This window comes from Cavia porcellus, unplaced genomic scaffold (assembly GCF_034190915.1).
Source record: "Cavia porcellus strain 051 isolate PalLab524CR breed Dunkin Hartley unplaced genomic scaffold, mCavPor4.1 scaffold_2, whole genome shotgun sequence".
In the NCBI taxonomy this organism is placed as follows: domain Eukaryota; kingdom Metazoa; phylum Chordata; class Mammalia; order Rodentia; family Caviidae; genus Cavia; species Cavia porcellus.
In genome coordinates, this window is record NW_026947485.1 from 118179580 (window position 1) to 118240262 (window position 60683).

The 60683-nt window shown below is 44.1% G+C and overlaps 1 protein-coding gene and 1 long non-coding RNA gene across 8 annotated transcripts; both read left to right on the forward strand.

The window, feature by feature from the left end:
• The first annotated feature begins 5121 nt into the window (after positions 1–5121).
• LOC111754481 (uncharacterized) lies at positions 5122–8365 on the forward strand. Its single transcript, XR_002789160.2, has 2 exons — positions 5122–5392; positions 5687–8365. It is a non-coding gene; the product is annotated as an uncharacterized LOC111754481 (long non-coding RNA).
• A 12916-nt stretch (positions 8366–21281) lies between these two features.
• Positions 21282–52979, forward strand: Zfyve16 (zinc finger FYVE-type containing 16). Of its 7 annotated transcripts, none has more exons than XM_063245266.1 (18): positions 21282–21463; positions 26754–26858; positions 27551–29877; positions 31017–31113; positions 33426–33584; positions 35098–35240; positions 36893–37265; positions 38480–38602; positions 39259–39414; positions 39950–40174; positions 42518–42600; positions 43672–43776; positions 44099–44246; positions 45789–45869; positions 47518–47680; positions 48439–48544; positions 49468–49635; positions 51274–52979. In XM_063245266.1, exons 2-18 carry the CDS (start codon positions 26789–26791, stop codon positions 51337–51339), a joined length of 4593 nt encoding a protein of 1530 aa, XP_063101336.1. In that variant the 5' UTR covers positions 21282–21463; positions 26754–26788; the 3' UTR covers positions 51340–52979. The 7 variants fall into 7 exon arrangements, 6 of the variants coding, with proteins under 6 accessions (XP_063101336.1, XP_003479524.2, XP_012998889.1 ...); XM_003479476.5 differs by having other exon boundaries at positions 51288–52979; XM_023561623.2 differs by lacking the exon at positions 21282–21463 and adding an exon at positions 21739–21894 and having other exon boundaries at positions 51288–52979.
• The last annotated feature ends 7704 nt before the right edge of the window (positions 52980–60683 follow it).

The window sequence follows — 60683 nt, forward strand, 5'->3', positions numbered from 1 at the left end:
GGACCAAAGACAAGTTAGTCATTTGCCCAGGAACTAAAAATAAAAAAAGTTCCTGGAAACCAAGCTAAAGAAATTGAATGAGCAATATATTCTCATTCCAAAACCACTATTATAAAACATCAGAGGACTAGGGATATAGCTCAATGGCACTACATCTGTTGGCAAATGTGAGGTCCTGAGTTCAACTTCAGGCACCAAAAAAAAAAAAAAAAAACTAGTTTAAAAAATTTCAAAATGCTGATTTACATGACTTTGCTTATGTATGTTCCCAATTTGTTGGGGCTGTAGTGGTGGTAATGGTTGTGATGGTGATGATGGTGTTGATGGTGGTGGTGATGGTGATGATGACGGCGGTGTTTGTTGTGATGATAGGGGTTGTTGTGATGATGGTGATAATGTTGGTGATGATGGTTGTGGTGGTGTTAATGGTTGTGGTAGTACTGGTGGTGCTGGTGCTAGATATTGAACCTAGGTCCTCACACATACTCTACCATGGTTGCACCTTCCCAGCTCCAAATTCCTAAACTTTTCACCCCAAACACTGCACTAATACAATCCAGAATGCCCTTATCATATCAAACTACAGAAGAATGTTTATTAAAATGTCATATCTTGCCATCAGGAGTTGACTATTTTGACAAAAATGTAGTTCACAGTAAAGTATAAATATATGAATATTAAGAACCCCTGAGGAGACTGGATGTTATGACAACTTGAAAAACTACTTTTTTCTGAGTATCTCTAGTTTTTAGGATTAGTAATCAAAACTTAGGGAGAAACATTCTACAAAAGACACAGTGTACTGACCTGGTGTAGCAAAATATTTTGTTTGAAACTATATTTAAAAGGCTGAAGCTGAGACAGGAGGATTGCAAGTCTGAGCCCAGCCTGGGCAATTTAACAATTTAGTGAACCCCCCATCTCAAAATCAAAATTAAAAAAGGACAGAGTCATAGATCAGTGTGAAGCCCTGAGTTCAATCCCCAGTAGCACAGAAACACACACAGTGTTACACAAAGTATTTATTTGGCCTCATTCTAAAATTCTGGACATGTCAGGTTTTGAAATATAACAAAACTTACTTAACAATACAAATGTTAAACAAAGGAAATCTTGGATTGGCTAAAGGAAAAATGGAATTCATTAGCATGGTTCCTTAGGAAATGCCAATAAGGAGCTAGGAAGATGGCAGATCAGTAAGCAGCAAAACAGAGTCTCTCTGAGAGAACAGCTCTGATGCTGGAATAAAACATCCTAGAGAAGACCAGATGGAAGGGGATGGATCATCTCAACTCAGGAAGAAACTAAAGGGAAAAAAAAGAAAAGAAAAACATGGACAGAAGGCTGTAGCCAGATTTGCTCTCACCAGAGCTGGTCCCATTGTGTATGAAAAGCTGCTGGAATCCAAAGATGCACAGTCACAGTGAAGTTGGGGATTGGCGAGCCTGAGGGCCTCCTCAGCAGGATGTGTTCACTCACAGAGGAGAGTGGCAGAACAGAGAACAGCACTTGGCTCGGAGATCTGTACTAGCTCGAGGTGACTGTGAGGAACTCAGTCCTCCTGTGGGAGTGGGCAACTAGCCAGGCAACATTTTGGAGTTGGGCAGGATAAACCCGGAACCAGAACTGCAGTGGCTTCAGTCAGCCACTCCTAGCATAGAGCAGATTGGTGAGACTTGCTTGGACTGAGCCCTGCCCCTGTGTGTGATCCAGTAGCCAAGGACAAGTCTCCCTAAAGCTATCCCTAACTGGCCCCATCTGCATGGCACACACTAACGAGGTGAAGGCTCCCAGTGCTAGACCAGATCAGAAGGGTGGGTCCAGCCTGCCCCACCTCTGCTTGTAGTTTAGAGGTCACCAGCAGACTGGGGAAGGCAGCAATTCCTAGTCAGCATGCTTTAGAGTAATCGTAGCCAATATAGGAAGTGCTGGGACCCCCATTATCCACTTGTCTGGAAGAAACCAGAAACATGACAAGAGGAAGAAACAAAAGGAAGTCTCCAGCCTCCAACACAAATAATACTGGCCCAGGAGAGGTAAGCACAGAGGAGATAGGGTTTGCACACCTTCGGTGCCTGAAAAAGCAGGATCCGACATAAAGAAATATCTTCATGGCATTATAAAATAACTAAAAACAGAAATTCTAATACAAGTAAAGGAAACTAAAAAAAAAATAATAAAAGAAATGCTAAGCATCTCTCAAGAAGACACAGATGGAAGAATGGAGGGGCATAGAAAAAGGAGAGAAACCTTTGATGAAGAATATTTTTAAAAATCTAGAATATATGAAACAGATTCAAAGAGACTGCCAGGAAATTAAAAACTCTACTGAACACTGGCAAAACTGCTTGAAAGAAACTAAAGATAGACTATCAAACCTTGAAAACAGGTTTGAAATGTGTGATCATGAAAGGAAAGATCTCTTAAAAATAACAAGGAGCCAGGAAGTAGCAATACAAAGGCTAGAAGATGACAAGAGAATCTATAACTTAAGAATAAAAAATGTGAGTGAAAAAGCAGGGGTAAACACAAATGAAATACAAAGGCTATTTACAGAAATAATTGAGGGAAACTTCCCAAGCACAGGAAAAGGAAATAATATTCAGATATATGAGGCATATAGAACTCCAGCCAGCTACAACCAGAATAGATCTACACCCAGACATATAATAGTCAAGATCCCAGAAATTCAACATAAGATCAGAATATTAAAAGCTGTCAGAGAGAAGAAATAGATCACCTATAAAGGAAAACCCATCTGAATCACAGCAGACTTCTTGACACAAACCATCAAATCAAGAAGAGCTTGGAGCGAAGTATTCCAAGTCCTGAAAGAAAATAACCTCCAACCCAGATTTGACGTACCCTGAAAAATTATCTCTCAAAGTTAATGGAGAAACAAGACGCTTCCATGACAAAGAACAACTGTAAGAGTTCCTGACCATCAATCCAACCCTAAAAAAATACTGAAGGACATTCTAGAGAGAGAGAAAAAAAAAGACCATGATTTCAAGACCAGCGACAGAGGGGGCTCACTGAATGGGGCAGACAGTGGAATGAAGGGGCAAAGTAGACAACCAGCAGCAGAAAAAGAGCATGGCAGAGATGAGACAGAAAAGGTTGGCCATAATCGCTAACATGTATGGCCTCAATACACTAATAAAAAGAAACACAGGCAGAGTGGATCAGAAGATAGGGTCCATCAAGATGCTCTATATAACAAATATATTTAGGACTGGGGATTTAGCTCACCTGCATAAGCGCCTGCCTGGCAAGCACAAGGTCATGAGTTCAATCTCCAGTACTAATATATATATATATATCCTGAAAGAGCATTTATGGACTAAAAGTCAAAGATGAGAAAATAATGCTCTATGTGACAAGGAACCAGAAAAAAGCGGGGTAGCTTGCCCATCAGCTGCAGATAGGTTGGAAAGACATAACACCTTCATACAATGGAGAACTATAAGGAAGCTATAAGGATGGAAAACCTTGCTTGTAATTAAATGGATACAACCTGAGACCAACCTCAGGGGTAAAAAGGTTTAGAACCACTTAGGTAAATAGCAGGTTGCCTCCCTAACCTAAAAACTAAAGGAGTTAGTGGGATACATAATGTACAATATACTCTGGAAAAGTGAAGGGGAGGAATTGTCTAAATAGGGAAGACAGAGGACATTGGTAATCTTGTATCATGATTTGAAACCCACATTGTTTCAGTGCTCTGTTTAGTTTGGATATATTCTGTTCCAGCTTGTGTCTTTGTACTAGATTTGAGGGCATAGACAAATATTCCAAAGATAGCAGGATATACTATGGTATACATTTTTAATCTATTAACTTAATCTCAAACCCTGTATTTCTTTCACTGCCTTGTTTTAACCGATATTATTTGAATCTGTCTTGTTCGATCACTGTCTTGTTTTGACTGATTTTATTCAAATTTGTTATGTTTGATAGTGTCAAGTCTGAGAGTATAGGCAACTACCCTGAGGACAAGATTCACTATGATACCCATTCTTGTCTGACTGTTATCCTCTCTTGAGTCCTATAATGTCTCCAATGTTTTGTTTTTACTGATTTTATCCCATACTGCTATGTTCAATTTTATTATACCTAATGATATGGGCAAGTCTATTGAAGATAAGAAGAGACATCATGGTAACCATTGTAGATCACCTTGTATTGTGGTTTTAAATTATGTAATATGTCCATCCTTTGGTTTTGAATGACCCCATTGTATTTTTTTCTTTTCTCATTTTATTCTTTTCAAAATAAAAATTAAAAAATTAAAAAATGACAATAGCCAATTGCTGAGTAGGAGCAATTGACATTAGAATTGTTATTTCTTTAATTTTCTTTTCTTTCTAATTTTCCATGTAAAATTTAGGAACAATAATTATTTTTAATTATAACTTTAAAAATTGTGATAATGAGACTTTTCCAGGTGTTTATACTTTGGCCAAAGTATATAAGAAATATGTTACCTTGTAACTCTTTTTTTTTTTTTTTTTTTTTTTTTTTTTTTTTTTTTTGGTCAAAGTGATTGTTTTCTTTTGAGACAGAGTCGCATGATTTAGCGAAGACTGCCCTTGAACTCACTATGTAGCCCAGATTGGCCTCAAACTTGCAACAATCCTCCTGCCTCAACCTCCCAAGACCTGGGATTAGACACACATCACCACATCTGGCTTGTCGAAGTGAGTGTGTAGGATGTACGCAGAACACGTGCGGGCAGGCACTTGTGAGTCGTCTTCGCGAGTTTGATGTTAAACACTGGGCTCCACACTTTTAATTCTGTGCTAGCTTTACAGAAAAGGAGACAACAGACTTCTGGATTTCGTAAGAACTAGCTGTAGACCCAGCATGATAGTTATTAATTATAGGTTGCTAGCAGTTATACTAGACGTTGTTTAGGGCGGATCACACTGGGAAGCACAGTAATCTGTGTGAGCCCTGTTTTTGCAGTTGGGCTAAACAGATACTCATTTGACATTGAAAACTGAAATCTCGTCAGATGAAAATGCAGCATAAAAATTCTCTGTAGACTCAGTTGACTAAGCGCAGTCAGATGTTACAAATATAAAAATCTATGAATCTTCATCAGTTTCAGGAGCACGGCTGTTTAAAAGATTGAAACAGCCCTCTAACACGCAGCAGTGCGTGTGCACAGCGACACCCAGTGGCGCGGAGGACTATTCCCCTAACTGGTGGTGGAGCAATTGATGAGCTCTGGGAATGAGGAAAAGTTGGTCACTTGCTGGCTCGGGTTGGGCGCCAGAGCTGTTCATCTTTCGAGGGTGATGGGGCCTCTGGGTGGGAGGCAGGCGGCGGCGACGGCGACGGCGGGAGCAGCAGCTGCGGGCTCAGGTGACACAGGCAGCTGGCGCAGGTGCGGGCGAGGTGAAGAGGGAGGAGCAGGCGGTGGGGAGCGAGCCGGGAGCAAGGTGTCTCTGCGAGTCTCGGCCGAACATGAGGAATCATTCAAGGGAAGAAAGAGGGACCCCAGCCCGTGGTGTCACGCGTGTAGTGTGGCTTGCAGAGCCTCCAGTGTGGAGGAACTCGGTGTCTGCATCCCACTGGCCCTGGGGAGCGCTGTGTCCTAGGAAAGGGCTCCTTAGTCCGCACAGACCGCTTCACCTTCCCAAGCCCACATCGCAGGCTTGTTTCTCGGTTTGCATTTTAGGACGCGAGGTCATTTGTTGGAATCCAGTGTCCTGCTCGGTAGTAACAGTGGCAACTTCATTATCTACCGAGTGCTTCCTCCCAGCTGAAGTTCCTCGTAGGAGCCTGGAAGTGGACGGCGACAGGCCCAGCCAAGGAACAGGACGATAGCCAGGAAGGGCAGGCTCCACCGCTGGGGTCAAAACGAGCCGATTTGACGCCAAAGCCTTGTGTTGCCACCACTTCCATGACAAATCCTGGCGATGACACGGTTCCCCGGGTTTTGCCACCTTTACTTTCAAATGGAGAAATGGTTGTCAGGGAAACCAGCTGGAGGCTTCTGTTTATTTATTTATTTATTTATTTGGTATCAGGAATTGAACTCACAACCGCATGCTTGCCTGGCAGATGCTGTGCTACCAAGCTACATCCCAGGCCCTTTGCTTGTTTGTTTGTTTGTTTTGTTTTGTTTTGGGTACTTGGAATCCAACTCAGGACCTCGCTCTTGCCAGGCAAGCACCTGTGCCGCCGAGCTACATCCCAGCCCTATTTTGTTGTACTATCCTGCCAGGCATTCTGTTCAGCCATCTCTACTTTTTCAGATGTCTGATTTGGGTGTGTTAAACCAAGGACCTAAGTGTCCAGCAACACAGCAGTTCAGCAAACCTCGTTTCCTGCTGGCTTCTTGCAATCTGGTTTCAGTTCCCTTCCTCTTCTGCTTAACTCTCTCCCTTGGGAATCATCATGACTGTCTTCTCCATTAAACCATGTGACCGGCTCTTAGCCCCTCCGTGGCCATGGATGGGGCCCACTCTTTCTGAGTCACTGTGTGTCTCGGCCCTTTCCCGATGTTATACCTAGCATCTCAGACTGAGTAACACACAGAGAGCAGGAATTTATTTCTTGCAGTTCTGGAGTCTGGGTGGTTCATGGTGGAGGAGATGGCAGCCTAGTGTCAGGAGAAGGTTTGTGAGATGGTGCCTGGTTGCCATGTCCTCTGGAGAGGATGAACGCTGTCCCCATGTGGCCAAAGGGACGGAAGAGCACAAAGGGACCGAGTCTCTTATGAGCACTGGTCCCATCCATGACAGCATAGCCTCCGAGGCCTCATGACCCCTGGAAGAGCCCACCACTCCATGGCATCACTGAGGGGAGAGGGTTCCAGCATGAACTCGCTCCAGGGCACTGTGTTTGCGTTGTTCTCCTGCTCTTTGCTCCATCAGCTCCCTCCTCACTAGGCACTTTTCTGTTCCAGGCCTTTCCTCCTCATCTGCTTCTGTCTCAGCACTTCTCTCCAAATTTCAACCATGACCGTTATGCAAACAATCTTCTTCAGTCAGACCCTGGTTTGGCCTTAACTGCCCTCTGAACCACTTTTCCTCTGCCTACAGAAGCCGGCACTGCCTGAGGTTCAAGGCACTTAACTGAACTGGCCACCACTATCAAATGACCATGCTATTTCCACACCTCATGTCTCCAGCCCACTTCCTTCCAGACCCTGGCTTGCTCTCCCAGCCTAACCACATCTCTCTAAAGCCTGGCTGCCACCTGAGTCTGAGAGATTACCTTCACCCACCACTCAGTCTGTGAACCCCAGCCCCACCGCCACCTCCACCCAGCCCATCAGCAGCAGCTGACCTCAGTGTCATCACCAGCAGCACGATCACATGTGCCCGGCTGGTTCCTGCTGGCAGCGCTAACCTCTGTAAATCCCTTCCCCCAGGCTTTCCTGCTAACTAGCTCTCTGGTTCTCAATCTTTGAGAACAACTGCTTTGTCCTTTATGTAGGCTTTGCCAAATTTCCCTTCATGTCCTCCCTGTGAGTGCTGGTCTGCCCGTGAGTTCTATCTTTTGTTCTCTTCTTTCTTCTCTCTTTTCATTCTATCCCCTTCATAGTAACCCCTGTTATCATGCCAAATACCTGGATCCCTTTTCTGTCTTGGTAGGAGATAGCATTAGACTTCTCCTTCAGAGGATAAAAAGAGAAGGAATCTGTTTCCTGGCTGTCCTTGTAGTTAGGGCGGGACAGGAGCACATGACCCAAACTCCAGCTATATCTGCCCAACCCTGGCCAGCAGGGGTCATGGAAAGGCTAAATGCCAGTGTGTGAGAGAGAGGGACTCAAGGGGCAGCACAGCCTCAGGCCTGCACCCCGTGTCCGCAGACCAGCTCTAGACAGGACTGTGGCCGTTATTTCTAGCTGCACCTGATCCTGTTTCTCCACCTCTCTGGAAAACAATTTGCCCCACACAGTATCTGGTTAGCAGTCTCTTTTCCTTCCAGGGTGGCTTCTATCACATGTGGCTATGAAGCCCACACAATTAAACCCGTGTACTCATGGATCCCAGATCCATCTCCCAACCTGAACATGAAGTTGTAAGTCTCTATCCAATATCCCAATAGGATCTCAAACTCTCCAGTCTAGAGAGTGACTCTTAAGGATTTTTATCATGAAGCCCACGATTCAGCCAGACAGAGTTTATCTCCATTTGAGGAAGAGAACGGCATCTAGACTCATCTCTAGTTTCCAGCCTCATGCACTCTTTAGAAGGCTCTGGCTGTGCACAGCTCTGTGCCAGGTGCTGTGATCTATCCGAAGGGAAGCTGACCAGGATCAATAAGCCACAGCCTCTGACCTCAAAGACATCCACAGTGTAGCGGGCTAATTCTTTAAGAGAAGAAAAGATCTGCTGTAAATCCAGCTTCTCTAGTCTCCTCTGTCACTTTATTTTACTGATTGTATTCTTTATTCCCTGAACCTTACACCTCTAGCTCCTCCCCCTTTAAACTACACATACATGTATCTCTCTAATTTTAGGGGGAAAAAAAAAACAACCTAAACTAAGCTAACTCATCTGACCTAAGCAGCTAATCTAGTTAGAGTATGCAGACAATAATCTTGGCTCAGTACTTTCACCTCCTCTCTCTTTTTTAAAGAAAAAAACTTTTACTAAAATAATGCACACATATATTAAGTTAAAAGTAATAGTAATGATAATAGCTAATATTCCTTGTGCTTCTACTGTGCTCCAGTTGCCATTTTCAATATTTTATAGAAATTCTCTCATTATCTCCCCACCCTAAAGCTAAGTACTATTATTATACTCATTTTATAACTTCAGCAAGTGAGTACAATAAAATTCATAATAAAAATGAATGATTCTCTGCCCTAGCTTTCCTGCTGGGAGCTCTTCCGCCCAGAACTTTTCCAGTGGCTGTTTTTGTTATAACTGCTACATTTACAGAGTGTGCTTATGTTATGTCCTTTTCAAAAGGTGCCATGTGTTGTTTCGGTGAATTCAGACACTGTCTTTTGACTTGAGGTAAAAATTTTGCTCTGTGGCTCTGGTAATAAAATCCTGCCTGTCCATCCTCAGAGCTCGCCATGATTACCAGAGTTACTCTTACATCTTCCGTTAATAACCGCAGCAACCTCATCACACTGAATGTTTCATCCCTGTGCCCATCAACCCTACAAGTAGGAGTCACTCCATCATTTGTAGGGTGAGGGCTGCGGTCGCCTCAATATTCCCTGCACTCACTTCTTCTCCATTATTTTTTCCCCTGACCCTTAATTCTCTGATCCCTCCTTCAAACTCATATTCTGAATGACAGTGACATCCGTGGTGTCAGTTCACGGAAACACAATCAGCCTTCCCGGGGTGGGGAAGGCCTGTTGTCCAGTGAGATACCTGGCTTAGAATTGTGATCTACTACTAATGACAGTGTGACCCTGGACAGGAGAATCCACTTCTGTGTGCCTCAGATCCCTGAGGTATCAAGTGAGAGCCCTACAAGCACCTCCCTGACGGGGTGGTGACATGTGCACCTGCTGGGGTCTGGCACCTAGAGTGCTCCCAATAACGTTGGTTCTCTGTTCATCACTCGCCCCTGTCCAGGGCTCGTGATGCCTGCTAGTTCCCACTTTCCCCCACAATTTTATTCCTAGTCCTGTGATCCAATCACCACCCAGGAGTGCTGCTGAGTGGATAAAATACCACGCCAGTCTGAGCTGAGGAATACTAGGCGGAGGGAAGAGGAAATACATTCATTCATTCATTCATTCATTCAATTTGCTGAGTGCTTACAATCTGCCAGGCAGTATTCTAGGAGGTGGGCAACCAGGAGTAGGCCAACCTCATGTTTAAAAATGTGTCTTGTTCTCATGGGGCTTATTTTCAATTAGGAAGTTAGCAAACCAGGTAAGGAGGTAAAACACACTAGAGGTGACACAGTCTCCCTCAGTATCTGCAAGGCATTGGCTCCAGGACCCCCATGGACACCAACCCCCACCGACACCCACATCCCTTATGGAAACTGTGGTGCTTGCCTGGAACCAGGTACATCCTCCGTGTACCTAGATCATCGCCTCCGGATCGCTTGTAACTACGCCTGAGACCATGCAAGTGCTAAGCCCGCCACTGGGAGACCTGGCAGTGAGGGACTGGCGGCCAGGAGGAAGGCCTGCCATGGTCTGCAGACACCATCTCCTTTTCCGGGGTGTTTTCCGGCTGGGGCTGGGGATCCACACGTGCAAAACTCACAGGTGTGCAGGGCCATCTGCTGACAGGGAAAAAGAAATTGGCGTGGAGACAAATGAAAAGGGTCAGGAGAACGTACCAGGCACTACATGTTTGGGTGAAGTGGTCAGGACAGTCTTAGAGACTGTGGCTCGGGATAGAAGTGACAAAACGGCACAGGCGCAGGGGTGGCCTTCCACTGGGGGAGACCCCGCAGACAGTGGGCACCCCAGCCTCTTGGAAGCAGCAAGCTGGAGGAGGACAGGCGCTGAGTCAGAGGAGGCAGCGGAGGAGAGCCATCATGTAGCACTGAGTCAGACCCAGCGCTGAGACATGAGCTGGGACCCATAGGTGCCGCTGGCTGGGCTTCAGCTTACCTCCTCCCAGCCTGGTGCAGGGCCCAGAGAAACAACTTCTCTCTCCAAGCCTAACTTCTACGTCCTCCTCCTCATTCAGCGATAAACCTCCCACTCCCTTTCTGCACATGCCCTGAGCCCTCTCCAATCCCAAGTCTCCACGAACACCCAAGCCTCTCCCCCCCCCAGCCCCCTTTCTGTCTCCTGTCTTACACAGGCAGGTGCTCCTTCAAATCAGCAGTTAATACATCATCAACTCCTCCCCAGCCAGAACTGGGAAAAGTAGTCCCACTTCTTTGTTCTCCCTGAGAGCCTCTGTACCCCCTGCCCTGAGAAGCTCTCCTGTGCCTGCATTAAAGGCCTCCTCCTCCTCTGTCTCCTTCTTATGTCTCTCATTTTCTCTGCACTGCTTCAGACTGTGTGCCATAAATACTCAAGGACTGCTTAGTATGCACCTCAGGCATGTATGTGTGTGTGTGTGGCAGGTGGTGGTTCCAGAAAAAAGCAGCATAAGGAATGACCACAAGTTCCTGTCTCGAGCAAACTCGACCCTTCTCTCAGCCAGTGACCACTGGGGAAACTGGCCGTGTGGGAAAGGTCACCTGAGCGCTGGCTGTGGGGACGCTTCCTGTCTCTTGCTGTGCGTGCACAGTGTTGTACGAGTGAAGAGTACATGCTAAAGGGCTGGGTTCACAGTGAAAGTGAGTCTGTCTTTCTACTAGGACCATGTCAGTGTGTCCGTCTATTCACCCATTTGTCCAGTCTGTGTTACATAAGGGACGCTGCACTAGGTCACCTACTAGGAGTTCTTTTGAGAGACAGAAGTAAAAATAGTCTGTAATCAGCCAGATCTGAGGGTCTGGGGCTCAGAAGGGACAGGGGATGAGGTCATCTCTGCAGGGCTGGGAAAGAGGAAGACGCAGGCTGACCTCCATGGACAGCCACCATCAGGTCCCGGGAGGGGAACCACGCACGGTGGAGATCACCCAGGGCTTCGTAAGGATGACAAGAAGTGAGGACCTGGGTTGGTGACTGCAACTGTGGAGGAGGAGAGAGGGAGGAGGAGTGGGGCTTTCTTTTCTGCTTTCTGTTATGTCATCAGTGTGTGTTCTTGCTGTGTCACCCAGGCTGGCCTTGAACTTGGGGTCCAGGAGTGGGGGCTTTCTTATCTGACGGGGGGGGGGACTCCCAAGGCAGCATGGTTTGAAAAGACCATGCTGCTATTTCCTCCCAACATTCATTCTCCCACTAGATTATTCAGCTGGGCACAAGGCTTCCCAAAACAAAGATGATTTGCCACTGTTCCCTGCAGTTATGCACAGCCATGAGAATTAGGGCCGACTGGTTCCTATAAGCAAGCCTGTCCTGAGACAGCTTCACACCTGCCCTGAAGGAGCTGCTTACTCAGAGGAGTCTTTACCCACTTTCCTGCTTCCCTGGCATTGGAAGATGGACATGACTGATGGCACGGCTGCCGTCTTCTTGCACCATGAAGCAACCTTTAGAATAAAGACCACAGAAAATAAAACAAAGAACTAAGAGGTACCAAGTCTATGTCGACCTCAGAGAACAACGTTCTTTGGCACCATTAGGCCACCCACATCTGGATGTTAGAGCAAAAGAAACACAATCTAATCTAGGGCTGCTATTTTAGCATCTACCTAAGGCTTTCTCTAAATCTAAACCCAATTAGCAAACAAAAGGACAATAAGACAAGTCCAGAGATGACTATAATAGAAATGACATCATTGAAATGAAAATAGATTAAAAGTCATTGAAGGAAATTCTATCTAGGAAACATACTAGTGTTCATTTAAGACCAGGGATCCTGCCCAAGAGCCCCTGATGTTAGGAAGGAAATGGGCAGGGAAAAGAGGACAGTAGGGAGTACCTGTCCCTTGATAAAATGTGCAATGTGCTCCCCTCTTATCTGTCACTGGTCCCCCGGGGCAAATACTTGCAAAGCCTAATCCAAGAAGATAAAGGGCAACTGATGATTTTTTTCCTACTTAGCGCATTCCTTCCTTGTTAGAAATAAGCCCCCAGCTGCAATTTGTCATGGTGCAGAAAATAAAGCACTCAGACACCAAGAAATCTTGATCTGACTTTTTACTTTTGCAAAGGGGTGCAAGCACATCACGAGGTAGCCAATGCGCTGGGGCGGGGGTGGGGGTGGAATTTTAAGCCCCAATGGGAAGCAACTATGCGTCAACCCCTGGCAGAGTGTAGACGCCTACAGTCCATCCCGTTGGCTGAGGGCGGGGCCGTGTGCTGCTGGGTCAGTTAGATGCAGGGGATGTGCAGTTGGGAAGGGAAAGTCCGCGATTGTTTCCTTGGAAGCCGGCTGTATTCTGAGAAAAGGTACCCGGCCACCATTTCTTGGAGCTCAGGATATTAATAGGGAGAGGGTAGCAGCAGACGGCCAGGTCATTTAAACCCAAAATGGAGTTGCTTCAGCCTAGTACTTTGACAGAAAGACAAAGTCTACTTCTCACACTTTTAACCCATTAAAACAAGGGATACACAGTGGGTTTGTGCTTTAATTTGGGCTGTAAAATTCTCAGAATCCAAGTGATTCTGGGTTTTTTTAAATATAAGGCAGATTACAAATTATATAAATGATTTTCCTGATGTATTTCTCTTCCTTGGTATGAAGGTATAAGTTAAAGTAATGCCATATTAAAAAGTCTGTTTTGAACAAATGACCAACTCCATTACAAAAAGCTGATTTTAAAAAGTTGATTCGGGGTGGGTATAGCTCAGTAGCATAAGCATCTGCTGGCAAGTGCAAGGTCCTGAGTTCAATCCCAAATAAATAAATAAAAAGTTGATTCAAAGAAAGCACATGGAAAAATCTCTCACAAACTCTCCAGATAAAGGGTAAAATTTTCATTCTTCTTATAGGAATGACACCTGTTGGAGACCACTACGAAGAGTTCTGAGCAGGATTTAAAGTTAACCAATTGGCTTTCTACGTTTACCTGTCTGTCTGTCCCACGCCAAGGCCCTGTGTCTGGAAATGGGCAGCAGACTCCTAGTAAGTGAGCTTCTGTGACTCTCTTGTCACAGCTAATGCCTGTAGTGGCCTGTGATGCTGACAGTACAGGACAAGGCCACAGGTGAGAACACCTGGCTGCAGCCTCAGTTAACTGATAAACTCCGTAGCTGTAGGGGTCGATCTCCTGTAGTGACTGTCCTAGCATAGTTTACTACTTAGAGAAGTCTGAACCCACTCCCACAGTTTTTGTTAGCTCCCATGCTATCCACTTTTACTCCTTTCTTTGTGAAAACTGAATAAATGTGAGCATCCAGAGACGTTCTTGGTCTCAGCCCTCAGAATCTCAAATTCTGCTAGAGGGTTTTGGTCCTCCTAGAGGCCTAAAATCACATCACTTGTCTCGTTTTTTGAGGGCCAGATCAGTCCAGGATAGATACCATTACAGAATCACAGGCTTGAATTTTATCCCATGCTAAGATACCAGAAATATTGCATTTCCTAAATCGATTTCAGCTGCTTGAGCTTGGAGGGGAAATCCAGTGAGTCATTTTGTAGCCACCTTGTCTGTTTGGTGGGACCTCGTGACAATCCTGTCACAAGCAAGAGGATGAGGTGGCCTCTGTTCCCAAGGTTGCACCTTGGCTATTGCTCAGTGGACTCCAGGACACTGCACAGCTGGGCTGCTGTCCTAGGGTGCACTTCACAAAAGCTCTTTCCAGGACTTGGGATTGCAACAGCCACCAACCAGTCTGAAAGATGACTGTGTCTGAGAATACTATATCTGCCCTCAGTGTGTGTGTTGGGGTTGGGGGGAGCCCCTTGCCTTTTTCCCAGATACAGAAACTTGAAACATGCAATCTCTTTTCTCAAGTGGACAGGAGAAGAAAGAATAACCTCCACCCATATTTTTCTCCTAATTCGGCACAATGTTAAACTTACACAACTGAAGATAGTAACCAGATTTTGAGCCTATTATTCCGAAGTATTATTATTGCAATGGCTCACAAGTAGAATATTTCATTTTACTTATCTGATTTGAGTTTCAGTTCTGTCTCTGGCTTCAGTTTATAGGCAATGACAGTGTAATCAGATAATGAGTACTAGGCTCTTCCCTCGAACTGTCTGATAATGTGAGTTCCTAGTAAGACTCTGAGTTCTGCTAAATGTTCTATGTCCACATCCCACACAGAACTGACATCCCCGGCCCCTAACATGCTACATTGCCACCTCTGAAATGTCTGTAGAGAAAATCACTTGGCGGGGGAGGCGCTAAAGATTTAAAAGGCTTCATTAAGACTGTTCTAAGACTAAATTGGAAGGTAAGAGAGTAGAAATCTAACATTAGAATGATAACTAAGTTCTAATCTGATTTAAATTTGTTTTCTTTGATCATTTTCTTTTTTTTTTTTTTTTTGTCTTTTTCCTTTTTATCGGTAACAGGGATTGAACTCACGACTGCCTGCTTGCAAGGCAGGCGCTTATGCCACTGAGCTAAATCCCCAGCCCGATCATTTTCATATTTTGAGTGTTATGATTATTGGCAGTGAAGGTGACATGTTTAACATTTAGATGGAAATGCTTAAATTTGTTTACAAAGAAAAAGAAATCTAGAGACTTGGTTAAATGCCACTGATACATGTTTAGTTTAGCATTGTGTATGTATTTAAATTTATTTGTTTTAACCCAACAACACAAATGTGTCTCCTTTCGAGAACACAAAGAAGCAACTCATTCTTCTGAAAACTAAATATTTGACTTCCCTTTCATATAGAAACTTTATGTCTGAAAAACCAAATAGTCACTGAGGGAAATTTTGTACTACAAAAGAATTCCAGTCCATAAGTAGAGAAACGCAATATGATGCCTCTGTTTGCAAACCCCAAATGAAGGAATGGATCCTAGCAATGACTATCAAGGGCTGTTAGCATCACTGAGTGAGGACAGACACCATGTGTCTTCTGATAACAGTACATAATGCTACCTGTGAAATGGCCTTGCCCCAAACCCGAAACTCTTGCAAACCAAATCTCTAAATCTATGTACAAATTTACAGGAAACACAGGGAAGAGAAACGTTCAAAAATCCTGTGGGCATCAGTTTGGGCCTTCAATATCACCCAAAGGCCCGTGCACTGAGGCAAGCCTGCCAGTCTGGTTGGGGGAAGGGCTGGAGCCCCTGGGGGTGGGGCCTGGCGAGAGGAAGTCAGGTCACTAGGGGCGCCCCATGAAGGAGGTGTTGGAACCCACTCCTCCCTCCTCTTTTCTAGACAGCATGAGGCGAGCAATTTCCTTCTCCATACACCTCTGACACATGCCCAGGCTGACAGGGCCAGGTGACCAAGTCTGAAACCTCTAAACTGAGAGCCAAAATAAAGCCCTCTTCCTTATAAATTGACTGAGATATTTCGCATCAGTGTTGGAAAGCTAACCCACTGAGAAAGGGATTTGTAAAGAAAAAAATCCAGATTTTTTTTTTGTACTACGGATCAAACCACTACCTTGTTCTTACCAAGCAGACGCTTATACCACTGAGCTAAATCCCCAGCCCAACATCAACATTTTTACAGGCCAAAGAAACAAGACCTTTTTTTAAAAAATAACACACGAGCAACAAAAAATGTTATTAACTACCATCTAGTCTCAATATGTTGTCCTTATATGGATTGTAACTCCTACAAGCCATTTTAAAATTATGACCAATAGAGTCATAAAACTTATACCTCAGTATTTGGGAAGAGTTATTGTTAAAATTTTCAGATGTGGTAATGGTATTGCTGATGTTTCTGTTTTTGTTTAGAAATAGACATTAAGGTATTTGTGGACAAAGTATAGATAAAATAATTGGATAGTGGTATTGGATACAAGGGAGCAGTTTATATTATTTCTACCTTAAACAGTCTGTATCTTTTAAACATATGAGGAAAAATTTAGCCAGGAAAAGATATAAATGAGATTTCCCTCAAAATAATGCAGTTGGGGGCAGAGGAGGTAGAGCTGTCAGTTCTCAGATGAAATGAGATCTGTCATCACGCACTGTTAGTTGTTGAAGCGTAGAATCAGATGCATGACTTAACAAACAGTTTATAGACAACAGAAATGTACCTCTCACACTTCTGCAGGGTAAAGGATCCAAGATGGAGGGGCTGGTGGATGCAGTATCTGCAGGAGGCCTGCTTCCTCCATAGATGTTTGCTTTTCCTCTCAGGATGGGACAGGCTTGCTACTTCTCTGCCCTCGAGTGATCTTAACAGCTGCCCCCTAATGTCACTATCCTGGTTAGCAACACACATAGTGTGAGGGGGCCAGAACACTCAGGTCACAGACCCTCCCTGGACTTTTCTAGGTGACTCACATTTCACAGAATGAAATAGTTCAATAAACAGTAGAAGTAAACATGTACATATAGTGAGACATTGATTTGACAAATTGGAATAATTATAAAGTACTTCACTTGCAAAGGAGGCTGGCACTCAAAAAGGACGTTACCGCAGACTTCTCATTCCATCCTGTCTCTGGGGCTCATGGTCACAGTCACCCAACTTTTCAGGCACAACTCAGTGTGGGAGTTAATCTGCCAGAACAGACAAGCAGCCAACAGGGCAGGAATAAATCACTCCCCAAGTCTCACTGGCATAAAGCAACAGTCTTGTTTTAGAGATGTTCATTAGAATCTCTCAGAGACTTGGGGTGATGGAACATCCTGGTATCATACTCTGTGTATTGCTATGCTAATAGAAAGTTAACTTTGGAAATCCTACTTTGCAAAGAATCCGGTCTAGACATGAACGTATAATTTCTGCTCATAATTCATGTGCCTGACTCAGCCATGTGGCCTTACTCAGCCAGAGAAGGCCTGCGAATATGCTACCATTATAGGCCCAGAGGAGAAGAGAGGAGAGAAGAGGAGGGGAGGGAAGAGGGAGGGAGGGGAGTGGAGGAGAAGAGAGGAGAGCCAAAAGCATATATTCTTATAGATGGACCATCCTGGCACCTTCCCATGGTGGAAGAAAGGGAGAAAGTAAATCCAAGGGTTTTTTTTTTCTTTAAATTTAATAAGGACTCTAATTCATCCACAAGGCCTATCCCCTCATGACTGAGGCCCTGGCTTGTAATGCTACCACACTGGCCATTAAGTTACATCGCAGGAATTTGGGGGACAGTCAGACAATAGCAGAGACACTGCTCCATTTAACAGCTGATTTCAGTGGCCTGGGGCCATATAACAAGGATTTTCTTGAGAAGATAAGTGAGTAAAATGTCTTAGTCCTTTTCCTTGTTACATGAACGTCTGTAGCATAATACACAGCTCTTACACACCGATGGTTGACTAACTGCTCCAGGCCTGTTCAGAACAACAAATTCCTGATTCTAAAATTGCTTGTTAGCCTAAGACCAACCAGGAAACAAGGAAGATATGAAAACTAGTTGAGTTTCATTTGCTTTGGTATTTTCTGCACCAAGGTTATTTAAGAAAAAGGAACAGCTCTGAAAGTTCTTGTTACTAGGGAATTTAAGCCTCCTAAAGTCAAGATTCCTGTTCTCCAAATAATTAAAAACTGATGATTTAAGCCATGACCAGCTAATCTCAGGAAGAAAACTGGCCAAACATAATTGGCTTTCTGAACTGTAAAAATCACTTACAGTTATAAATTGAGCTCTTTAGAGATCAAAGCTGATATATTAATATTTTTTAGTATGTAATGATGACCCAAACCCTCCCTAGGATTCTTTTTTTTTTTTTTTTTTTTTTTTTTTTTTTTTTTTTTGGTCTTTTTCCTTTTTATCGGTACCAGGAATTGAGCTCACAACTGCCTGCTTGCAAGGCAGGAGCTTATGCAGGAGCTTATGCCGCTGAGCTAAATCCCCAGCCCCGCTTTGGTATCATTTTCATTAATATACATTTCAAATGCAGGCTTCTTCTTCATTTTAACCAACAAAGGAAATCATAGAAAATTTAATTGACCAAGACTCCATGCAAAGATCTTACAATGTTATCAACTTCCACTTATCTTTTATGCTAATAATTATGCCAGCAAACAAAATAATGACTGTATTGGAAAAGGCTAAAACCATGCAGATACACTAGGTAATTGTTCCAACTCCTAAAATAGTGTACTGCACTAAGGAAACACCTACACACAAATAAAAGGGATACAAAGCACAATTTTATTTCTTTTTTTTTATTTAAGCACAATTTTATTGCTATGTGAGAAGCATTTGAGTATTTAGTGGCTTGTTTACTTTCCTTATTATTTAGTGGAAAGCCACAAACTAATGTGTTTTGTTTTTTTTGTCTTTTTCCTTTTTACCGATACCGAGGATGGAACTCACGACTGCCTGCTTGCAAGGCAGGCGCTTATGCCGCTGAGCTAAATCCCCAGCCGCTAATGTGTGGTTCTTAAATCTGCTACAAAATAACATCACTGAGCAAACTAATATAGCTCCATGTTACAAAATAACACAAAGCCACAAACTAACTTGAATTTTTGAATGTTAACAAAGTAACATAATTTATTATAAAATGTAATTGTTTTTAAAACTGGAAAGTAATTTTGAACCAAAAAAAAAAAAAAAAAAAAACCACATAATTTTTTAAAATGCAAGGTTTAGGACTGGGGATTTAGCTCAGTGGCATAAGTGCCTGCCTCACAAGTGACAAGGTTGTGAGTTTGGTTCCTGGTACCAAACAAATAAATAAAATCCAAGATTTATGCCTTAATAACCTTTCATTTTTACTTACTGAGAGTACACATGGAGAGGGGTTAGACTAAGTTAATTGAATTAACTTTTATTACATGGTTAAGGAAATCAGTTTAATATAATAGATACGATTTAACCCAGAAAACCCCACAAGACTGTATTTATCTCTTTTTCCTCAATTCAGTTCTCTGCAGCATCTCACAATGAAAGCACCATTACATGAAGCCCAAGGCAGTCACGGTCCATAAATCAGTGCTGAAACGAGAACAAGACTCTCCTTTAGTTTTTACCTTTGATGTCAGAAATTCAGAAGTTTGGTTAAGATTTACCCACAGTGTTTGTTACTACTTTATTGTTTCTTATACATTTCAAAATGTACTTACAGATTTTATCTGAGCTTCTTGATTTTTGGCAGTTCTCACAAAATGTAGCCATGTGTTACTTCAGGGGAATTTATGTGATTATCTTGCGATTACAATATTTATTTTCCTCTGACAAGCAAACAGCAGCTCCACCACCAAGGCTGAATTGCCACACTGTGTAAGAGGGAAATCTGCCCTCGACAGTGCGCTCGTGTGTGCTGTTAGAATAAAGTAAGTGCTGGTGCTTCAACCAGGTAGTGGTCACAGCAGGGAAAATTTCTGAACTCCAGGTTTTGCACGCAGAGCACAAATGTCTACCCTCAGGAGTGCCCATTTTATTTATTACATAAGGGCTGAAAGGTAGTAGGTGATGGGAGCTCATGGTGGTAAGAAGTGTGCCTCGCTAACCACAGGGACCAAGCATTGCTTTCTGTGGGGATATAACTGACCACATGTCTGCTTCCTAACACTGGTCATTGTAGTTTCTTTTCTCTGGTTGCTTTTTTCACTGCTTGGTAAAGGTTTAATTAGCACTAATGTAGGGAGTCATGCAGAAGGTCAAAACCTAGTCCTGAGGGCCAAGGATATGGTGCAGCCACACAGAACTTGCCTAGCAAGCAGGAGGTCGTGATTTCAATTCCCAGTACCAAAAAAAGAAAGAAAGAAAAAAAAAAAACGCCTAGTCCCGGGTTCTGGTCTCACATTTGTGCATCTGGTCATCAGAGAAAAAAGGAGCCATTTACTAGGAATTTGAAGAAAAGCAGTTATGGGCAAATTAGCTTTTCGTAGTGTTGGCACTGCTGAGGTTAGACTGCAGACTTCCTGGTCCTTAAAGGAAGTAAGGGTCTTCCTGCAAGACCCCTGACAGTGTCCCTGGTCTCCGAGGGCTTGATGTCCCAGGTGCGACCACCGGAAATGCCTCCAGCCCACGGTCATTACTAACTTAATATTCATTAATGTAAGGTTTGGTTAGTAGGTTTAATTTTATTTCTTTTTACTGCTCTGCGGATCAGAAAATTAGTGGATGGTTATTACTAAAATAATAACCATTAATGTAATGTTTGGTTAGTTGGTTTAATTTCACTCCTTTTTACTGCTTTGCGGATCAAAAAATTAGTGGAATCTAAATTAAATAATCCCCCAAAGCATGAGAGATTTTGTCACACTTTGAAAAACGTGCTTAAATTACTGCAATTTGCTTTTATTGCCTTCAAAATTAAAGATTTTAATATTTGGTATTAGAAAGTAATCAAGGGCTAAAAGCTTTATATACACGAACATTACCTTTCTGCCCCTCCTCAAAAAAAAAAAAAAAAAAAAAAAAAAAACCCAAAACCAGAACGACAGTCCTTCTATTAAGTTTTGTTTTTGGTTTGGTAGACTAAAAAATGAAGTTCTAAAATATCTGTGTTCCAGGAAACGCTAAGGCATTAGTCAAATTCGTAAGATACTGACGTAACAACATGAGCATAATTAACTAGGAGAAATAAGCTCTAGAAGAGCGATGGCGGAGAGGGGGCGGGGCTGCGCACGGCCGAGCACGACAGAGCCCTCCCATTACGCGGCGCGGGGACTCCTGGGTCCCCGCGAAGCCGCTCCTCGCGCGGCCGGAAGCAGCCGGCGTCTCCAGGCCGCAGATCAGGCCGCACTTCCGGCCCAGGTTGATGTCAGTGCGCAGGCGCCGGAGCACAGACGACCAGGGAGGGGGCGTGTGCGGCCGCCGCTTCTGCGCCTGCGCAGTGTCCGGCCCGGCCGGAGGGCGCCGGCCGGAGTCAACGTCGCGCACTCCGGAGACGCCGGCCTGGGTCGCTCCTCACGTCTGCGCGACCTCGCGTCGCGTCCTCCTCAACAGGGCTGTGGGGAGGTAAGAGCCCGCTACCCTCAGGGCTGCCGTCTGTGCCTCCTAAGACTGCTGCCTGGTGAGCGAGTGTCCGCAGCACCCGCTGGCCTCCGTGACCCAGTCACCTGCCCCTGAGGCCGCTGTTCACCGAACCGTGGGCCCGGTTGGGTCGAGCCGGGTAGTGAGGAACGTTCCTGGGGGCGGGCCTGGCACCGAGGGGCGGAGTCTAATGGGCAGGCCTGGCGCCGTGGGTGGGGTCTGGCGGGCGGGTCCGGCTCTGAGGGGCGGGGCCTCGTGGGCGTAGCAGGGTGTTGCGGATGCTCACTGGGTCCCTGACCACTCGGGGGCCTTCCCACGCCGAGACGCTCTTCCCGCCGGTCGCCTCTGTTTTCTTAGGAAGAGGGTCTGTCCGAACGACCCACGTCGTGGTGATTGCGAAGGCCAGGGTTCCAGGGGTGGGTGCTGTTAGTGTGTGAGGCCAGGCCCAGAGTTTGATGCTAAATTACTCTACGTTTAAAGACTAATTTGTTGATTTGATTAGGTTCCGTCATTTGTTTGTGGAAGCTTGTGTCTTACTGACAGAGCTCAATGGTTTAATCCAATAGAACTAACTTATCGTTTCCCCTCCGGATATTAAATTATATAGTGTTTTAAAAAATTGAAAATTGTAATAAGGAATAACGAAAAGTATTTGTAATTCCAACATGTAATCAATCCTTGCTTATATTTTAGTTTTTCATTCTTTCCTTTCTTGCTTCCCTTTCTTTGTCTCTTGAATCCTCTGTCCTATTTATTTTTTATTTTGCAACAGGATCTAGCTAAGTTACCAGACTGGCCTTGACTTTGTGATCCTTCTGCCTCAGCCTCTTGAGTAGTTGGGGCATTTTCTTAATTAAATTGATAAGCTCCTATATGCATACAGTTCTAGATTTACAGAATTAAGGCAAAGGTAATACAGTTTCCAAATACCCACAGTTTAAATCTTACACTTGTTATGGTACGCTTGTTTTGATTGGTGAGCCAGTGTTCATTAGTTCTTTTTCCTTTTGTAGTAGGAAGGGGTCAAAGGTAAGGCCACTGAGCCACATTTCCAGCCTTTTTTATTTTTATTTTGAGATAAGGTCTCACTAAATTCCCTAAGCAGGGACCAGCAAACTTGCTGCCTCAACCTCCCTCGGTGCCCAAATTCCAGGTGTGCACCACCATGTTGACTTCATTAACGTGAGCTAAAGTCTATGGTTTGTTTACATTTCTTCAGTTTTTCCCCAGTTTGTCTCCTCTGTCCCTAGGTGCCCGTTCTGTTTCGGACAGGCATTCCCCTTAGGCATCTCTCATTGGGACAGTTTCACAGGCAATCCCTGCTCCTGTGACTTGGGCAGTTTTGATCAGGTGTTTTGTAGAATGTCAGTGGGAATTTGTCTCATGTTTAGATTGAGATGTTTTAGAGAAAGATGACAACAGATAAAATACCATTCTCAACCAGGCAAGGTAGCACATGTCTGTCATCCCTACATTCTGGGAGCCTGAGGCAAGAGTATTACAAGTTTGAGCCTAATCTGGGCAATTTAGCAATATGGCAAAGTAAATAAAGATACTGTGGGAATATAACAATGCAAAGGTCCTAGTTCCATCCTTAGTACTACTACTAATAATAATAGTAATTTTATTTTATTTCATTCGATACCAGGAATTGAACTTGGGACCTTGCACTTGCCAGTCAGGTCCTGTGCTGCTGAGCTGTATCCCTAGCCAGTAATTTTAAAATAAAATAATAAAAGTAAATTTCCGGGGCTGGGGCTTTAGCTCAGTGGCATAAGAACCTGCCTTGCAAGTAGGCGGTCAAGAGTTTGATCACCCCGGTACCGATTAAAAAAAAAAAATTTCCACCGTATTTCAAGGGTATATACTATTAATATAGCTTGATGCTTTTGATGTTGACCTCAGCCACCCAGTGATGCGGGAATGTTTGTCAAGTTTCTGGACTATAAAGTTATTTTCGTTTTTTGTTCCTTCCTGTCCTCTTTGGAAGGAAGCCACCATGTCAGGACATGCTACAAGAATGGAGAGGTCTATTTCCTTGAGAACAAAGAATCTACTTAGACCATGTGTCACTTTTTAGCATAGGAGATTTTTATTCTTCTCTATTTATTTATTTAGTCCTTTGTGTCAGTGTGAACACCTGTTGTTTTTATGGTTTGGGCTATAGTCCAGCACCATGGTCATTGTTGTTGCCCAGACATCCAGCTTTAACTGTTGGGAATGCTTTCTCTTGGCCTCCATGTCCCTTAACACAGTACTTCATCAGCCCCGGGTGGGCATTCACCTGATAGCTTCGGGCAGCAGCATATACTCTGCACTTGCATATCCTGCCCAGTCAGAAGTCGCCTCTCTCCCTCTGTCTCCAAGGAGCCTTGGTTCCTTTTGTTGGACAGTGGTGTTAGAAACTAAACTCTGGGGGCTCAGAGGCATACTCCACTGGGATGTCTTTACTTTTAGGTTGTGTCAGCTGACAGAGTGAGGAGAGTCATGTGGTTATGTTCACAGGTTTATCTATAATTATTTCTGTGGACACCAGTCTCCATGTAAAGCCAGATGTAAGTTTATTTTTTTATCCCATCCAGGCCACAAGCCTTTTTGGTGGTGCTACCCACACCCAGAGTGAGCCTTCCCATGTCCCACATCTGTACTAAACTAATTTGGTTGTCACACACCCTAATCCCAGTATTGCACACTGAGATCCAGCTGCCTCCAGGTATCTCCAGCCATGAGCACATGAGGCGTTGGGGGAGCATCTAGATGTGAGCCACGTCACAGGGCCCCAACTGAGTCACTGGGTTGCCCAGGCTGGACTCAAGCCTGCAGCCCTCCAGCGTGAGCTTCCCAGAGTGCTGTCAACCGTGGGCAAGCACCACCTGCCGAGATCATACAGAACAGTGTCACTGCATCGCACCATCTGCTGTGCTTCGTTTACTCAGTAGCACACCATTAATACTAAAAGCTTCTTTACTATTTCTTGTGACTTCTGCAGTTTCTAGTTTTGTTTTCATTTATTTTGGAGGGAAGTATTGTTATGTAGTACAGGCTAATCTCGAACTATGCCTCTGCCTCCTAAATGGTGAGATTACATATGCATGCCACACACCTGATTTAACTATCTCTGTAGTTTTCCTGTTCCAAAATGTAGTGTGTAAGTTCCTTCTCTTAGCATTGCAGTAGCGTGTTCCTGATAATACTGAGTAACACCCCGTTGTACGGATGTGCCATTTGTTTAGCCACATACCTGCCGAAGGACATTTGCTTGCTTGCATCTTCAGGCAGTTGGTTTTTTGATTTTTGTTTTGTGCATTTTAGGTTTAAATCACTTAGCCATTTTGAATTCACTGGTATGTAAGGTGTAAGGTTTGCATTGATCTATATTAAAATTTGCATTTTTGCACAGGGTGCCAGATTTTTTTCAGTACCCCTCATTGATGAGACCACTCTTTCTTCATTAAAATACCTTAGCATCTTTGGGAAAGAATGCACCTTATTTGTGTAGATCTGCTTCTGGAGTCTTGGCTTCATTGTTTATTTCTTTTTTTCTCTGAGAATATTCTTTGAAGTTGTTTTCTGCTTTCTAAGTCGTCTCTTCTAATACCTTCCCATTACCACCCTGGTGTGTTTTAAGCACTCCTTGGTGTGTGTTTTATCCGATCTTGGGTTTGTGTAGTGCACCCACATTTCAGTGGATATGAAGCTCTCTGCTCTGCTGCGTGAGGGGCTGTGCCTTGCTGCCCTGAGTGTCCATTAAGTGTGCCCGTTGCTGCAGGTTCACAGCCTACATTGTCGCAGCTACTCTGTAAAAGACCTTTCCTCACTTCCTGCACTTTGTTTGGGGTTCTTCACCAGGGTGTGTCTCGGTGTGCATTCCTTTCTGCTGTTTGGTTTAGTGTGCTCACAGTGTTGAATTTTCATCAGTTCTGGAAAATTTGCATGACCTTTGTATAAATAAAGTTTTTCCTGCTCTCTCTTCTCTTGTAGGACTCCACTCTCATTCTGTTGTGTTTTTGTATTTATCTCTTCATTTTTGGAAATTTCTTCAGTAGTTCTCCTAGTTAGTTCAGTTCTCTCTTAAGCTTGCATCTCTTTAACCTGTGTTTAAAGTCTTTTTGTGTCTGTCTTCCACCCTAGTCATTTCCCAAAGACAGAATGAAGAACAGCGCCGTGGCGTTTTCCAACTTCTGGATTACTGTAACCAGTTATTTTCTTTTTAGGTCATTTAACTTGTCTATCTGTGCTTGAATTTTCTGCAAACATGCAATTAGATCTGCAAGTTTGATTAGACTCAGGCCAGTGTGTAGGCAGCAGTACTTTCTGTGACGCTGTCCTCACAGATTTGTTTATGGGAAACCTGTCGCTGACTCAGCTTCGCCCATCCTCTCCCAGGCTGTGAATGAAACTCCCATCAGCCTCTTCCTCTGCCAGCTTTAACGTTCACTGACAGCCGGCGCTTTCTTCATTACCTGCATTAGGGACTAGGAAGAAACGGTTTTTAAAACTGTCGCATCCATCTGCTTTTAGTAATGAGAATTCCCCAGCCCCCAGTAATGAGAATTCTTATTCAGTCTGGACAACTTAGCAAGACGGTGTCTCAAAAGGGGGAATGTAAAGAAAGCAACTACTTTATCACTCTAAAGTATGTTTTGTAAAGAAAGGGCCCTATCATTGTTAATTTTCACAGTAATAGGTGGGCGCCCTAACAATCCTCTAATGAATAGTATTGGGTTTTTTTTTAAATTTTGGTGTCTTTATCATCTCTTAGGTTTAAAAATCTGTTTGACTTACTTTTCATTTTTGTGGTCTTCATTAGTTTGATAATCAGTTGTATTGTTGAGGCCATTCAGCATGGCCTCTTTGTCCTTCTGATTTATTCCATCCATCACTAGAGATTTCTGCAGTGTCTCAGGCGAAAGGTTCATCTACTTTATTTGGCCTTTCATAAACCTTAACTTTTAGTTTTCTCTGTAGTGTTTATTTGTATATGGCATGTTTTATGTTATTTGACATGTGGTATTTATAAGTATTTTTAGCTTTTCTTTGTGAATTCTTTGACCCATGAGTAGTACGTTAAGTGCTTTGAAATTTATAGTGGGTTTTGTGCATGGAAATGTTATTAGCGTTTTCCATAAGTAGAGTTTCTCTGCCTGAATTACAGACTTCTCAAAGAAATACAAATATAGCTTCTGTTTCTATTTCCTATGTTTCCTAGTATGGAATAGGTGGCTTAACATTTATAGTTAGAGAATTAAGCAAAATATGCTTCTTTATTTTCCAGACATACAGGAACTAAATTCTCGGTCTAGAGGAAGGATGGACAGTTACTTTAAAGCAGCTGTCAGTGACTTGGACAAACTCCTTGACGACTTTGAACAGAACCCAGGTTTGTTGGTTTTCCACTTTTGTCTCTACTAGAATTTTTATTGTGTTTGTTTGTTTGTTTTTGGTACCAGGGATCAAACTTATGACCTTGCACTTGTCAGGCAGGCACTTATACCACTGAACCAAATCCCTATCCCCTCTATTAGAATTTTTAAATGCCTGTAATTCATGTTTCTCAGGTATAGTGTTTTTAGCAAAATTTGATTTCTAATTTGGTCACATTGTCATCATCTGAAAAATGATCACTTCTGTTGTTCTATAACATACTGGTTTATTGTCATACAGAATGGAGCCAGGAGCCAGTGTAGAAGTCAGAGAACTAAAAGTTGCTTTGCAGATACAAGTTTAGCTATAGAAAGAACCTCCAAACCAACACATGAACCTGCTAATAGCAGCTTGAAAGTACGGCACAAGTTGGGTTTCAGAGACGGTATTTTCCTCAGAGTAAAGACAGGAAATGGAGCAGAAACAAGAAGACAGCTCTTTCTTGGACTCCATTCATAGTGCAACAGAGTCATGAGTGGAATTTCTATCACTCCATGACATCTATATTCAGGAGTGAAAAGCTAAAATACAGTACTTTAAAGCCAAAGAAAGTTTATTTAGCTTAAGAGTCTTAGAAAACATACTGTCTTGAGGATTTTTATTTGATTTGGGCCTCCTAAGTAACTTTGTGTCTCTGTTTTCAATTAGAGGAACAAGATTATCTCCAAGGTGTTCAGAATGCGTATGATTCTCACAGCTGTTCAGTTTCTTCAGAGTTGGCACCTTCACAGCCAGCTCCCCTGCTGCCGAAAGACCAGCAGTGTGCTCATGGTTACGCCTCCTTAGAAACACGCCGTGAGGCAGATGAGATTTCCCTCAGCGAAGGAGCACTCAAGGGACTCACTTCTCTGCCAAATGAGAAAAACGTAACAGGACTAGATCTGCTTTCTTCCGTGGATGCTGGTACTTCAGATGACATCCAGCCCTCATACATGCGATGTAGTGAGCCTGTCTGTGACTTAATAAGTGACATGGGTAACTTGGTTCATCCAACCAATAGCGAAGAAGATATTAAACAATTACTACCAGATGACTTCACGTCTAGTGCACATTCTTTGACTGGGTTGGATTCCTCTGCAGTGTCAGATACAGTTTCTATCACATCAACAGACCATGAGAATGGTCCTATTACAAAAGAACAGAGCAATGTCATCTCTGAATTAGACGCTAGAGAAATTGGTGATACCAAAGAATTGGGTATAAAAGCAGATACAGTCCCTTCAGACTCTTGTAAATACAATGAAACAGAAAATTTAAAGGATGAAAATATCTCTAATCAGTTAGATCCAGCTGATGACTCTAACATAACCTCTGTTTTGACGCAGCAGAGTTCCAAAATTTGTGATACCAAAGATAAGATACAGCCATTTAGGCAGACTGATCTTATGCAAGAGGAAATACAGCACAAGAGCCTGCCTTGTGAATTATTGAAAGATGGTGGCTTTTTGGTGAAACCAGAAGTAGATTTGGTGAAAGAAGAAATAGATATGATGGTTGCAGCTGCTCCTGAATGTTTAAAAGGAGACAGTACAAGTGCTTTGCCTTGCAAAAGTCCTCCAGAAAGTGAAAGTTTGTGCCTAAGTGGCTCAAACACAAGAGGTGAAAATTTCAAATTACCTGACTATTCCTGTCAGGAAGATAGAACCACTGTGTTTATAAAACAGTCTGCAAAAGAAGACTTGATAAATTTAGACCTTAAAGATAATGATGCAATCCACAATTCCGTGTCATCTGTACATGTTTCCAGTGAAGACGCACCCTCCTCTTTGTCCTGTTTTCCAGTACCTGGCTCTCTGTGCAGCTCATTCATTGAAAGTAAAGCACATGGTGATTGTTTACCTCAGCAGGAACCCAAGGATCCTATACAGGATATGGGGAAGGTGCCTGAAGAAACACAGAAGTGTGTTGTTCTCGACAGGGAACCGTTTAGACAGACTAATCTTACGCAACAGGAAAAATGTAAAAATACACTTCTTCAGCCAGTACATGAAGAGAAAGGAGAAGGAAAGGTAGAACCCAGGCAGATGGAAATCGGAGCTGAGGCTTTGGGTGCCCACGGTCTCAGCAGTTCCCCCACAGCTGCAGAATCTCAGCTGGAATTCTTGGGGGCTGATGCCACTGGCTGTCCTGCTGGTTGTGCTGGTCTCGCTTTCCCAGACAATGACATGGATGGGCATGACTTAGACTACTTCAATATTGACGAAGGGATGAAAAGTGCCACCCTTGTCAGTGACGCTGAGCTCGATGCTTTCTTGACAGAACAGTACCTTCAGACCTCTAACTTAATACCTTTTGAAGAAAATGTAAATGACTCAAAATCTCAGATGAATCTGATAGATGTGAAAGGCCTAGATGATAGAGATGTCAGTGATATTTATTTCAATGCAGAAGCAGGAGCCACTGGGGGAAATGACAGTATTAATATGATTTGTGAAACAGTTGATAAACAAAATATAATAGAAAACAGTGCCCTTTATGTACAGGAAAGAAGTGAAATTCTCATTGAACAAGGGTTCCTGACCAGCAAGTCGGAGGTGACAGAGGAGTTAGCAGTCTCTGATGCCAGCAGCCAGTCTGTGCATGCTGGAGGGGCTAGGCCTAAGCAGTTTGCCAGCCTTGTGCCTCGAGGAAGGGTTTCTAAGGAACCCAGTAAGCCAGGAGTTCCAGGCACGCCAGAAGGTGAGCCCAGCCCAGTAAACGCCATCATGCCCAGCCAATGTCCCACTGACTCTGCAGGGGATTCTCAGGCCAACTTCGACTCCAACTACATTGATATAGAAAGCAATTTTGAAAGTGGGTCCAGTTTTCCATCTGCACATGAAGACTCTCTTCCTGAAAACACTTGCAAAGAAGGCTTGGTTTTGGGCCAGAAACAACCTACATGGGTTCCTGATTCAGAAGCTCCGAACTGTATGCATTGCCAGGTCAAATTTACTTTTACAAAACGGCGACACCACTGCCGAGCATGTGGGAAAGTGAGTTATAAAGTCTTCATCTTCTATTGGTTCTGGGGATCAGACCGAGGGCCTCAGGCATAGTTGAGGAGTGCTGTGCGGTGAGGTGCGGCCTCAGCCCAGCTCTTCTGTACTTTGAGGTGTTTTCAGTGAAATCTAAGGACAGGAAAGGCTGATGAACAGAAGATGACATGGTTGTGTTTAAAACTTTTTTCACCTCACAGTCATCGTGGGAATCAGTGAAGCACTCCCATTTCACAGGCCATTTGATGGTTGAGTGAATGTTGTATTCTCATGGGTCTTTGAGGAACACTTACTAATAAGCTTTGTGAAACCTAGAACACTGTCCTTAGCTCTCATATTGACGTGGCAAATGTGACTACAGTCAGGTCCCTTTATCCTTAAACACTTAGCTTAGGCGCATGCTGCAACTGGTGCTGTGATCACTTGGCCCTGGGAACACCTAGCAGTGCGTGGCCCTTGCAGTGTCTGACCTGGAAGCAGGCTGCACCGTGTGTGACTGCCCTGCAGCACTCAGCAAATGTGGAGCTCTCTACAGACTCTAAGGAAAGTGCCTGAGGAATAGGGGTGCACTTTTTACTTAGTGTTTTTCACTAGCATGTTGGTTCCAGATCATTTTCATCTTTAGCAAAGTAATACTCATTCCCATTCTAAGTAAAGAACTACAGGAAACTTTAAAATATTAAACTTACACCTGGAAGTTTTTGTTCTCTTTTTAATGGGCAGAATTGAATTAAAGGGGTTGTTATCAGAGATACGATTATGTCACAGAACCACATTTAAGTGAAAAAATCATTTAAGAATTTTACTTACGTTGGTAATTACAGGAAAATACAGTGGTACCTTGGCTCGCGAACTTCATTTGTGCAGTGCTTTTTTGGAAAGATGGCCACATTTATGTTTGTGCAGGAAAGAGTGCTGTGGTTGTTTGTCACCCAGTGTGGAGTTTGGAAATGAAAACAATTTTGCCAAACACTCCTGATCCTGAACCAAGTTGTTTGCAAATAAAAGTGTTCATGAACCAAGGCTCCACTGAATCGTAAAGCAAAAGGGTTTCAGTTAATGAGGTTTGGGGTTTCTAATGTGTTTCAAGTAATGTGCTTGAAACAAGCACCAATTTGGTATTTCATTCTTTACAGGTATTTTGTGGGGTCTGTTGTAACAGAAAGTGTAAGCTGCCGTATCTAGAAAAGGAAGCAAGAGTGTGTGTCATCTGCTATGAGACTATTAGCAAAGGTGAGTGTTCATTTGACCTGTTTCGTCCAGTGATTGAATATGTCTTGCAAACGACCGGATTGTGACAAAGATGAACTTCTCTATTTCCTCAAGGCAAGGACCTAGTGTTGACTTATCTGGCTTAGGTGGGACTCCCAAGGCTTGGTTTCTCTTCTTTTTGTTCCACTCTCACAATTAACACTACCAGTCTGCAGAGGAAGCATTCAGTTTCTGGAGTGGCAGTTCATTACCTTTTAACAGGTACCAAGTCCTTCCTGCTGCGTCTCATCTGCCTCTTTGTTTTGTCATCGTTGTTGTTGTCCTCATCATCATCATGAGCCGACCATTTATAAAGTGCCTATCTGTAAACAGTGCTCAGTGTTGTATATTAGTGGCATGAGGCAAGAGGGTAGTTCTACCCTTTAGAAATAACCTGGACTGAAAGAAGATCAGGCAGGAGTTGTCTCATTCTTTGAGCTAATGGGACCACTGCCTTGTTGCACCCGTCTGTCTCCTGTGTCCTGTGTCGCTTCCCATCCTGTCCCTAGCCCCTAGCTAGCTTGCATTGTCAGCTGTAGTCCTGGGGTGTCTGTGTTCTCATGGACTGTGTGTGTATTTTCCCCCTGAATATGTTCTTTTAAATACTGCTTGCATTTTCAAAGATTGCTTGACAGTTAATTCCCAGAAAGTATTATGTGGGCTTTTTCTTTTTTAACCAGACCCGTGCGTTATTCGCTCAGGCACTTCTTCCTGCTAGTCAGCAGCACAAATACGTGGTAGCGGTCTGTTTTTTTTCTTTTGAATGAAGATAAACATTTTCCATCACTTCTCCAAAAATCTGTGATATGAGTCTTAGCCTGAGGTGAGCTGCTTTCCTCCATGGTGTTGATGCGTGTTCCAGAAGGTGCCGGAGTGCAAACCTTTACAGCTTCACCAGCGTTGCTCAGAGAAACAGGTTAGGATAAGTGCCTCTGGTGTTCTGTTTGTTTTTGTGCTGGTTCAGTAGCCTCATAGGGGACTGCTGCTGTGCTGTTTGCCCAGGCAATCTGCGTGAATTCAGAAATTTTAGAGCAAGTGCCCAAATGATTATCTCCTCCACTTAAAAAAATAAAGGTAGAGATTGCATGTATCACTTGAGTTGACAGGTCATATTTTGGGGGGAGCATTAAGACATATTCTGACCATAGCGTCCAAAAGGGGAGAGGATGTAGCCATTAAAGAGATACAGAATCCTGGTATCAGACTTTGGTTTGGTGAGGAGATTGTGGAATGGGTTTATTTAGGCACAGCCTTTGTTCTGTTACTCCTTTTGCTATAGACTAAAGTTGCATGTATGGGACTATTTGTAATTAATTTGTACTGGCTGAACATGGAAGAAGTGACCACATAGTGTTGCCTGATGAGAAAAGAAAAGTGATTCAGGGGTCGTGAAGGAACGAAAGTGAAGATTGCATAGAGTGTGGCTAACAAGACCCTCTGAGACCATATGCGTTTAAAGGGACTGTGCACGTTAATGCCACTGAGTAGGTTTGGGGTGAACTGGAGATGACTTCAACACCCAGAGTGGAAGGCATGTGGATTCCCTTGGTCAGTGGGAGTCCTTCCCATGCATGTGGTCACTGACTTCAGCCTCAGCAGCACTGCCAGCAGGCAGGTATGTGCAGGAGTGCTCTCCATCTGAGGGTGGCCACCCTGGCCCTATGGAGCTTGTGGACAAGAGAGGCCCTCAGATGGTGCTGATGCCCTTGAATGAAGCTTAACCTTCGAGGGGCTGGTGACATGCGGGGCAGGGAGGCAGCCAACGCCCAGCCCCGCAGGAGACACGGAGGCAGAGAGCAGCCATCCACGCATCAGTCATCTGTCACCTCAGAGGAACGCCCTCTGGCTGGGCGCAGCAGTGGTTCCAGGCTGTCCACTGGACCCTGGCAAGCAGATAGGACGGTGACCGGGCAGCAGCAGAAGGCAGGGATGGAGATTGTGTTGGTGGTGGATCATTTTAACAACTCACCTTTCCCTCCCCTTAGGAAGCCTTTTGTTTTCTTTTCTTTTTCTGGTGCTGGTGCACCTGTGCACTGGACCAGTCCCCTGCTCTGAGCCACATTCCTGGCCCCATTAAAGGGTTGTCAGCTGGGCAGCCACAGGACATGGGTCTGACCCTGGAGTGCACGCCAAGTGTGCCATGGAGGCGATACGGCGGGTCGCTCGGACAGTGTCTGTGCCAAGTGCCGCCTTTGGTTCCTTTCTCTGTAATTTAAAAGATCAAGTATTTGTCACAGTTTACCTGGAAGCTCAAAACCCTCTTGAGATTCTAATGCTGTCCTCTCCCTGTCTAGCTCAGGCCTTCGAAAGGATGATGAGCCCCACTGGCTCGGGTCCTCAGGCTCATCACCCTGGTGACGGTGCTGCTGCCCTGCTCCCTCGAGAGACCCCCACCAGTGTGTCTTCACCGACAGCCTTGCCCACCTCGGCACTGAGACAGCCAAGCATCGAAGGTAACTGGAAGCAGATAATATATGCACATAGAAAGTGTCTGGTGTCATCAGGAACCGGGCAGCACAGAGAAAGCGGACAGAGTCGCAGGAGGGAGTTGGTGCCAGGAATCAGTGTGTGTGTGTGTGTCGGAGGGGAAAGGAGCAGAGAGCGTGCTCAGATGTCCCCGAGAGGAGTGACAGAGGAGTGGCACCATCTCTGGGGCAGAGGGCCACACGGGCAGTGGGCCGGGTTCCCGAGTTTGGACTAGAGTACTTAGGGGATGCTTGACCTTCAGGCTGGGGAGGCAGAAGTCAGAGCGTCTCAAGGCTGAAGCAGGGACCACACACTATCCTGGTTGATGCTGGGAGTATGCATGTGGTCCACAGTGCCCCCGGCAGGGTCCTAGCAGGCTGCTGATGTTGGCCAGCCAACTGTCGGAGGAGCTAGGAGCCTCCCAGCTCAGCCTCTCCCCCGGGTGCAGCATGCCAAGAGCGTGCAGGGCCTAGAGATGCCAGGAAGTAACCAGCCTACCTCCTGTGCTCTGGAAATATGTTTCATTTCTTTCAATTTTTCATTTATTAATTTATTTTACCACAGTAAAATGTTTTAAATCTAAATACTCTTAAATCTTTGAGTTACATGGTAGTTTGTTTTTTGGGGGGTTTTTTTGTTTTTGTCTTTTTATCCGGGATCAAACTCACGACTGCCTGCTTTCAAGGCAGGCACTTATGCCACTGAGCTAAATCCCCAGCCCCTAATTTGTTTTTTTTTAACAACTGCTTCTCTTTGAGACTCTTGAGTGAAGCCCACTTAAACATCATCTGAGGACTGAAGACCGTAATGCAATAGGAAATGAAGGTGCACATCAGCTCCGGGCAGCTGGGGGTCCTCTGGCAGTTACTCTGGACTGTATCACTCCATAACTTTACACTGTAACTGAAATAAGGAGTTCAGCATCCACAGTTGTGTATCAGAGCTCTAAAGCAGAATAAATGTGTGTCTGGAAAGTATATCCACAACCTAAGTTATTAAAGTGTTGCAGATGCAAGGAAGATACTTCTCTAAAATGTGTGAAGTTTTGCTCCACATTATATGAACAAAATGTGTTTCACTTCCCTGTTAAATAAATCACTCTTGAATGTACCACTGATCCTGTTTCATGCTTTAGACTTTCTCTTCTTCAGTGGTTTCCTTTGTCGTCTGCTGTGTTCTGATCTCTGCTTCTCAACGCTGTGCCTTAGTCCTTTCATTTTACTCAGCCCCCGAGACGTGGGCACTGAGGCTTCCAGGGTTCAGGCGTGGGGCCTATGCACCACATTGGAATGTAGGATCCCAGGGCCCCCAGCCATCATGCTTCCTGTGTCCATGGTTCATAGAAAAGACCTCCACTTTGGGTAACAGATGCTGGAAAGCCTTTTCTCTAGGCCTTTGGGCCTGAGGATGCTGGATGCTCCTGAAAGCTTTCCCAGCCACCCGGTACCACATGGTTGCAGTGCAACAAGACTGAAATGGTTTACTGTCCCCTGATTCTAGGACTGGGCTCCAGAGAACAAAAGAGAGTGTGGTTTGCAGATGGCATCCTGCCTAACGGTGAAGTTGCAGATACAACAAAACTGTCATCTGGAAGTAAACGGTGCCCTGAGGACTGCAGTCCTCCCTTCTCGGATGTGCCCATGGTAGGGAACAGAGGTCTCCCAGCAGTGAGACAAGATCGCATGTGTGGGTCGTTACCAGGCCTGTCTCTGAATACTGGGGTCCTCTGACAGAAGGAGGTACGGGCAGACCTTGCGTCGTGCTTCGTGGGTACTGCGTTAGTCCCCACATGGAGGAGGCTGGGCAGCCCTGTGTGGGAGTCCTCCAGCACTGTGTCTCCAGGTCAGACCACCGCTAGTGTTTTGTGTTTAGGTATGTAGATGTAGAGCTCCCGCACAATAATGAACCACAGCGGAGAGAAAACACCATCCTTCCCCATGCCAGGAAGCCCTTTAGTGTGACTGACTGCGGCCATCTGGGATGAGCTTCGTGTCCCTGAGGACTGTGATCCAGTGCACTGAGCATGTGTCAGAGGTCACCTTTGTTTTTCTTTTTCTTTTTATATTAGTTTCAGGCAATGATTTTTCAAATCTTTTGGTCTCAAGATTCCCTTGTACTCCCTTATTCCTTTTAGAGAAGATACTGAAGTTCTCTAAGAACCAAAGGTTATACTTTAGTTAATAATTATTACTTGTAGGTTTAAAATTAAAACTGAGAAAATTAAAAATGTTTAATTAAAAAATAAGAAACCCATTACATTAGGAGAAATAATATTTTAGGAGACAGAATATTTTTAGAAACCAAAGCAGCATTATTTTATGTTTTTGCAAAATTTTTTTCTCTTTTTGTGCTGTTGAGGGTTAAACCCAGGGCCTCAAGTATGCTAGGCAAGTGCTTTCCCACAGCTGCACCCTTAACCCTTGTAAATGTCTTCAGTGCGTGACATAGTAGAAGACAGAGGCTCACGGTAGCTTTACGTTTAGTGTCCTGGTATGTTGCTTTTATTATATGAAGAAAAGGCTAGGGTCTCATCAGTTCCCTAAAAAGACCTTGGGGACCCAAGATCTCGGGACTGCATTTGAGAACCACTGCAGTAGAGGAATGTAACTGAGATTTGGTAACTTAGACGCATGGTGATTAGGTGGTTTTTCAGACATTCAGAAGAGTATCTATGGGGATAGTCATGCTTGTATTTGCGCAGATGTGCTGGGTTTAAATAGAAGGTGCGCCATGTGTGACACTAGTACACTGGTGAGTAGGCGTTCCTTAGCTTGTGTGCTCTTCACCAGCTCCTGCTCGCAGCTGATGGTTCAGTGGGATGAAAGCTCTTAAGTGGGCCAGGAAAAGTCACCTGAGTTCATGAGTGTTTTTCAAGGGGACAGTTGGATCTGGCTAGTCCGAAAAGGACTCGGTGGATGGTACATTGTAGGTGGTTGCTACAATGGGACATCTCTTCTTCCCTGCTTCCCGTCCACTGCCCTCCCTCCTGCCCCAGCTGTCATGAAGGCGGAGGACAAAAGTGCTTCTTGAGTGACTGGCCTAGGGCCCACAGCTCGTGCCCTTTCTGGGCTGTGATATTACAGGCAGCAGCCCCCTCCTGGGTGTGCGGCACTCCTCAGTGGCATCAGCCCTAGAATCAGCTGTGGATGGCTCTGTTTCTTGAGAGATATGACTGTAGAATTTGTGAGCCCATTCTGATTTTCATGATGCTGATTAAGATACATTCACTATGGAAATGAACATTTTATGATTGAACAGCATAAAGTGATTTAATTTTTTATTCTGTATTTTACAGATGGTAAACACAGTGGACCCTGCCCTTTTTACCACACTGCAGAAACCAGACGATGAGCTCAGAGGTAGCACAGGAAGCAAGGACTTTGGGAGTCCTGTTTCCCACATTCCATCTGTGGAAAACCAGCTGGCAAGCACAGGAGCTGATGGGTTATCTGCTTCTGCTACCCTGGCTGATGATGTTTTTGCAGAAATAGAGGCAGCTTGCAGTTCTCCAGGGGTCGCTGGGAACAGCGTGTTACCTGTGGCTGGTGTTTCAGACTACAGGTTACTATGTTATGTGGACCGACACGTTGCCAGTAAGGTCAGCCTCTTACCTGACGATGAGGACAGCTTGCCCCCCCTTCTGGGTACTTCTGGAGAACAGGGCTCAGGTAGGCAAGCCCCTACTTTCAGTTTTAAAAAGGCTTTTAGGAAGAGGCTCCTGATGAATGTGTCTGCAAAGCAATTTTTATAGCTTACACAGTTTTGTTATATGTACTAGGGATGATAACTTTATTTTACAAAGTTACTACATAAAAGCAAACCCTAAAGGACTTGAGCTTTTATGATTCTTCACATCCGTATCCCTAATTTAGAATGAGTTAAAATCCAATGCAGTCAGAAATGCAGACTTTCAAAAGTGTTCCCACTATATTAGTATTTTTGACTCTGTCTTTTTCTGAAGAAGAATATCCAAAGAAAAAGACTACCGAGGAAACCAGAAATTTTAGCCAGGAATGGTAGTACACCCTTGTAAGCTAGCGTGCTGGCAGGTTGAAGCAAGAGGATTGCAAGTTCAAGCTGGTTAGCTTAGCAAAACTATTTCAAAATTATAAAAAAGCTCTGGGGATATAGCTTGATGTGAATGCCCTGGATTCAGTCGTCAGTTCTGCAAAAAAAGGGGACAGGATTTTAGTTCCTCATAATGGCTAAGTTTTTTAAGTTGGAGATTCTGGCCAGCTCGTACCCAGCGTGGTCCATGAGTTAGACGCCTGTCCCTCCTGGCTTCCACTGCATCCTGGTGCCTGTGCCATTGGCCGTCTGCATGATGAGGAGCGCCATGTAGGGTATCACTTCTGTTTGGAGGAGCTGGTTCAGGAGCCCAGCTTCCTGACCAAAGTACATAGATGCTTCATTCTTCAGGTGTTGATTGCCATGCTCCTGAGTTTTGTGGTTTTGTTTGTTGCCACCTATCACCGACATAGACATGCAGCAGTCAGCAGCATGTGTATCTTGGGTCTAGGTTGTCACTGGCTTATGAATTTTGAAAATTAGAATTCGAATGACCAACAAAGTAGAATCCATTTTTGACAAAAGTGTTTTAAAGCTTGAAAGTGCCATAGTTTTATAATTGTGCTAATCATTGTGTTGTATATATGCTGTATGCAATGTAATTGTCGAATGTATGGCTTACAGTCTTAAAAATCTGCTGAATGGGAAAGTAAAAAATTAGTATTTAACAGTAGTACAAGATGTTAGTTGACCTAGGAAGCATGTTTGCTTTTGTTTTTAAACTTGCTCAGGCCCTTGATATGTGCGTGTAGTTTCTTGGGCTGTAAGCTTATGTCGCAGGTCACTGTCCAAGTGACATTTCCCTTCTGTTCAGTGCCAGCGGTGCAGGCCTACCCATCTCCCGAGCAGGTCCACTCACTTCTGCAGAGCGAAGGGTTTCCTCCTGCCACCTTTGTCTTAAATGCCAACCTGCTTGTGAACGTCAGATTAATAGTTTGTGAGTAATGATTTATCTTTCTTTATCTTTCTTTTGCTTGGTAAGCAGGACTTCTAAAGTAACTGCATCTTGAAGTTAGATTTTGACTGGAAACAGTGAAAAACAAGCAGGGTTTGATACTGGCTTTTTAACCAAATAGACTGCAAATCCAACTGCAAGTGTGTATTCAATGGGACTTGAGTTTACAGGTTCTTAGTGGCATCTAAGTTGAGGCCGCGGGCTGGTAGCTAAGGTGTATTTGATACATATTATTAGAGAAACTTTCTTACAGCTTTTAGACAGATCAAAATCTGGTAAATGAGCTAAGCAAGGATAGTTTCTTAGCAATAAAACAGTCAACACCATGTGACTTAATTAAAACTAGGGAAGTAATCCTCACCACTCAGATGCATCTGCAAGCTTTGCCTGCTCTTCGAAAGTAAAGAAGTTTATAACCCACTACACTCAGCACATTAGTGCATCTTCTTAGTATCCTTGTTTCATTCTGTAAGATAGTCTTTTATTTTCTTAGGTAAATCTTACACAGTTCAATTTAAGGTTTTTATCAAGAGAATTTTGGGAATATGAGGGTCGAAAAGTGCTTTATGCAAAAACAGTGTTCAGTATCTTCAGTTAACAGAAGTTCACATTTATACTTGTATGCTTTTATTGCACAGATTGCTCAGATAAATATTGGTACTTCTCAACCAATGGACTGCATGGCTTGGGCCAGGCAGAGATTATTGTTCTGTTGCTGTGTTTGCCAAATGAAGATAGAGTTCCCAAGGACATTTTCCGGCTGTTCCTCACCATATACAAGGACGCACACAAAGGTACAGCGCTGTACCATGGACTGTGCCAGAGAGGGGGTGGAAGTGTCCCTGGTGCAGGCTTCTGCCTGCTGACTGCACTGCAGATGCATTTGTGGCATGAGTTCAGATATCTTAAAGGAGGTTGACCATTATTTTTAGGTTCCTTGTAAACTAGCACTTTATGTAATTAGTTTACAGGTTTGTTTAATTTTACAATTGGGAATATATTTAACTCCCTAATTTTTAAATATATCTATACTGTTCTTGCCATCTGTACAGGTGGGGGCACATGATAATTTTTCTTATCATGCAGGAAGGAGGAAAACTTAAAGACATCTGTGGTTGGAAACATTTTAAATTTTGCTCACAGTTCCCAGTATCTGGGAATAACTTGAGTTTCACTCAGAGAGTGTATTCAACAGATGCATCTTTAAAAGTAAGAAAAGAAAAGAAAATGGTACATTACCTTTGATTTACATTGGGACATCATACTCTGAGCATTTCATCACAACAGTAATAAGGGAACTTAACATCTGTTTACTAATTTTATTTCCAGGAAAATACATAGAAAACTTGGACAGCATTACCTTTACGGAGAGTTTCCTCAGCAGCAAGGATCACGGAGGATTCCTGTTTATCGCACCCACCATTCAGACGCTGGATGATCTCCCATTGCCCAGCAGCCCTTTCCTGTGTGGAATTCTTATCCAGAAGCCAGAAATTCCTTGGGCAAAAGTTTTTCCTATACGTTTAATGTTGAGATTGGGTGTGGAATATAAAGGTAAATTTTAGAATAAGTTAGATTATATATTTGAAGTATACTGAGTGTAAAGTAAGAATTTTAGGGAAATTGTTAAAGTGTAATTTTACCAAATTAATTGAACTTTATGTTAATTTGGTATATTTTTGTTTTTCCTTGATTAGTAGGGAATTGATCTCGAGGGCAATATGCCACCAAGGTGTACCCTCTTTTAAATTCTTTTTGAGACAGGGTCCTGCTGAGTTGCCAGAGTTTACAGTGCTCTGAACTCAACCTCCCTACCTTGTGTACACCACATTAGTCTAGATACTACTGTGTTATGAAGTGTCCAGACGATTGTAAATTAAACTGTAAATGTTTTTTTATTTCTAAACAGGGCATTTTGACAGTATTACTTTTGTTAATTTTTTTTTAAGCATGGTACTTGTATTTTCGAGAGTTCATGTTGCCTGTGTATTCAAAAGATAAATTATCATCCCTGTTCGTTTATGTCATAAACTAACACAGAATTGTTGGGTTGTTAGTGCTGTTGTGTTCACCTGCTGACTGTACTCAGGCATCACCTGTTTTCAGAGAGGGGAATTCTGTACCTAAAAATAGTGGTCACCATTTTCTTAAGCTTTAAGTTATGTCCAAATCATTTGTAGTGTGAATTTTTTCAGAATTCCTATGTAGGTTTATCCTTGACTTTTAAAAGAAATAATAATTATGCATTGCCTATGCAATACATTAGATATAAAAATGGTTATTGTGTCAGGGTGGGCAGTTTAAGTGAATTCTAGAATGAATCCCTCTGTCAGATTTTATTAAAATATGTGATTTTGTAGATAGAAATTCTTACCATTTAGGATTTAAGTACATTATTCTGTTACTTTGTGTAGAGACTGACAGCCCAGATTCTGCTGCATGTAAACCAAGAGATGAAGATATTTTGTTCTGTGCTTTCTCCTGCGTTCAGCCTGATGCTTGTTTTCAACAGTAATAGTGCAGGCTGTCCCTTAAGGGCAGTGTTTATGGAGGGGCAGGGCTGGCACAGGCGCTTGTGCCACATCCTCCTGGAGCGTAGCCTGGAAGTACAGCCAGGACTTGACACTGGCACTTCCGGGTGGTAAGGCTGGTTTCTTCACCCGGACAATGGAGAAAGGAAGGAACGGCGCAAAGGGCTCAGGGGTGCAGGCTCAGAGATAGCACACAGCTGCTGGGGGGCAGGAAGGGGCACTGCCAGTCAGAGCTGGAGGCGCACGCCTGGGCTGCTCCCCATGTGCTTGGAGGTTTGGAAACGGCACTTGAGTGTGAGTGGCACCTGCCCTTTGCGGATGACCTAGGGGGAAAGTTAATGACAGAAATGAAAGGCCAATGGGGCTGGGGATTTAGCTCAGTGGCATAAGTGCCTGCCTTGCAAGCAGGCAGTCGTGAGTTCGATCCCCAGTACCGAAGAAAAGGAAAAAAAAAAAAAAAAAAAAAAAAGAAATGAAAGACCAAAAGTGGCCGTCTCAAATTAGGACCTTCCCGGTGAGGTTTATCCATCCTTCAGCATTGAGGCAACCTGTTGGGAACCCTGCTAACCGCGGGCCGGTGGCCAGTGATGTCATTTTGCACTCATTGTGCCTTCTGAGCTGCAAGTGCGTGTGAGCAGCCTTCCAGCGACATCCCCGGGAACAGTTGCAGAGGCTTAGTGAGGAGTCGGTCTTGACCCTGCTCCCGTTCTTTCCTATCTTACCATCTTTCAGCTCTGTGTTGATGTCTCACATGTTTTCCCGTCTAGACCTTCTGTCCTCCTGATAATCTAGCCTGCCGTTGTAAAGTTAGAAAACACGCCTTTGCTCTGACCGCAGCCTCTAGGCAAAGTCAGAGTATGGTGTTTTCAAGACACTTGAGCCAGAGTTTCTGTGCAGCCCGTACTGGAGAGGCCGGGCCTGTGACTTCAGCTGGGCACTGAAGCTGAGACTGTCCGTTTCCTCCTCATGGAGCATGGGCCTGTCTGCCTTCTCTCCCCCTGCTCCCTCAGTGCCTGCCGCCCCCTGCACTGGCAAGGTGGCCATCCTCTCGGGGGCGCGCAATGGGTGGACAGAGCCCTGGGGAGGGGAAGTGTGCAGTTAGGTGGCAGCCCCACGCCTGTCTCCTGCTTGACTGGACTGTTGTGAGCTAGCGTGTGAAGCCCTGTGTTTCAGCTCTCACTGGTAGGGTAGAGTCATGCTGCAGGCTGCAGGTCTCTGGAGGGGAGGGTGGGCGCCACTGGCAGAGCCTGATGGCTGCACCACAGTGAACGTTCGCCCTGAGAGTCTCCAAGGGAATGTTGGGCCGTTGAGCTCGAGGCTTTCTGGTCTTCCTCGATAATCACCAGGTTTTCTGTCTTGTGTGCAGCGTATCCTGCTCCTCTGACAAGTGTCAGAGGCCGCAAACCTCTTTTTGGAGAAATAGGACATACTATTATGAACTTACTTGTTGTAAGTAATTGACTATTTCATTAAGTATCCTTATACTGTTACTTTTTGAAATTATTTAGCAGATTTCAGAGCTATGTTTTCCTATTTCAATTCAGCATGATTGGTATAATGATGGCTAATCCTAATAAATCCTAGCTCATTTAACATAAATGGGCTGTTTGGATGAGTTACTTTTTTAGAATATAGTAGCTCCTCTTTATACGTGCCTGATTCTAATTGCCTTTTGATTAATTCTGTGGCACTTATATATTTAGATAATGTGAGACCTCTACACAGACCTCTAAAATTAGTGAAAGTGTTATTTAAATCAGTCTGTTTTGTGATTTTGAACAAATTACGGCTTTGGTTCTCATTTATGGTTGAGGGTTGATTTGGAAGTCTCCCTCCCACCTGTAATCTGTGTAGTTTTATGTTTATCTGTTACTCTGGGAGGACCTCAGTGAGCTTGTTTTTTTTAACCCCTGCCTGGTTTGAAGACTGGTAGCCAGGTTTCCATTACTGTGACAGAGCACCCATGACAGTCTAGATGGAGGGAGGGAGGGAGGCAGGAGGTGTGTGCTCACAGATTAGAGTTTCAGACATGGTCGTCTGGCCCATCACTTGGGGCCCATGGTGCCCAGCCTGTTGTGGCAGCAGAGGCCCATTTGCCTTACAGTTACCGGGAAACACAGAGAAGCAGACAGCTACAGCCAGGAGTCCCCTGTTCCCTTCATACCCCCACAAAACCTCAGCTCCTTCCACCCTGCTCCCCAAGGTTCACTTACCTCCCTAGTGTCCCATGCTGGGATCAAACCCCCCGCCCCGCAGGCCTCTGAGATGTGCACACGGCCTGTGGTGCAGACCTGGCTGCCCTGGAAAGTCTATGCCTGGACCGGGGCAGCCCCAAGACTGCAGAACCCCAAAGGCAGTGTTCTCTATGCTGCTGGGAGGTAGCCGGGGTGAGGCCTTTACACCAGGACCAGCTTCCTGGATAGCATCTGAGAGCTCTGGGTCAGATGCCTTAAAATGGCAGGTTCTGAATATTTAAGGACAGTAGTTTAAGGTTCATGAACTATGATTTTTTTTATGTAGGATCTTCGAAATTACCAGTATACCTTGCATAATATAGATCAGCTGTTGATTCATATGGAAATGGGGAAGAGCTCTATAAAAGTACCTCGGAAAAAATACAGTGACGTAAGTATAATTGTGTTATTCAGACCAATGCTGGGTGTTAAGAGTTCTGTAAAATTGTGTCAAATTGCATTATTTGCTTTGAATTAGGGCTACAAATAATGTTTTTGAAATTTTTGAATTTGTTTAGTCCTATTTTTAAAATGTTTTTTCCCTATTGTTTTACCTGCAAGTGGGGGTGGATTTATTTTAAAACGCCAATTTCCATCCCACTCTCAGAGAGTGGCTGAGACTGAGGCCTGGTGATGATGAAGTGGGGCTGCACCTGGCTCCTAGACTGGGCAGGAGAGAGTGTTGCCTCACACAACCGGAGTGTCATTCCCAGGTGATGAAGGTGCTGAATTCCTCTAATGAGCATGTCATCAGCATTGGCGCGAGCTTCAGCACTGAAGCAGATTCCCACCTGGTCTGCGTGCAGAGCGACGGCACCTACCACACACAGGCGAGTAGCGTCCCTGGCCACCCACGGAGAGGTGAGTGCCACCCAGGCTGCCAGTGCTGCCAGACTGGGCTCCTGGCAAGGAGAGGTGCATGTAGCACTCTGCCAGTTGAACTCCCAATCTGTGTGCCATGCATGGTGGCTGTAGAGGCTGCTACTCATTATGCTGTTCTCCCTGGCACATCCCCTAGCTTTCCTGGGTGCAGCTTGGACTTGGGGGGATGTCTTTCTCTGGTGTGGTACGTGTGCATTGGTGAAGTCTCAGCTCCACTCCTCTTGAGTTGGAGGAGCAGAGGAGATTAGAATGAAGAATGATTTATGGAACCAAGTGACTGACGAGATAAGCACCAGGCTGCCCTCTCACTCAGCCCTGAGCAGTGGCCCTGGGTATGGCCAGAGCCTTGCAGGAGGGGCCTCAGAGCCTGCAGGTGGAGTAGAAGCATGTGTCCCGTAAAACCGGTGCAGCATTGTGGGGCAGCACAGTTAGCACAGCCTGGCACTCTGGCTGCTGCTAAGAGGCTTTGCCCTGATTGCTGAGCTATGTTACTCATCCGTGGGGAGTGAGGAGCATGGAGAACACAGCTTAAAGGGAGTGAGCAGCAGCAGGAGAAGCTGGTGGTTTAATGTATTTCTTTCTTAGTGCATTTACCTTACATATTTTATATTAGCCATTTACTTTTGTATTGTGCTTTTTTATCATTAAAATTTAACTTTTTAATATTTACTTAATAGTTACTTAATTAGATGGCAAGATTCCAAAAGACTTTTTCCACAGTGAGAAAGATCTCTTTTGTGCCCAGCCCTCTTCTTCCTCCTCTGCAGATGGCATGCACATGCACATGCACACATCAGCTCTCTCTCACTTGTGTAGATTTTGGGGGTTTTTTTGGTGGTTGTTTTTGGGTTTTTTAGTTTGTTTTTTGAAGCAGGATCTTGCTGTGTCGTTTAGGCTGGCCTTGATTGAGCTCACTGTGTTGCCCAGGCTGGCCTTGAATTCAACAGCGATCCTGCTGCTTCAACCTCATGAGTGCTAGGATTGCAGGTGTGCACCACCACACCTGGCATCTCACTAGACAAGGCACAATATGGGTTCGCTGTGTGCCTTGCTTTCTTTATTGTTGAAGCACATCCAGGTGATGACTCCGTGTTGGCAAAGAGCTGTCACGTAACTGTCTGCTCTCTGTGTGTGTCATCTAACCATCATCTGCTAGTAGACTCAAGCTGCTATCAATCCTAGGTTATTAAAATGCCTCTGTGAACAACCATGCCATCTTGTGTGCCATGGAGGTTGCTGCATTGGTGTGTGTCAAGATCGTGTTCAGTTGTGACTTTAATGGACAGTTGTCCAGTCAGGGCTCCCCAGAGTCCTGAGAAAGGCACACACTAGCCAGACATTTAAGACAGCCTTAGACACAAGCATTGAGTTATTTGATTTGGTTTTCACTGGATTTCTGGTGTATTAGGAGCAAAGCATTTATTGGATACTAACTGTGCATGTCCCACATTCAGAATTTAATCCCATACAAAACAAAAGGGGTGGCTGGAACCCGAGCTAACTGTCGTGTTTTGTCCTCAGTGACAGGTGCAAGCTTTGTGGTGTTCAGTGGTGCTCTGAAGCCGTCTTCAGGATTTCTTGCCAAGTCCAGCATAGTGGAAGGTACAGGCTTCGTCCTGAAGACTGCTTTAATGTGAAGCTGTTTCTGTGTTACCTTTAAAACCTAATGCTCACAGGAGAGCATTTGTGCATCACGTAGAGCAGCGCCAGCCCAGCTGCTGGCGCTTCCATCCTGGCTCTACCCTCCAGGAGTCCGACGCTCCCTGGACACGCTGCCTGACCTTTTCTTGCTGCCTCTTTATCTGTCCATAGATACGCGTATACCACATAGAACTTAATTAGCGTATGTAGGAGACTTTAGGAAGTAATAGTCACCACATTGTCATGTGAAGTTAGTATTTTCAAACGTTCTATATCTTTAAAATTCATGCATATTGTTGCCTTTGACTATAACTTATTCATTCTCATTACTATTTGGTATTTTGTGAATGTTTGACTGTTTACTCAGCTCCTGATCATGAACTTGAAGGTTGTTCATAGAGTCTGCTGTCATAAGCAGTGGCTCTTTAGCTGTGCGTGGACACTGGAGGGAGTCTAAACTTCCCTTGAAATACATATCTAGTGCTGGACTTCCTAGGCTGATACATTCGCAGGTGTTTAATGTTAGAAAAGGCTGCTAAACTGCTTTCCAAAACAGCTGCATCAGCTCTCCTTGTCATCAGCATGTCAGGTCTCTTGTTAGTCCTCATGGTCTCCAGATAGGTGACCATCACACTGCGTGAGTCTCATCAACTTGGATTTCTGAATGTGGTCACAATGAGCCTGTGTCTGTCCGCTGCACGGCCAGCATCCTGTCCGTGGTGGGCACTGAGAGGACCTTTCCTGTGAAAAGCCTGTGCCCAGTGTTTGCCTGTTTTCGTACTGAGTTATGTGTTTAACCAGTTACAATCTACATAGTTTTGAATATCATAGATCCTCCCTCCCCATTTTAAGTGATGTGTAATAATTAACAATTATTCATATTTATGTACATTGTAGTGTGATATCCTGAACATATATGAGATTTATAGGGATCAAATCAGGATAATTAGCATTTCCTTTCCCTAAATGTTTATCGTTTGTGTCGAGAAGCTCAGAACTCCATATCCTCTATAAAATGTATGATAAACTCTTGGGGACTGAAGTCCCTCCTCTGTGTGTAGAGCAGTGTACCCTGTCCCTCCCTGTGTGAATCTCCTCTCTTTACCCTTGCCACCCTTCCTAATTGCTAGGAACCACTCTTCTGTTCTCTCCTTCACAAGGCAGCTTTTCAGCTTCCATGTAAAGGCAGGAATGCCTGGCACTTGTCTTCCTGTGCTGGCCGGCTCCTGAGCACAGTGCCCTCAGTTGCCACTGCTGCAGGTGACAGAGCTGCTCTGTGGCTTGTGGCTACTGGCACACATGCCAGTGTGCCTTATCCCCCAGTACCTCACCCTCATCTGTTGGTACCCACAAGTATGAACTTTGTTTTTGTTTAACTTTCAAGAAAGAACCCTTAACATAGTGAAACATTTTTATTTTCTTAGTGGAAAACAACTGTTAGGCTGCCTAACGAAGGATTTAAACGATTTAACGGATTTAAAGGATTTAAAGGATTTAACGAAGGATTGCACTGAGCCTGTCTTGATAGGAAATGTTACAGCTTAGCCCTACACTCTCAGACATAGACCCTCTTTTGCAAATAAATGTGAAGCGCAGTTCTTGTTTACAGATGGCTTAATGGTGCAGATCACTCCAGAGACCATGAATGGCCTAAGACAGGCTCTGCGAGAGCAAAAGGACTTCAGAATCACCTGCGGGAAGGTGGATGCTGGGGACCTCAGAGAGTATGTGGATGTCTGCTGGGTGGACACTGCTGAGGAAGGAAACAGAGGGTAGGAACTGGTTCTTGGAGTGCAGCTGATGTGACGGGGAGAATGAAAACATGCCTTGAACATAATCATTTCATGAATGAATACAGAATTACGCCATGATGTAATGCTTACCCGCCAGTTAATAAATACTGCGTGTGTCTTCAGCCGGGCCCTGCCACCCCTGGTGCCATCTCTGGTAGTGAGCAGTCGGCAGGAGGGCAGCATTAGGCACAGATCGAGCAGTGGATGGGCGGCTGCCAGGGCAGGGGGCGGACAGAGCAGCTTCCCATTCCGGGTCCTGTTTCGGTGGCATGAGTAATGATTCCCTTTGCACAGCGCTAGTTACATTGCGTCCTGTGAGCTGAGCTGGATTTCCTAGTGTGTGCACTGAGCTTTGCAGATTGCTACCACACCCTCCCGCCACCTGCCTTTTTCCATGAGCCCCTTGTCTTCCTGGAGATTGGCTGAGGGTGTGCAGGTAGAAGGACGAAGAAGGCTAATGCTGAAGGGTTCCAAAATAGAGCTTTTGAACTCATAAGATAGCTTTTCTGTTAGGAGACCGCTTGAGGTATATGAAACCTGGGTCTGAATTGGGCATGTGAAAAAGTAGATACAATTTACTGATGAACAGAAATATGAGCTACGTATCTTGTATATAACTGAGATACATTGTTGCTGCTTTAAATTTAGAACTAATTTTTCTCATCTTCATTTGTTCAAATCTAATCACTTAATAAAAAGCACTTAGATGACACTGATCTATTATGTTTGTCCTGTAGTGTTATCAGCCCGGTGGATGGAATCTCATTACAAGGATTTCCAAGTGAAAAAGTAAAACTGGAGGCAGATTTTGAAACTGATGAGAAGATGGTGAAGTGCACCGAGGTAGTAGCGGAGGAGGCCCCTCTTTCACACACCGTGCTTGGCCATGTGTTTCAGGTTCACGTTGGAGAACGTGTGTCTCGGCCTTGGACCAGCAGGGTTGGAGTGTGGTTACCGCCCTGTTCCCTTTACACCTGCAGCACGCACATCCACCCTGGACTAAGGGTGGGAGGCTCATCCCAGGCTGTCGTCTTGGGCTGGGGGTTACACCCAGGTCTTTGCACTGAGCTACATCCCCAGCCTTTTAGTTGATTTGTTGTTTAAAGACAGAGTCTCACAGCACCCCTACATTGCTCAGGCTGGATTCATACATTGAACTCACAAACCTGCAGCATTATTCCGAGCTCAGAGTTTTTACATAGGAGGCTGTGAAGCTTAGGGCCTCAGACTCCAGGTCTCTTAGGCCACCTCTGTTCCTCAGCCCTGCTTCCTCATCAGCAGTCAGTGGCACTGGCTTCTTCGCAACTTTTGTGATTTCATGTGTATGCAAGATCCGTAGAAACTTCAGAACATCATTTTTTTGTCTGACTTTGACCTTACGTAGATACCCTTTCGGGCTGGACTCCGTGGGTTAGCAGAACTGTCTTGCTACAAGTTGGCTTCAGGCAAACCTAGCTGGGCCACTTCTGTAATCTTCAGTTCTAAATGTTTATGGAGTAGGTGCAGGCTGTAGACAGAATAGTCTCAGCTAGTGATTTCATAGAACTTACACTGCCATTTTATTAATGTTGATTTGAAAGCAGCAATTGCTGCATTTTAAAAGTTGCTTTTGCTGCCTTGGTGGCACACACTTGTCGGGAGTGGCTGAGGCAGGAGGATCACTGCAAGTTCAAAGCCAGCCTGAGCTCCATAGTGAAACCCTGTCACAAAAGAAAAATTACCTTCAGTCTTCATAATCGCTTATTTTCTAATTAAATGTATTGCAGGTATTTTACTTTCTAAAGGACTGGGATCTGTCTGTGTTATCAACCCACTATCAGTTTGCAAAAGAAATCGCCATGGCCTGTAGTGCTGCCTTGTGCCCGCACTTGAAGACTCTGAAGAGTGACAGGGTGAACAGGATTGGACTCAGGGTCTCCATTGACACAGATGTGGTAAGGCCCATTGTTATGGGGTCCCGAAAGTGGGTGTCTCTCATAACACAGTAACACATTTGGAGATTTTTCTCTGACTGAAATATGTGGGCATCAGACAGGTGACACCACCTATGCCCATCCCCGTGTTCCTCCCTGCAGCATCGTGGCACTCAGGCCCTGTGCTTGGTGAGAGCAAGCATGCCCTGCCAAGGATGTGGCCACCCATCTGGTGACCACCTTCCCCCGGCTGGCTGAGCCCCACTCTGTGAAATCCTGCTTTTTAAATCCGCATGCTCTGATGAAATTCTCCATTGAGAGGATTTACAGTTTCCTGTGTCAGGTCATCTGAAAGGAGTGTCCCTGTGAGCATCTCAGAGGGCAGCGTCCACCTGCCTGTGCTTTGGCGGAGCAGGGGACCGTAGCTCTCGTCACTCGCCCCCTGCAGATGCAGACTTAGGCATCCCACCGGCCCTGCTCCCCAGCACTCCAGCTCCCTGTCAGTTCCATGTCTTTCAGTCCGTAGGTGCTCTCTGGGATTTCCTCTAGGGGCAGCAGGCGGCGAGCCTATCTCGCTCCCCTGTGAACCATCTTACTTTTGCCCCTTCTTTAACATGAGCACCAGAGAGATGCTACCTATCTACCAGAGCCTGTTCCTTTTACAGCTGCATAGCAGCACAGGGTTGGTTACATAGGTGGGTGACAATTGGTGTAACTAGTTTTCTTCGGTGTATTTATGTCAAGGCTGTGGACAGTGTCTTGCTCCTGCGTGGATGTGAGCACAGCCCTAAGAAAGATTCCTGACAGCACTGCCGTGTCCAAGCACATACTGAACAGATACTGCAGTTTGCCCAAGTAAAGGCGATGCCAGTTTATGTTTCACTCAGAAAGTTCTAAGAATCCCTTCTCCCACAAAACACTATACACATGCAAGCCTGCTCGTGCTTTCCGGTTTGTTTGCTTTTTTCTCCAGTGCTGGAGAGCAAACGTAGGCATTCAGGTCTCGGCAAGCACCTTCCAGGAAGCTGCATCCCCAGCCCAAACCTTGCAGCTTCACAACTTGATAGGTGAGACTGCAGCCCCAGTATTAGCTTGGCATGCCGGTCTGTGAGCATGGGTGAGGGTTGTCTACACGCTTTTCCTGTAAACTTCGGCTCCTGTCTGGTGCGAGTGTTGTCTTTGTAATTTGCCAGCACACAGTGCAGGTTTTCAAAGCAAGGTTCTCTTCACGTGAGGAGGCTTATGTGCTGCTGGCTTCCTCCAGCCAGGTACAGTGCCTCTCCCCGGAGGAGGAAGTTCTGTTCTCGTTGCACTATGGACAGCCCCATTTTCAGGGAAGCTCTGTAATCACTGGGCATTTGAGTAGGCACCATTTGTTTGCTCTTTTTAGTCAGACGCGTTAGAGTAAAATATGAAATGTCACTGCAGTAATTGGTGCTTGTGCAAAGCCTCAGCCCTCTGGTGCTCACGTTTCCACTGAGAGGACCCTGCAGGATGGCAAAGAGCACCGAACATCTGTGTAGTGGATGGTTAAGAGAAACATGGGTGAAGTCCTGGTTTATAATAAAGTATTGTTTTCATTAACATGCTTAAACTGAGCATTTAAAATATCATCTGAGCTAAACAAGATTGCTAATTTTCCAAGATTGTTTTATCAAGGTTTCCTTTCTCAGGTTGAATTTCAGGCAGGCTCTGAGGGCCAGCTGCTGCCTCAGCATTATCTAAACGCCCTGGACAGCGCCCTGATCCCTGTCATCCATGGGGGCACCTCCAGCTCCAGTTTGCCCTTGGAAATGGAACTGGTGTTTTTCATTCTGGAAAATCTGGTGTCGTGAGAGGCTGTGCCATGTCGTGTACTACAAACTGCCCTGTCAGAACCAACCCAACACTAAAGCTGAAGTGCCACAAACACTAAATTGTTGATGTTCGAAACACTGAAGCTTTGCTCTGGGGGTAGAAATGATATGTGAAAATCACTGTTGCAATATTCAAATATGTAAGTGTGAAGGATCCACCATGTTTTAAGCTTTGCATTAATATGAGCACTAAAAAGACAAAGACTTGTACCTTTAAGAAATTGATCGCATTTTCTGTGTTATTTCAACGTTAAGCCAAAGTGTATGCATTTAGTTATACCTCTTTATTCCAAGAAAGATTTTAATGAAGCCTCTTTGCACATGTAATGTTATGAAGGAAATACCTGTTTGTTAGAAGCCAGTGAAAACACCGGCTTCAAAAGTCTGTCTAAAATGTATTTCAACAGCATAGACGAGTTTCCAGATCTTAGACTTGCAAGTCTTAGAATAAAGCTAATAACTTATTTGTATAATTGGAATGGAGACCTACTTTCATGATTAGAGAAGACCTGTTTGTTAGATTAAAGTCAAATTTTTCTTTTTTTCTTCTCAAATTATTATATAAATGTGTATTGTTTTTCCTGATTAAATGGGTATTCTTAAAATAAATGTGGGTGCTTCAGGATTTTGTGCTTCTATATTTAAGTACATTGTTTTTATAGCAACATGTGCTTCAGAATGTTTTATAAATCTTTAATAATTTATAAATAGGTAATATTTTTGTATCACAGTGCATTATTTTCCTCCTTTTTTCCAAAGTGTATCAGTGTACTTACCACTGGTGAGCATGATTGACAGCAGGCCAGGTGGCCGTGAGGTGGTCAGTATGTAGCAATAAGTAAGCCTAAAACAGGTTTTTTTACCTTCAATGTTAATCCTTAGAAATTTCTTGGCAAGGCTACATATTTTCATTGATACATGTATGAATATAAATTTTAATGAACTAATCACCTTTACATATTTTAAATTCTTTATGTGGTGGTTATTTTTTATAACAGGATATTTAACATATGTATTTGAACCTGTTACAGAGCTTTTCTTTTTACTTCAAATAGGAAAAAAATTAAAAGGGCATATATTAGTCCTGTCATTTCAGTTATATAAAGTCTAATCATTATTTGTTGTCTTTTATATTATATGTGGAATATGCCTTTTTTGTATCCAAAACACTCACTGTATATCTGAAGAAAAAGAAACTACACTAAATACCTGTTATAAGAGAGTTATTATGAAGCATCTCAACTTCTAGATCGAATCAAGGGTATAACTCAGGATCTGAGGTCTCAAGCTAGAGGAGACCAAGAAGTATAATCTGTTTCAGCATGTAATCTCTACTGACTCCTGTGGTCCTAGCCAGAATCAGGACACAGTTTAGAAGAGGTCAGTCTGCTGGAAATGGCTCCTTCATAAACAATGTACAATGTTACATACTAAATAAAATGACAATATATAACCTGTGAAATTTATTGAAATGATCTGAGATAAAAATAATTGCATAATGTTTTTTTACATTGTGTGTGTGTTTATTTTTTAGGGTAGTAGAAACTTACTTCGTACTATAATTGCACAGTTTAGGAATAGTGACCATACCTTAAAATAAGCCAATGGTGGAAGGCTCTTCTGTGATGGGATAAAGCCTCGCTATTCAATAGTAGTGTGAATGATAGCCTGAGGTCAGGGGCACATTTTAGAGTGTTCTTTGTAGATGTCCATTTCCTATTGCTCCCTATTTGATTATGTTCATTGCAATTTTAGTTTTTCAAAAGTACCGAAATAGAATGGCTATTTTATCCATGCACAGTGATCTGGTTTTGGCTTTATGCTACAACTCTTTCTGAATTGTGAAACCAAAGCAAAATACAGCCCTGTGCAGCTATATAATAAAATCCAAGTCTGTGTTCATGCTACATGCAGAGCACTCTATTAGATTTTATTGGTCAAAAAATGAATAAAACAGTTCTTTCCCTTTTGAAGTTTAAGTATTTGAAGCAAATAATAGCAAAAGCTTTGCTTCCTGTCGCCCACTCAAGCGGGTGTCCAGCAGTCTGGGAGGATGGCCTTGCCTCTGATGAGAAGCCAGTCTGCATGCCTGCCCAACGGTGGGCAACAGTCACCTGACAGGGTCCAGATGAACAAAACGAAGATGACACAGTCTCAGCACTCAAAGCATCCAGGATGCAACCTAAAATTACCTGATGTGGAAAGAATTCGGGAAACTGGAAAAACTACAGGGAAAGACAAAAGTCAGTTTAAAGGTTATGTTGTCAGAACAGTCACCAGAAAAGGACATAAAAGTAGGCTTTTTTTTAACACTGTTAAATGAAAGATGCTAAAAAAGAACCAAGCAGGGGCTGGGGATTTAGCTCAGTGGCTCAAGCACTTGTCTGGTAAGCACAACATTGTGAGCTCGATCCCTGGTACCAAGTAAATTAATTAAGATTAAGAAGTAGAAAGTTTTGAATTGAAAATTAAACACCTTATTGGAGGAATCTCAGCAGTCAGTGAATTTGAAGATAAGATCAGAAATTAGGGTAAGTTTTTTTTTTTTTAGGGTATTTTTTTAAGTGAGATCTTGGGGATCTGAGTGAGAGGATCACTATCCAATAGTTGTGTATTAAAGGTCTCAAGAGAAGGGGCCGGGGATTTAGCTCAGTGGCATAAGTGCCTGCCTTGCAAGCATGTGGTCATGAATTTGTTCCCCAGTACCAATTAAAAAAAAAAAAGGTCTCCAGAGAAGAAAGATGAGAAGGAATGACATTTGAAGAAATAACAGGTGAGCCTGGCTGTAATCCCAGTTACCTAGGAGTCCAAGGCAGTTCCAAATGTGAGCCAAGCCCAGTCTGGGCAGTTCAATGAGATGCTGTCTCAGCATAAAGTAAAAAGCGGACTAAGCTTTGTAGTGGGGCAATTGCCTAGTGTGCATGAAGCCTTGGGTACAGTGTTCAGTAGCACAAAAAAAAAAAAAATTTAAACTTTAATTTTATACATACATAAAATACATTTTTTTTCTTTTTTTTAAACACAAAATTGAAAGGATTTTGCCCCTTTTGGGACACTGTAGCTGGTGAAAAGTTGGGAGGCGGGACCAAGGGGCTGTATCTTCCCTGCCCCTAGGAATTCACCTGTGGTGGGAAATGAAATCCAATGGGCTACCTGTGTATCACTAATGCCCCTCAGGCACCACCCCAAACCTAAGCTACATGTATGCCCCCACCCACGTGTCTGATGGAGAGAATGCCAGCCTCCGGAGACAATGCCAGACCCCAGGGGGGGGCCTCTTCCTGCATTCTTAAAGGTCATTTATATTTCATGCTTCTTATCTTTTCAGCTGTGCCAAAATTCTATCATATGGTTCCCTGACCGGGAATCCAATTCTATCATACAGTGCCATGACTCGGATCAGCAGGCAAGTGACTTCTGAAATCCCCATTCCGAGTCCCCTGCTGATTCACGAACTGGACTGAATCCTGGATTAATTCCTCACTTCTCAGCACTCAGAGCTGCTAAACTGGTCACTGCCGATTTGCAAACAACACCAGTCTAATTCATTTACCACAGGTGAGCAACCTCTGGAGATTATTGGGTTGCTAGGCCAGGCCCCATGCAGGTTTTCTCCACCTTCCCTGGACTCCAGTGATGCTCTCACGTCCTTAGCCCAAGGCAGAGCCTTCCTTCATGGGCCAGGCCCCACACTGGAAAGCTCTCATATCCTTTAGAGCTTTTAAGGTCTCAGGGGCAGAGCTATTACTGAAATCCACAGGAAATCCCCTCCTGTTGTTGGTGATGGCCAATTATCACGAGCTTTGGAAGCAAATTACTGATTACCAATCAGCCTACGAGGTAAAGGTGATCATCTAAGCTGAGTAGGCCATGGTCCTTTGCCTCACCTGACTGTGACTCCGTGGGCCAGGCCCCACACCAGATTTTATCTTAGGGACTACTTCCTGTTACCCCCAAAAAACCATACCTATTTATAGCTTATCACACTGACCACAAGTTTACAAAACTTTATCTTTAAGCCTTTGTTTTACGAATGGAATGTGTCTCTCCCCCCCCTCCAGGACCCCTCCCCCTCCCCACACTGAGGACAGCCTTCCAAAGCTTTCTCAGCATCCCCCTCTTCCTCCCTGCTTCCCCTCCCCCCGCTGCGCACCGCATTCCCTGCTGAGATGGGGGAAGTGCACCCAAACTGTTGGGAGGTACGTGCGGGCTGCTGTGGGCTCTCACGCTGAACCCCAGCTCCACACGGGGTCCGGCTCCACGCCACTGTGCCCAGCTCCACGCTCTGCCCCCGCCCTGTGCACATCTCTAGAGCAGTTCCGGCTCCGCCCCGCACACTGTGCCCTGGCACTCCTCCAGCGTGCACCGCACCCACCCTGGGCACTCTGCCTGCCCTGTGTGCTCCACCCAGACCCTGGGCACTCTGCCTACCCCTCGTGTTCCACCCATGTGCTGCACCCTGTGCACATACCAGACCAGTCCCAGTCCCAGCCCCCAAGCACCAACGCAGCTCTGATTGCAAATGTGGCTCTGACTGCAACGCAACTCTGACTGCCAGCACGGAGACAGACACACAAGGTCTCCGCAGACAATTTGTTGTTGCTGATCTGATGGTGTATTCATGCTTTAAAATATAAAATTCAGATTGTTTCTGCTGCCTTTTTCTTGTGTTCCAGCCATGACAAATGTTTTCTTTCAGATCCAGATATACGCTTAGATATGTTTCACAAAACAAATGTATTCAGCATTCAAATGTTAACATGCTCATGGTTAATAGCCATTTAATGTTCTATGTTAAGCTTACTGCCTATATTATACTGTACTGTTACCAATCTTCTAGATATTTAACAACTAAAATTAAGAGGTAATTATAAATTCCTTTTACTGTTATGATGCAAAACAATCAGACCAACACTGAGGCAGAAGCAAGACTTAAACCTTTCCCAGGCTGTCTGCCTGCCCTGGCTCTGCCCTCCACCGAGCCATAATTAACTATATTCAACTGATGTTAAATGACACCATAGCTGATCTCTCTCTCCTACATAAAAAGGTAAAAATTAATAAAACAGGCCATCCTCCAAAAATCAGATGGCATTAGGCATTTTAATAACATAAAGAGATACTTATATATGACATAAGTGATATGTCAGTTCCTAAAATTCCCTGGACCTTGTCCTTATGGGAAACCATTACAAATACCTTATACTGTAGACCAGATCCCAAAACAAAAGGCTAGACTTAACCCTCAAACCCCACAGAGAACTACTTAATATGGCTTTTCGTGTTTTCAACAACAGAGATAGCAGTAACACTTGGAGTTCTGAGACAGGTAAACTGACACAAAGTGGAGCTGCCTGCCCCCCCTCATGGACCATGCCTCAAATGCAGCAGAAGGACATTGGACAAGAGAGTGCCCCATCCTGGCGTTCCTTTGGGACCTTACCCTAGGGTTACTGGACTGTCCTAGCCACCAGAGAGTGGGTAAGCCATCCTAACTTCTAGCCCTCACAGGAGATTCCAACATTGCCATATTTATCACTGACAGATCTACTTAAACTTGCTGCTGAAGACTGATGGGGCTCAGGGCCCACAGCCTACTTTAAGGTGTCCGTCTCAGAGTCCCAAGTCCCATTGAAAGTCTCAGGCAAGACATTCTCTATACTTGTGGATATATAGGGGTATTCCTGAGTTTTCAGGCCACTATATTAAGTCCTCAGTCTCTATAGGGGGTATTGATGGCCAACCTATGCCATTTACTAACAGGGCCTATTTCGTGCAGGTCCCAGACTGCTTCTTCCCAATCCACCCAGTGGTGCCAAATCTCCCCTCAATCACTCTCTCTACAGTCCTAAATCTTAAATCTTGTGTTTATACAGACCCTTGTGTTTATACAGACTGACCCAGACACTCAGAGGCCTCAACAACTTACACCTGTTATTGCTATCAAACCTCTCCTCAGGGATATATAGCTTCCTTTCCTATTCACCAATTTCTCAGACACAACCCTAGTCAAAACTGACAGATAAATTTTATCTTCTCACCTTTGTTTATGCTTTTTCAAGATACATAAAAGCCTTTCCCAACCAAGGAGACTGCTGATATACTTACTAAAGTTCTGTTACAGCAAATCATCCCAAGGACTACAATCAAGTTAGAGTGACCCATACCTAGTCTTCTTGGCAACCTCAACAGCAGTCAAAGTTGCTAGACTGCCATCCTGGTTTCACATCACTCAGGTTAAGTGGTGCCCTTCTAGTCCTAAATCTAACCATCCTTTTACCTACTCATCTCCACCTCACCAAGGCTTCACAGCCACAACTCTCAGGCTGTCACATTTTGTTATCCAACTTGGTTTCTAATTTCTTACCCTTTTTACAGCAGGACTCTCAACAGTATTTCCTAAAGACTCCCACATCATGCATACCAAAGACAAGTCTTACTTACCTATCCTTTTAAATTTTACCCTTTCAGATGGGGGAGTAATCACCTCTCATAATCCCACACTTATTTTTCAGAATTCTATCTTACCATGGCAATGATTCTACCTCAACATGGTCCTGATAAAATGACATATCTAAATCAAAGGCACCTTTCCTTCTACCTTACCCGGGTCCTTAAATATGATAGTGCCATGTCTCCTCATAACACCTTGTCTCTTTGTTTTTCCAGTCTAACATACAGGCATTCACCAGTGTTAAAGTTGTCCTGACTAAAACATCTGGCACCAGCTTCTACATGGGCATCAACCGTCATCCCGTCAATTCTCCTAAACCTCAGTACAGTGCCCCCTTCCAGCAGGAAGCAGTAAAAGAAAGAAAAACTTCACCCTTTTTCCTAAAAATCAAAAGATGGGACTGAAAGGATTTTGCCCTATTTGGGACACTGTAGCTGGTGAAAAGTTGGGAGGCGGAACCAAGGGGCTCTATCTTCCCCGCCTCTAGGAATTCACCTGTGGCGCAAAATGAATACCAGTGGGCTACCTGTATATCACTAATGCCCCTCAGGCACCACCCCAAACCTAAGCTACATGTATGCCCCCACTCCACGTGTCTGATGGAGAGAATGCCAGCCCCTGGAGACAATGGCAGACCCCAGAGGGTTGGGGCTCTCTCCCCACATTCCTAAAATAAAGGTCATTTATATTTCATACTTTTTATCATATGGTTCCCTGACCAGGAATTCAGTTCTATCAAAAATTATATTTAAAGGAGGTTTATCTCCACAGGACCCCAAAATGAAAATACAAAACACACCCAGAACATCATAATCAAATTGATGAAACCAAATATAAAGAAATGAAGTGCTTTTTTTTTTAAGCAACCAGAGGAAACTAACAGCTTGCTTTATAAGAGAACAAAAGATTTGGCCTAGTATGTACACAGTCCCAGATCCAGTCATCAGTGTGGGGGGCAGGGCAGCAGGAAAATAAAAGAAAATAAATCACCTCTGCCAAGTCACTCCATCAAGTTTCTAAACACCTCAAGTTGACACAATGTATCAGCCATTCCAATCCACCCCTTGTCAGCTTGGCAGCTACACACATTTCTTTAAAATCACTTTTTAGATACAAATGCATGCTTATTTTTATCATTTTACAACTTGAACACCATAACACAGGTTTAACAACCCTTAAGAACCAGTTTTAAGGGGTTGGGGGACTTAGCTCAGTGGCATAAGCACCTGCCTTGCAAGCAGGCAGTCGTGAGTTCCATCCCTGGTACCGATAAAAATGAAAAAGACAAAATTTAAAAAATTTTAAAAAACCAGTTTTAAGTCTATCAACATCGTATTACAACATTTCACCCTTGCAGCTGAAACAAGCACGTTTGTTTCTACCACCTCCTTTGTCTGGGCCAAGTTGTAGGCTCCTGAAGCTGTTTAGGGATCACCCCCACCTCCGGCTTGCAGGCCTGTGAGAAGTGGTGAATGTTTAAAGTCTGCAGAGGTCCAGATAGATTTTTGTGCTGCTTGGCTTTTTCCCTAGCCTTGCTCTAAGCTGCTGTCCCACCTCTTCGTAAGTATGTAAATGTACAGTTCCTTCTGGAATCAAACAAACTCCAGAAATTTAGCAAGCTGTGCTGTCTCCATAGGCACTCAGTCATGGAAACACTCTCTTACCCAGACCTACAATGAAAAGATAAATATACAACTCAGTAGTAAAACAAGCACTTCTATATACATTTGTGGTCCTTGAAAATATGTTTGCCCCATGATAAAATCAGTACACCTCTCTCCCTTTTACTTCTTGTGAGTTTGTCTTTCTCTTTGACCCTAGTGAGCCCATTTTTGGCCCTAGCGACCCATTTTTCTCTTCGGCTGTAGTGAGCCTGTTTCTATGCCCCAAGTTTGACACTTGGTGCTATCAATATCAATACTCTGATGCTATCCACTTCTCCCGCATTTTATGCACCAAGTGCCCCTCACCCATGGTTTCTTCTTAGCCCAGTCACTGTTCAGGCACCATATGTACTGCCTGGCTGCAGCTCTAGATGCTCCAGGGGTAAGGGAGGATGACAAAACAGTGTGACATATACTAAGGTCAGGTGGAGCCCTCTCCGGATGGGAGGAAAGGAACTGCTCTGCCAAAGTGGTGCATTTATTATAGACAATTAGTAACAATGTCATGTGACACCCCATTGCCTAGGACTCTATGCATGGCAACCTAAGGGCTGATGTTTTTGAGACTGTGTTAGCTTGTGTATGTGGCCCTCCTCTGGCAATCTTTTTTTTCCTCGGAAGAGGCTTGTCTCCCTCCCACAGGTGTGGTCAATTTCCAGTTTCAGCTGCACCCAACAGGACACAAAGATTTGAATATTGGCAGAAATTTCATCGGGAACCAAGAAGGCCAAAGATGATGGAACATTTATAAGGTGCTCCAAAACACTATCAACACGGAGCCCTCTATTCAGCAAACAAATCCGTCAAAAATGAAGGTGAAACTGGGTATTTTTCAGAAGCAGAACTATAAGAATAACCAGAAACATGTTTTAAAATGAACATTAGGGAAGTTCATGGGGAAGAGAAACAATAGCAAAGAAGGCAGAATAGGATATATTTTTTCACAGTATAACACATACGTGTGTGTGTGCGTGCATGTGTGTATGCCAGAGTAAAAACTGACAGGATTACCAATGCCAAAAGATGTGACGCACAGGAGAACTTCACCCTAATAAGGACAATAAAGGGACCTCTGTGGTGAAAAGGTATCTATAG

Excerpts from the sequence above, each read along its gene's own strand:
- Zfyve16 (XM_003479476.5), top strand. The coding sequence starts at position 26,789 with ATGGACAGTTACTTTAAAGCAGCTGTCAGTGACTTGGACAAACTCCTT. Across the intron at positions 29,878-31,016 it reads ACTGCCGAGCATGTGGGAAA|GTATTTTGTGGGGTCTGTTG; the intron begins GTGAGTTATAAA and ends CATTCTTTACAG. Across the intron at positions 44,247-45,788 it reads CCCTGGCCACCCACGGAGAG|TGACAGGTGCAAGCTTTGTG; the intron begins GTGAGTGCCACC and ends TTTTGTCCTCAG.